Source organism: Benincasa hispida, unplaced genomic scaffold (genome assembly GCF_009727055.1).
Source record: "Benincasa hispida cultivar B227 unplaced genomic scaffold, ASM972705v1 Contig587, whole genome shotgun sequence".
Classification (NCBI taxonomy): domain Eukaryota; kingdom Viridiplantae; phylum Streptophyta; class Magnoliopsida; order Cucurbitales; family Cucurbitaceae; genus Benincasa; species Benincasa hispida.
The window spans coordinates 372,219-444,307 of NW_024064949.1; the positions used below are offsets into that span (position 1 = coordinate 372,219).

Here is a 72,089-nt window from a genome sequence, read left to right on the forward strand (position 1 = left end):
TTCCTCTCCGTTTCCTTCTATCCGAAGTGGTCGATTGTTTATTGAGGTAGATGGTTGGGCGTTTAGACTCGCTGTGAAGAAGAAAATCTTCATTCTATGGTATGGTTTATTTCTTGAAGTCCTTTTTAGCATTTATGAAAGTATGTTTTAAATGTAAATGTGCACTAATTATGTCACAATGAATTGGGAAGATTCCGCTTTCGCATCGTAGGTAACTCTTGAATAAGAGTTCTTTCCAAAATATATCTGTGGTAAAGAAGAGTTCAGCTGTCTATCTTTTAATGGAATGTCTGGCAGTTAACGGATGGTGGATCTTCGTGGCTAAAAGAGTTTAGTAGCTATTCACATACCGTTCGAGAAAAAAAAACTTTCAAGGCCATTAGCGTTCATAAGGTCCCCTTTGGTAGCTTGTGATACAAGTTAAGTAATCAGTTTTTTGGTCAGTTTAAAATATGGTTCAATTTGACCACGTAGGAAATTTTAATATTGGAACTCGTTAATATATTAAATTATGATTGTTGACTTAAATGATATGAGATTTAACATTAATTTGGAGGAAATATTGATAATAAATATATTATACAAAGTAAGAGATGAAAAACAACTATTGGTTGATATTATGATATATCAAAAACTATAGGTTATGAATATAATATGGATTATTATTTATTATTTTGATTAATTGCGAACAGTTGTGGGATAATTGGCCCCTACGTTTTCTCCGTAACTGATGCAGTTAAGTGAGAAGTTCAAAAATTCATTTCTTATTGATATATCGACAGATAAAAAATAAATAATTGTTTTTATTTTTGTCTAAATGTAACACGATAATTTGCTCGCGCAGGAGTTCTTGCATTCAAATCGCTTTAGTGGAAATAATTCAGAGCCAATACGCATCAGTACCATAATTTACTAGACCGATCAGCTTACATACTCGCGTGTGCTTAATTCTAAAACGATTGATGCATCCTTTTCCATAAACAATCGCTTAGAACTTGAGCTTTATTAAACGGTATCGTAGTAGGACAATTCGTCTAAAACTTTTTACCTACATGACTCGTGTACCTTTGCTTTAAACGATCGACCTCATACTTGGACTATATAATAGTCGTTGCCTTCTCCCACTTTGTTGGATCGTTGTATACGATCTGTTTTCCTCCTCCCCTTCTACCAAATCCGAACAAGTCCACCTTCTAAGATTCTCACTTCGAGAATATTAAGGGCTCCAAGTGGTGGTGTCGTCTCCATCTTTCTATTGTTCGTGTGGAGTTGTTCGTGGTAAACGACCGGGGTATTGCTGAACGATTGCCTGACGTTCTAGTGAGAGCACAAGGAGTCCGTTCATGGAGGGAGCGAGATTTGTCCTGAAGAAAGTCTTCAACTGATAAGTCCTCGTTCTTTTTTTAATTTATCTGTAACCATGCTGGTAATGTAGTTGTTTGATGCATATCTGTATGTGTGGAAATTCTGTCACAATGGATTGGAAAGATCCACTCCCGCTTAGAAGTACTCTTGTATAAGCGTTCCTTTAATACAACCACATTTCAAATTCATAACCCTAAATTCAAAATTCATCCAATCAATTACTCGATTCATTATTCCAATTTATGAGCTATTAGAGGGACCTATTGAACCTACAAATCATGAGCTCCAACGATTTGTAATTTATTGGTTAAACTCTTTAAACCAAATTAATTACTTTTCTTTAACCATCAAGATATACCACTAAAGCTCGATAGTTACACTCTCCTCATTGTAGATGTATTTCTGTCCATGTTAATCATAATCAGTAAGTCGATCTTTCACAGGTTGTTCGTATTTACAGCTGGGTCGAAATTATTGTTTTACCCCTGTAAATACATCTTGTTCCTTAAGCTCCCACTGACCCTCTAATGAATTGATTCATAATACCACTTATGAATCATGTCCCTCTCTATCATGAGAAGGTGGGCCCCCGATTGTTCAAGACCTGGAATCGGTACTTAAGAGAACAACCTATCTGCTAATCCTAAAACGGGTAGGAGTGAATTCCATCTATCAAGGCTATGTCCCCAACAATCTATTCGGTCTTATCTCCAAAATGGAAGGCTTATTGAGCAGTATTGTTGGAATATTCTCACCCATGCAGATCAAAGGACAATCCTGAATAAACAGGAGTTCATAGCTAGCTCAGGATTAAGATCGAGTTATCCTAGGTTACTTTAATATGAAATAGTTAGTTTTAACAGTAAATGATCGTTACAAAGAAAAGTGACTATTTCGTGGTCCAGTCTTTATGAAACTCATTGCATAGGATGCCCCCATTCACATGTCTCTACTTGAATGATCTGTGGATCACATCATTTGTTTTACCTATACAAAATGGATCGCATCCAATAGTGTTACCAGGATGAGATACCCAATTTCATCCATATACTTATAGACCATTTAGGCTATATACTATTAACTTGATCCTATTTATGTCACTACATATAGTTAAAGCATTCATACTATAGTCATGGATATATTTATTGGATTTTCATAATAGAATGCAATATCAATAACTATTGAATAAAATACTCAATAATGTTTATTGATAAATATAATGTTTAACACGAATTTTACGAACTGCAAGTTTTAGGACATTTCCAACAACCAACACATAGATTTGTTGGGTTTTATGCCCTAAAACTCATGGTTTGTAACCAATAAACTTATTTTGAAATTTAGTAAAGTTGTTATTGAATATATGAATTGTTTATTTCGTTTTTAGAAATAAATCCAATAAATTAAAAGATCTATAACTATTATATGAGTACTCGAACTTTATGTGGAGACATAAAAGTGGTTCAGGTTCAAGTAAATAGTCAAAACGGCCTATAGTATATGAATACGGTTGGGTGCCTTATTCTGGTAACACTATTGGATATGACCGACTCTGTAGTTGTTACAAGGAATTGTAAAGTGCTATAGACAAAGTGATCCTAATTTGTGCATGTGATGACATGAGGAGGGGACGTCATGTGCAATGAGTTTGCATAAGATCGGATCAAGAAATAAGTCACTATTACTTTATAACATTTTTTACTGTTTAAGGTTGACTATTTCATAGTGATAACCTAGGTAACTTAACTTTAATCATGAGCTAACTATGAACTCCTATTTATTCAGGATTATCCTTAGATTTGCATAGGTGAGGGTTGACTCAACAGTGCTGACTCAATAAGTCTCCCATTTTAGGGGTAAGACCGAGTAAATAGCTGGGGACATAAGGTGTAAGACGAAATTTACTCCTACCCGCTTTTAGGGATAGTAGAGAGGTTGTTCCCTTAAGTGTTGACTCTGGGTCTTGAACAAAGGGCCCTACCCTCTCATTGGTCCGAGAGGGACTTGGTTTGCTGATCGGAACACAAACCAATTATTCATTAGAGGATCAGTGGGACTTAAGGAACAAGAGGTAATCTCGGGGGTAAAATAACCTTTTGACTCAGCCGTTATTACGAACAACTTGTTAAGGGTTAACGAATGGACACAATATATCTATAGTGAGGGGAGTGCAACTATTCGAATTGTTGGAGCCCATGATATGTAGGTCCATTAGGTTCGTCTGCTAGCTCACAAACGAAATTAGCCTTAGAATAGTGCGATAAGTTGATTTAAAACGTTCAAATTTGAATTAAGAGAATTAGTAATTATATGTGATATAACTACACGTTTAATTTTGGAATGAAACATAATTGGAGAATCGATTAATATATAAATATGATTTAAATATTAATATCATGAATAGGGATTCATGGTAATGGATTTGGTGACAAATTAATTTAATATTTGATATTATATTAATATAATTAATTAAATTGTTTAATTCATTATTAATTATTAATTTTATTAGAAAATGATTATTGAATTAATTATTGTAAGATTAATAAAATTTCAATTTTAATTAAAGAATTAAAATTGGAAAAAGTTTTGATTTTGAAAATCAATTTTTAAAATAAAAAAGGGAAATTGAAAATGTTGAATTGTGGAAGAAGCAAAATAGGATGATAAGCATTCTAATTCATTAATTTTGGATAAAAAAACAACATGCTCATAAACTGAAAAGCAGAGTTTCAACACTGACCTTTGAAGTACCTTTGAATCACAAACCCCAGCTGCAATCTCCTTCTCCTTTGGTTTGGTTGTAAACCACCACAAGGTCTTCCTTACTGTTCTCTTGGAGCCTTAGATTGAGTTGTGGGACTCAAGACAAGCTTGAATTAGGAAAAATGGAGGAGAAAGGTTTTCTGGTTTTTCTATGAAGAACAATTTTTTTCAACTTTTAATTTCTCGTAATTCAACAACAATTGCATGCCCATTCCACTAAAAAATTCTAGCTTTATATTGCATGACTTGTACGCAACTAACAGCCTTGCATGAATCACAACTCATGCTTGTGAATTTGAGCTGAAAAGCTTGGTGGTTTAGTGACTAAGGTGCTAGCACCTAAAGTGGGAAAACCCCATTTTTTCCATTTCCAATTTTCTTCTTTTTCTTTTAATTTGAAATTTATTTTCGAATTAAAACTTAATTTCAGATTTTAATTCAACAAACAAAACCGAAATTTTATTAATCTTACAAAAATTAATACAAAATTATTTTTTAAAAAAATTAATTTTTTAAAAAATTAATAACTAATTATTAATTAAACAATTAATTAATTCAATTAACTTAATATCAAATATTAAATTAATTTAACACCAATTCCACCACCATGAATCCTTATTCATGAATTTAATATTTAAATATTAATTGATTCTCCAATTTTGTTTAATTCTCAAATTAAACGTGTAATTATATCACATATACTTACTAATTTCCTTAATTCTAATTTGAACATTTCAAATCAACTTATCATACTACTATAAGGCTAATCCATTTGTGAGCTAGTAGAGGAACCTAGTGGACCTATAGATCATGAGCTCCAACTATTCAAGATTAATTGGCTAAACTCTTTACACCGAATTAACCCCCATTCGTTAACTACTGGGTCACTCCACTAAAGTCCAGAGTTGCACTTCTCTCACTGTAGATATATTATGTCCACTCGATATAATTATGATCAAGTTAACACTTTACAGGTTGTTTGTAATAATGGCTGGGTGAAAAGACTGTTTTACCCCCGAGATTACCTCTTGTTTCTTAAGTCCTACTGATCCTCTAATGAACAGTTGGTTTGTGATCTAATCATCAAAACGAGTCCCTCTCGAGCCAATGAGGGGGGTGGAGCCCCTTGTTCAAGACCCGGAGTCAGCACTTAAGGGAACAATCTTTCTAGTATCCCTAGAAACAGGTAGGAGTGAATTCCTTCTTGCATTCTATGTTCCCAGCTATCTACCTAGTCTTACCCCTGAAATGGGAGGCTTATTATGCTGACATTGTTGAGCCAACCCTCACCTATGCAAATCTAAGGATAATTCCGAATAAACAGGAGTTCATGCTCAGGATTAAGATCAAGTTACCTAGGTCATCCTTTTGAAATAGTTGGTCTTGAACAGTAGACAATGTTATAAAGTAATAGTGACTTATTTCGTGGTCCGATCTTGTGCAAACTCATTGCACAGGACGCCCCCACTCTTTATGTCATCACATGTACGAATTAGGATCACTTCGTTTGTAGCACTTTACAATTCCTTGTAACAACTACAGAGTGAGCCGCATCCGATATTGTTACCAGAATAAGGCACCCAACCTTATTCATATACTATAGATCATTTTGACTATTTACTCGAACCTGATCCACTTTTATGTCTCCACATAAAGTTCAAGTACTCATATAATAGTCATGGATCTTTTAATTTATTGGATTAATTTCTAAAAATGAAATAAATAATTCATATATTCAATAACAACTTTACTGAATTTTAGAATAAGTTTATTGTTTACAAACCACGAGTTTTAGGACATAAAACCCAACAGAAAATTGAAAAAAATCCCAATGTGGGATTTTCCCACTTTCAAGCAAGAAGGTCAGTCACCTTCTTACACATAATTCTACCATCAAATTCAAGGAGTAGCTAAAATCACTTCAAGTGATCAGTTTTCATGAAAGTCATGTAATAAAACCACTCTTGATTGAGTGGAAAAGGACATGCAATTACTGAATTGCTGAGTTTTTGAAGGTTGAAGAAGTTGTTCTTTAACAAGCTGAAAAACCCAGAAAACCTCTCCTCCAATTCCCTAAGTTCATGCTTGTTTTGAGTCACACAACTCAATCTAAGGCTCCTAGAAAATAGTAGGAAAACTCTAATGGTAGTCCAAGGCCTAAATTAAAGAAGATTGTAGCTGTTTTTCGTTGAAGAAGAAGATCTTCAAAGGTATGTAATGAAACCCTCTTGATACTCTATGAACATGTTTAATTTGATGTCGAAATTGAGGAATCAGAATACTTAATGATCATGTTTTCTTTCGCTGTATGTTTCTGTAAACCAACAAGCTTCACTTGGACGCTTACACCACTCGGCCAATGCATGCATCAGCGCCCTTCTTGCGTCAATGCCTAGTCTCAAGATCAGCGCATGACCCTACTTCACGCACATCCTCTCCTGACCCAACACACACTAATGCACGCACAAGCCGCATTGCTTATGGCATCCTTGCCCATGCACGCGCTTCCTTCCCCACCTACCTCAACGCGAGACTTGGCTATCGTATAGCCCATGTTCAACGCATGGCCTTCTCTTCGGCCACACTTAGCCGTGCCTCTCTTTGCCTCCACGGCCAACTTGCACTCAATTAACATCACTGAAGGCACTTGGCTGCTGCACATTCTTGGCAACAACCCTTAACGCATGGCCAACACTTAGCCAAAATTTCCTTATTTAAACCATGCACACTCTCACTTACACCCGAGAGTCCTTGGTATTCAATACTTAAAATATTTTTCTTCTTCCTTCTTAGCATTCTCAAGTATTTTCCCTACAACAGATACTCTCATAAGCATAGTCTTAATTAACATACTCATTAACATACCTAAGTAAGGAAAGTAGGATTCGGGGTTTACACGTTAGCACAGGTAAGAAAACGGAAGAAGCAAGTCATTCATTTTACTAAAAAAGTCAAATCATTCAGAATTTTGTATTACATAAATATATATGTGATAATTTTTCTTTAAGTAAGAGATTGGCCATTGTCCAAAGGCGGCTCATTGAGCCAGTCATCGATTGTAAAGAGCCTTTCCTCACTTTAGAAGAAAATCCACTTGATTTGATTATTAGTAAGGGAACGAATATTTGTTGTATATCTATATTAAACTTTCTGTTGGGAATGTCTTAAAACTCGCCGTTCATTTTTTAAATATATTCTATTTTGCAATAAAAGTATTATTGAGACTTCATTCAATAAAAGTGTTATTGAAATTGCATTCTATTATAAAATCCAATAAACAAACCCACGACTATAGGAATACTTAAACTTTATGTAGAGACATAAAAAAGGATCAAGTTTTAGTATATAGCCAAAAAGATCTATAAGTATATGGATGAGGTTTGAGAGTTCCGAGTTCGTTAGGAGGAATTTGAGGCTAAAATTTTGAGGTAAGTTAGTTAACACATGTGAGGACAAATTCTTAGAAGGAAATCTTGTAAGAATATGCCCAGATTTTGAGTTATTTATGCTGGAAGATAAATTGGGAAACTGATAGGTCGAACAAGCAAGCTGCTGCACCCCAAGCACAAGTAAGCAACTGGCTAGACAGGGCCATGTGGTGACGAGCGCACACATGGACAGGCTATGCGTGCTGTGCGATAGGTGGGGCTTAGGGGCATACAAGTGGACTGTGTGTGTGTGCGCGCTATGCGACACGGTCAGACGTGCGACTGTCTCTTATACACATCTAGATGTGTATAAGAGACAGGGCTATGCGTGCTGTGCGATAGGTGGGGCTTAGGGGCATACAAGTGGACTGTGTGTGTGTGCGCGCTATGCGACACGGTCAGACGTGCGATGGGTGTGTTGGATCGGTAGGCAAGTGAGGTGCCTCTTAAGCACTCTCGGGCGACCGTGTGTGGGCGGCAAGGTGAGATTAGTGAGATAAGGATGGTTTAACTTGGACAAGGCGATGAACTTGTGAAGTTGGATCTGATTTCTTGAATTAGGCTGAAAGGAGGCTGAAAATATTAGCCCAAAGTTTATGTTATTTCCACGAGACAAACACCCATAGGGGAGGCCTACAAACCCTGAGGAATTAGCCCAAAAGATTGTAAGTGACTTGTTTTATTAAATAACTTGCTTTGAATTCATGAATGAAGTTTTACTAGCATTAAAGGATTTCAATGCATATTGAGGATTGATAGCATGATGAGTATTCTGTTACTAAAAGGTTTTATAAAAAATTTATGAATTTATTATGAGTTTCACAACATGTTTCCTTAGCCTTTGAAAACATAATTGATGTCATATGCATTGATTTCTAAGGAAGATTATGAAGATGTTTTAAAAAGCATTCCCTGCCTGAGCGTTTCTTGAATGCCTTTATTACTTACATGTTTTAGTGGAATGCTTCTGATGAGATTTCTGAGTTATGTGAAAAGTTTTATAATGATGATGTTATTAAGGAAACCCGATACTGAAGGACTAGGAGAAGGTATCTGAGTAGCCTTTGGGGCTTAGCCACATGCACGTAGGTATTATCGACGTTGGTTGTGTTGAGATTACTCCACACTAACTAAAGATTTACGACGTTGAGTGGTTTAGAAAAAGGGCTCTCCTCAACTAAGGATTGATGGATGGATGAGGTTTCCTTGAAATGAGAACATAGTTGTTGAGGTACTTATGCATTAAGATGATTTATATATTTTATGATGTAATCATTTCTAAATGCTAAACTTTTAAAGAATTATACATTTATTGATATTTACTGATTAAATTTTAAAAGAAGTCACTCATTGGACGTTTAGCTCATCTTTTTCTCTCCTAGGACACCCTTGAACTAGCTGATCTGACAGTCTGCTACACGAATAGATCAAGTTTTGAGAGTTGAAGAGGAAGTTTAGGTCTTTACTTTAATTTGCTAAGTCTTATCATGTGTATATTAGGGACTAGTGACAAACTTAAGTTAGAGCCCACTACTAAGTAACTTGGAGATAGAGGTGTTTGTAATATGTACATATTTTTTGTGTGTCTGGAGTTTTAAGTATCTCATGTGGTTAATATGAATGTGTAGTTAAAACCACGTCTTATTTTAAAAATAAATACTTATTAGGTATGCCAGACCTAAGTTATAAACTTCTGAGGAGAGCGACGGAGCAATGGATGTCATAAATGGATTGACATCTGCTGTCTTCACTCTTCCTTCTAGGTTAAAAAAGTAATTTAGGAGGGGACGTGACATATTCTATCCACACCAAACCCCTCAATTTACCACTTTAATTTAAAATGAGCTTTGAGGAACTAATCTTCCGTGCTTCCATGTGGTTCGATCCTGGACTTGTCAGTTATACTACTATTTAGTACAAATAGTTAGTTCGATGAGATTATAAATATTATTTAATTTATAGTGTTTTGGAAGCGACGTCAAAAAGGGTTTGCGATCATTTTTACACTCGCAATGGTGAATTTATGAGACCAGCGCAACATCAACTTGTTTCGAGGCAGAAAGAACATGGCACCAGCCTCTGTCCAAAGGGGAACGTACTGTACTTTCTTATTGCAACATATATATATACCTCTAAAGGTTAATTTGTGAGACAGACTGTGTGCATTTTTCTACTTCATTTTATTATTAACAATAAACTGTTTTAATTTTATATTTTAAGAATTATACCAATTTTAATAAAATAAAAATATATATATCTTTTTCGTCCCAAGTTTTGGGTTAAATTTTTAGTTGGTTCAAAAGTTTCAAAATATTACACATTTAGTCATTGAGTTTTGAGTTTGGTTTCAATTTAATCCCTAAGATTCAAAATGTTACCATTACCTTGACATTTGAGTATTGCTTCAATTTGGTCAATTAATTTCAAGATTTATATTTTGACCTCAATATTTTACGAAATAATCATTTTTCTTATTTAGTATTAATGTATGTTAATTAATTTAAAGTAATTAAACAAACTACAATCAATTAAATTTACATTTTTACTTATAGTTATTTTAAATTAATTAGTAGACATTAACCTCAATGATTAAAAGTGGGAATGTAATGACAAACTGAGATTAAAAATATAAAATCTTAAAATTCATGGATCAAATTAAAACAAAACTCAAATTTCAAAGGTAAAATTGGAACATTTTGAAATTTAAAGAGAAAATTGAAATAATAATAAAAAAAAAATTAAGACCTAAATATGTAACATTAGAGAAAAAAACGTATTATTTTTTTAAAAAAAATGGGTGGGCTATTTATCTAATAATATTATTAGTTTTCTTTAAGTTCTTTTTTTTTTAAAAAAAAAGTACAATTAATATCTTTGTATTTATAACAAAACCGAAAATAAGAATATAATATTGGCGAATGGGGATTCATGTAATAGGCATAAAAATTTGAGAATTGGATGGGAACATTGTGGTGTGTTAGGAAAAAGGGAATTAATGGTTTTTAAAGTGGGAAGGCGGTCCGGCCATGGATGTGTTTGTGTTGGTATTTGGATTTGAAAGTTTGTTATTGGGACCGCAGGGGCGTCAACGGCTGAAAACCGAGCCAAAACTTGGGAGCTATTGTTGAGAAAAGAGAGGCAGAAAAAAGAGAGGTTTAGGTCCACGTTATTTGTTGTGGATGCTTAATTTAGGAGAGGGTTGAACGTGTGCCAGTGAATTCCATATTATAAGCCTCAAAATGGTGTCCTCTCTTTTCGGTGTCACTCCCCTCATATCTTCCTTTCCCTTCTCCCCCTCTCTCTGGATTGGTTTCGCATAATTCCATCCCAACCAAAACACTCAAAACAAGAACAATGTCTTATTCCCTCTCTTTTAACGCCCTCCTCCATCTTGTTCTTCATTCCATGGGGTTTTGATCCTAAAACACATATACACATATACACCCATCACATTCTCCCGCCCTCTATTCTTTATGGCTTCTTCGCAGGTCGAAATTTCTTCCTCCTCCTCACCCTTCGGCTGCGTTCTCAGAGACCATAACCGCCGCCGGGAGCCCAATGTCGCCGCCACCCATGTTGCTCGTTTTCGCGACAACCTCAAGACTTTGGTCATGGATCGCCTCAACGATTGCATCACAATTACCCCAAATAAAAATAAAAATAAAAATCAAAATCAAAATCAAAATCCCAACCCCGTCCTTCCTAATTTTCGGGTCTCCAAAACTAATCACAACACCACCACCAATGCCGCTCCCAGGCGCGCCAATGACTCTCAACGACAAACTTCCATCAATGACCCACAAACACAAACACAAACACAAACCACTTCTACTCCTACTCCTGAAACAGGTACGAACAAGAACCAAACCTCGAAGCTTGGAGCATCTTCTCTGGTCCAGATATGGGAGAAGAGGCTAAATGTTTCCTCCTCCAACGTCGGTTTGAATGCGAATGCGAACGCGTCAAACACGGCCGTTTGTTCGGCCAAGCAAGAGACAGAGACGGAGCAGGAGCAGGCATGCTCGGTGGAAGTAGGGGATTTTGAGGACGAGAGGTACGATGCAGGGCCCGGGAGCGAGGACGGGTTTGCAGATTGGCATTCGAGCAGAACAAGTTCCAGTTCTCCGCCGTCTTCCACGCAAAGTCAGAGTTCGGATGCTGGAGAGAGGGAAAGGGTTCGCGTGGTGGATATCATTCGGAGATTGACATTGACGGCTGCTAAGCCTCCGCATTCATCTTGGGTGGAAGATCACAACGACCACCCCAATGAATCCTCTTCCTCCTCGCATCCCACTCTCATTCTGAGAGACCAAGTAGAGCCGGCCAGATGCCTTTCTCATATTTTATGCTCTCCCCGCATCAGGGGACGTCAGGCCTTCGCCGATTTACTCTTGCAAATCGAGCGTGACAGGCAAAGAGAGCTCGACATATTGGTAGAGCGTCGAGCCGTTTCAAAATTCTCCCAACGTGGCCGTATCCAGGTCCACTTTCTCTCACCACTCACTCTTTTTTCTTTTTTTTACAATATCATATTCATCTCTTGTCTTCTCTTGACTTTTATTGGGGCATGCGGGTTGTGAGATGCTGCAGTCCCTACTTCGGCTTAAAATTTTGAAACGTGGAATGGCATTGGAAGATGAGCAGAAACGCCCACAATTTGTTATAACGCCTCGAGAAAATCATAGATCTTCTACTATCATGCATCTCAGGTATGAATAATGAAGCGACACAATTTAAATTGTGATTCAATGCTGGTGTTAGGGATTTTGGCTTCATGTGGCGTGCGTCTTGCAGGGAGAAATTTAGTGGAGTCGGTGAGAATGGTGCCAGAAGCCCTATTGGAGAGATGCTAAACAATAATGATGAAGATAAAAACCAGTCACATACGAATGCTCATACTCCTCCTCATGCCACCAACACTAATGAGAAGGAGAAAGATAACGATAACGAGCAAGTAGTTGGCATACATAGCAACAGCATAAACAATGATCAAATTCTTGAAGGTTTCAAAGAAGAGCAAATTGAAGAACGTGAACGTGAACAAGAACAAGAACAAAAACAAGAAATAGAACAAGAACAAGAACCAAAACAAGAACAAGAACAAGGAGAAGAAGTTGATCCTCCAAGTTCAGAAGGCACTTGGCAAGATAGGCCTAATTTGAATTTGGATTCACAAGACTCAATCAATGGATGGGAAGCGGAAGATCAGAGTGAGGCAGCAGAAGAAAGTTATGGTGCAGACTACGTGGGAACCAGTTACGACTGGTTTTCTGATATTTCTCGGCCTCGAAGTTATTGGGAAGACCGCAGGCAATCTTGGTATCAGCAAATGCTCGACTCTAGCTCTGCCAACGATGAAATACGTCAACTTATTCAAAGGTATATCATTCCTTTCTTTCACTCATTTGAATGATGCTCGATGGTATTGAACTAACTATGGATAATCAATATGCAGGAAAACTGTATCGACTTTTCTATCAAGTGACTTCCGTGAAAGAATGGACAAGTTGATGGTGACTCGATTAGAGCGACAAACACAAGAAGAAGAAGAATATGATGAGGTGAACGAAGAAGATGATGATGATAGAGCGGAAGAACTGTGGTGTTTCTCTGAAGGACGGACTCAATCAAAGAGTAGTGATAACGGAGAAGAAGAAGAAGACGAAAGAAGCTTGATTAGCGCTCAATATCACGAAGCAAGCGATTATTTGGATCAATCTACATCACCATTGCAATTGGCATCCCCGTCAATATTGAGCTCATGGAGCTACCAGCTGGATAACGAGATGGGTGAAGATTCCAACAGAGGCGCATCTACTTCCTCACCCCAACCTTTTCAACCTCAATTTTCCTCCAACAACCAACAAGGCTCTTCCCTCGTCTCAACAACTCATCATCCTTCTATCGTAACAAACCTACCTACTTAGCAATTAATTAATTAATTAATGACCATGGAGTTTGAGATTAATTTATTCATTTCAGGAAATGGAACTGATATACGACTTAAGAGGGCACATGGAGCAACTGTACCAGGAGATGTCGGAACTGAGAAAATCAATAAAATGTTGCATGGACATGCAACTCATGTTGCAGCACTCAATCAAGCGCCATGAAGTTGGAGGGGGGAGGAGATCCAAGAAAGAGAAATCAAGAAAGCCCAAATGTTGTATTTGCTACAACATGGAGATTGACTCACTATTGTATAGGTAATAATTGTATTATGTTTATATAGTGAAAATAGAAGAATAGAAAATATAATTTTTGTTGGGGTGCACTGCAGATGTGGACACATGTGTAGCTGTATGAAATGCGCAAAGGAATTGCAATGGAGAGGGGGAAAGTGTCCAGTTTGCAGAGCTCCAATAGAGGACGTGGTGCAGGCTTCTTTTACTACAACAACACATTCATAGGAAGGAATAATAGCATGGGATATCGATGTACGAGTTCTTGCTTCAGAGGACCGTCTTCTTCATTATAATACTTCCATCTTCCATCTTCCATCTTCCTTCCACCTTCCAACGACCATCCATATCCATATCCATCCATTTTCATTCCTCTCTCCATTTCCTTCTTAACTTACCCTCTCATCATCTCTTTTTTCGGTCTTCTTTTCACCTCTTTTTCTTTTTCATTTTCTTAACCTTACCTGCTTCATCTTTATATCCAAATTGCACATATCTTAATTACGACCTACACATTTCACTGTAAATCATCTTCCACTTCTATGTTTTCTCCTTTTCTACATATATATGCATGCATCTTGTATGTATATGTTTTTTTCTAAGGAGATAAATCTTGTAATACAACTCCATTTCAGTGAATTTCTTTTACTCCCACTCCTCTTATAGGAACAACTTTACTTTTCTGCATTTACGTCTTTAATTTTCTCACTAATTTCTCTACTTTAATTTTGGCCTCATTTATCAAATGTGCTTCGTTACTTTAGTTTATAAACACTACCTTCAATCTTAATTATTTTTTTAAAATTGAGAAAAAAATAAAAAACCAAAAGTTTTCATTAAAAATGAAAGTAAAGAAAGCAAATATAATTTTCAAAATAAGATAGTATTATTATATATAAATATATGAAGCACAATAGATAGTATATTCGAACCATAAGTCTCTTGGCCACTAACATATGTTGTATACTAGTTGTGAACTATACTCATTTTGACGAACAATACATATTGTATGTTGGCTGAACTATGCTCATTAAGGTTCGATTCCTCATCCAATTATATTGTCAAAGGTAATCGATTTAAATATCTATTTTGGTCTTTTACATTATGCATAAACTTATAATGACTAAGTTATCATATTAGTAACCTTTATGATTCGTATTGTAGAAGTGGATGATACTGTATTACTCACAATTGTTAAACGGTAAATAGGTAGATCTTAAAAAAATTATTTTATCTCTTATCAATTGTCATCTTTTCAATTACGTATTTTGTTATCCTTTTCTTCTTGTTTCTTGTTATTTTGTTTGGTAGTTTGTTCTTTTTGGTTTTTGTTTTGATGGCATGTTCCTCTCTTCGTCATCGCAATTTATTTCCTAGATTGTTAGATTCTTTATGTTATTATTCGTTGTTGTTCGATTACACTGAACATTGCTTTTTTTAGTGATTCCTTTAAATTTGGAATTATTATTTGCTAGCTTCTTTTTTAATTAAAGTTTTGATAATAAATTTTTTTATTTGATTTTAATAATATATCAATTATAAAGTATATGGATCAAGAGATGCCAATATAAAATATAGCACACCACTTATAACCAAATATAAATCATATTTCTTGCACAAATAATATACAAAATATTAAGGAGTTGTTTGGGGCGCTGAGATGATATAGGATGTGGGGAGTTATGATGTCTGAAGAGTTTGATATGTTTGTATTTGGGTGTGTATAATTGTTATGTCTGTGTTTGAGTGTGCAGAGTTGTTATGTCAGTGCTGGTTTAGTTTTTGTACTCTATAATATTTTGCCTGTATGAACACTTTTTTCTTTTTCTAATCTTATAATCCAATTATTGTATCCATCCTATTTGGAATAAGACATTGATTGCATTTTTTTAATTCTTTCCAATCTCAAAATATGGTATACAGTTCAATTTTATATTATTCATTCCAATCTTCTCATAAAAGAAAGCCAAATGGTTTTACAAAATAATGTAAATTTAGACCGGATGTGAAATTAATTAAATTCATTCCACTGATAAAATAAAAAAATTAGACCGGATATGAAATTCATTAAATTCATTCCCATCAAAAGATTTTACATAATTTGATGGTCCTATACATGACCATTTTACAATTTGGTTAGAAATATTTTCAATCATATCCAAGGGCCACATACCATGGGTCATTCGTACATGTCACAAAAAATTAACAAACATTAAAAACCTATGGAATAAGAGACTAGGGAAAGTTACAAAAAATAATAACAAACCAACTTGCAAACACCGACAAAAAAATTAGTTAGTCTTGCTCAATAAACGCATGCAATACCTTTTCTTTAATGGTGGTGGAATGGCTAGAAAACCATCTGTTCGCTGAATATCATTCACCAACAGATCTATGAGGGTCAACTGATCGTCCTTCTCTAAAACCTCAACTTGGTAGATTTGTTCAATGACCTTCTAACGCCTCTTCAGCTCCAATTCATATTTCTCTTTCTGCCATTGTACAAGTTTCTCCATTTTACTTTCCTGGATGTCCATTGCTATGCATACAATGTCAAGCATTTCAGATTGGAAGGGAGTCCTCTTGCGTTTCGTTCCTCTCATATCGTTACTTGATCCAGTATACCTACTGATGGGTGTATCTGGGAAAACCTCATTCATCCCATCAACGGTCGTTATGTTCATGTCAGGTATACTTTCTTGTTGCTCATTAACCTGTGATCCCAACCGAATATCCTCCAAATGTTCATCTGTTGCAGATGCTTGATCGTACGGGGTTTCACTGCCTTCACTAGTGGCCCTATCTTTCCCAAATACGATTGAAAGCTCATCATAATAGAGGAATGGTTTGTGTTTCAAACCCTTCGCGTTGGGATGGGACTACAAACAGGAACGTATATTATGTTAGAACATCATATTATACGATGAAAGAGTTCACCATTGTAAGATAATGATACTATAATGTGTTTTTATACCTAAACCCATACATCGAAAACCTCTTTCTCTACTTCCATACATTTGAACTCGTCGTTCCAATCAAATCCACTGCATGCATTACTCAGCATCTTAGTGACTGCACAATATTGTCGCTTTAAAAATCTAACCTTGCACTCCATTGTCAACAGCCCGATAGAAAAACTAGGAATTTTTTCCGTAAGTAGACGTTGTAGCTGTTGTAGATAGCCATGCTTGAATGTTCTATTATCAGTTTGCCAACCTGTTTCTCCCAAGTGCAATAGTGACTCCACTAATCATGCATCTTCTGTTGGGGTTGATGCCCTAAAGTCTTGTGTCCTGTAGTTTGTAAACAGTATATACGAACACCTGTGATTGTTAATATATGATATTTACTTCACATCTTGTTGTTTTGCTCGGTTATTTGTTTTATTTGCTTCACCACAAACCAATAAACATAAAATCTCTGGTTATCTATATGTGACTCAAGCATGTATGTGGTGACATACAAGTGGATCATGTCTGATGATAACCAAAAATGGTCTGTAGTATATGGATATAGGAGGGAAACCTTATCCTTATCCCTGGTAATCTATGGACGTGGTCTGCTTTGTGGAATGGTCACAAGTGTTGTGACTTGCCACAGATGGTCTGATCCTGATCATTCGTGTGGAGACATGCGAGCGGGCATCCTATACAAAGAGTTTGTATAAGACTTGACCATGAAGTGTTAATGTCTCGTTAATAACACCGTTCATGACAGAGACTTCACTTCACTAGGATGATCATAGGTAAACATGAGCTCAATTCTGAGTGAGTTGGAACTTCTGCCATTGAGGCGGTCCTTTGATTTGTAGGGTGTGAGTGGCCAAGTCGCCGATTCAAACCTACCATTTTGGGATTCGTCTAATTTAGGAGCTGGGAACTCAACTACACAAGATGAAATCACTCCTTCCCCGAGGTAGGGGTAAGTAGATAGATGGCTCCCTTAAGGGCTGATTCTGGGCTTGAACCGATGTGGCGCCACACACATTCTCTTGGCCCGAGAGGTGTTCACACATAGTTGGACTATGTTGTATTTATTAAGAGGAATCGGTGGTATTTAAGGAGTAGAATGTAACTTACAGGGACAAAACGGTAAATTGGCCTAGCTGTACTATGAGCATCTGTGAAAGGTCATCGTACTCATGATTGGTTATATCCAATGGACACAGAAATATATCTGTGGTAAGAAGAGTTCAGGTGTTGGTCTTTAGTGGAATCACTGACAATTAACGGATGGTGAATCTCGTGGCTAAATAGTTTAGTCAGCTATTCAAGTATCGTTGGAGCTTCGAGCCACAGATCCATTAGGTCACCTAGGTACCTGGATTAATGTCGAGGACCAGTGGTTTGGGTTAATTTGAAATGTTCAAATTGACAAGGAGGAAGTTCAATTAATATTGGCTAAATGTATGAGATACATTATTTGGAGAAATTAAATATAAATATGATTTATATCAAGTAGAGAAAAATACTATAGTAGATATATGATATCAAACTATAGGATATAAATATAATATGATTATATTATTAATTAAATTAATTGATTAATTATTTAATAATTAACTAATTAATTCACGTATGAACGTGTGAACGTGGGGCCGCAAAGGTTAAGGTAACCGGCAGGTTAAAGATTGAAAATGGTTTTCATTTTGATTAATTAATTCAGCCATGCTTCTGAAATCCTGCGCCCAAAGAATTCGTGAAAGAACGATCGCGACAGCTTATACGATAGAATCTCATTCGTCTAAACGATTGTCTAGTTTCACGCGTTCCCTAAAACGATCGTTATACCAATTTCCTAAATGATCGTCCAGTTTTTCCTAAATGATCGTGTAGTTCTACTATACGATAAGTATCTCCGCTATACGATAACAGGTTTCTTCTCGTGCGTGCTTATCGTCTACACGAAATCTTCTCCTCCGTCCTTTACCAAACTCACCAGAGCCCACTCTTTGGGTTTTTGACGTCGAGGATACTCGGGTTTTCCTTGTGGTGGTGTTGTCCCTGCGACCTTGTTCGTGTACGTTCGGATCGTGCAGAAATAGTCGAGAGACTCGCCGGGTGCTGGTAGATCGGTGGGAGTTTTTCGCTGGTGTGGGTTCACACAAATTAAGACCGTTTTCCTCTGGTATGAACCCCTTTCTCTATGTTTTATCGTATTCTAAGCATGCTGTTGATGAGTATAATATGCATAACTGTTAGTATAGAATGTATATCGTTTATGTTTCGGTCACTGTAAAATCGGAGCGATCTAAGCCCGCTCATGGAAATCTCGGTATGAGATCCTTCATCTTCAACCTTTGTCCAAATGTGTTTTATCATTTTCTCATGTCCTGCCATTTAGCTACATACATACATATAACTTAATAAAAAAAATTGGGCATAGTTAGATAAACAAAGTTTGAGTACGAATAACGTAGAACATGTTTCATCATTCACATGAACTAATTAACACAACATAAATTAAGATAATTCAATACAATAGATTGTTTGAACCAAAAGATAACATGGTCTAAAAGTAGGAGGAAGTTATTCATAGTAAAGTGAATTGAACAAGAAACTTTGTGCTCATGATGCTTGTTCCCATTCATTGAACATTTGCATCACTAACTCATCCTTGAAACTAGTCCATTTTTCGAATGTTTCAATAAATTCTATATTTTCATCAACGAGTTCGTTAGATGTAAAATCTTCATCATCTGTTGTTCCAGACATTGTAGTCTGACACATTTCTCTTGTTATCAGATTGTGCAGCAGTCAACATGCCGTTAGTGTTCTACATTGGATCTTAACTGGATAGTAGGACTTCCTATGTAGGATCGCCCAACGACCTTTGAGTACGCCAAATGCTCTTTCTATGCAGTTTCTAGTGGATGAATGTTTCATGTTGAAAAATTTCCATGGATTAGTCGGTGCGTTTCCAGCACCACGCCATTCTAAAAGATGGTAGCGCTATCCCCTATATGGTGCCAAGAATCCCTCAACATTGGGATATCCAACATCACGTAGGTAATAATAACCTAGGCATGGTATACAGAAAATTAGTTGGCAAACTATTTGGTCTTGAATCCAGACAATGGAATCACAAAAGTCTATACCGTTAGGAACCTTCAACTTGTGTGGTCAAGAAATTGCATCCCTAAGCACTCTAGAATCAGCTGTAGATCCTTCCCACCCTAGCAGCACAAATATAAACTCACCAGTTGGTGAACAGACGACAAGCACATTTGTGGCTATCTCACCTTTCCGGGCACGATAGCGAGGACGATCGGCTTCACTTGCATTGACCTTTATGTATGTGCCATCCAATACACCCAAACAGTTCTTTATAGGATCATACATTGACAAAGGGATAAAAATTTCCTAGTTTCCTAAAAATCTAGGACCTAATATTTAAATGGGAGTGGAATTAAAATTTTTGTAATACCTTAAACCATTTCCACATGCTCTCAGTGCAGTCGCTCATGATAGGCTCCGGTTTTTTCAGCAGTAACTCATGAAGTTGTAGTACTGCGGTCAGAAAGGACCTAAAATGCCTCGAAACAGTTTCACCAGACCGTGCGAACTGTTGTCCAACTACTTAGTTCTTAACATCGTGCGTCAAAATGTGGAGGAAAATTGTCACACTGCGATCAGAACAAACCTAAAATGCCTCGAAACAGTTTCGCCAGACCGTGCGAACTGTTGTCCAACTACTTAGTTCTTAACATCGTGCGTCAAAATGTGGAGGAAAATTGTCACCATCTCTTGAACGTCAACACATTGAGTAGGTGCCAGACGACCGGTCATTCTAATCATGTTACAAAGGATGACAAAAGTCCGTCTATCCATTCGTGTGTTCTCGCGACAGTAGACATCATTCTCATAAATAAGCCGAAAGAATTTTAGCTGTCTAATTGGATGTCTAATGTATGAGGGTTGGTTCTCTATTCTACGATGGTCATTTATTAATAGGGCCAATGTTAGGAATATTTGTCGTTGGGACTTGGTGATGATTGAAAGGATAGTAAATACTTCTTCATTTTCCATATTTTGGGATAGAAACTTAAAACCCAGGATATAAAAATAAAAATAGTTTATCAAGGATTAGGCCTTAATTGAAATACATAACCTATATTAGAATTAATACTTAAGATTATTTTGATTATTATACCTTTATTTAAAAGGTCTTTTAAATAATTCTTTATTATTGTTGTTTAAAAAAAAAAAAACTCAGTTAAAATTTAAGATTAATAGTAAATAGGTCAATGGAATACCAACTTTTTAATACTAAATTGAATAATATGTACCCTCCATCAAGACGCTAGATTACAACATCACCCCAACTTGATATTCCAAGCTTTCAAGGAAAGAACTTCCTCTCAAGGAATGTCCCCCAAGAAATGATCCTCTCTATGGATCAAAGATTTCTCCCCATAAAGGCATGCACCTTGGACAATCCCCAAGGTTCTCCTTTTATAGGCACGAATGAGGTGGTGGTTGGAGAGATTTGTGGGAGGAGTGGGCTAATGGATGTATAACCACCCGTTTTCCTATAATTTAGGAGCCCACTCTCTCCTATATTAGGTAATTGCCCACATCTCGAACAACTACCCACTCACCACTAACTTAGGTAACTACCCACATCTCCGATAATTACCAACTCGTCAACTACATGGATAACTACCCATGATCTTGGATATTTACTCAATATGACTAAACCACTCATTTGTGCATCTTAAATGATTGTTTAGTCCATCAAGCCAATTGGCGCCAAGGACCGCATCTCCCGCGCACACCAAGTGCATGTCGTGCCTTGTCGCCTATCACTTGGTGTGCATCTATTTGATGTTGCGTGCGCCTAACGCCCTTCGCCTTTGAATGTGATGTCGCCTGCCTGGGCTAACGCCCCTGTATGCACATGATGGTTTGTTGTGCGCCCCCCCCATGGGCTCTTGTAGGATCTCACGCTAGTGTTGCATGCGCCTGCCGATGCCGTGTTGCATTGCTCTTTACCTATATATTGCCTGTGCATACGCCTTGGCATTGTTGCTCGTAAGGGTCCATCAACTGTGTCAGTGCTCAAGTGCTAAGGTCCTAATATGGGGCACACATGAATTTAAAGTTAGAAGTTTAGTCCATAAACCTCTAGATTTGTGTTTATATAGTACCTAAACTTTAAAAATGTATAATAGGTTCCTGAATTTTTTATTTTTGTGTTTATTGATTTCTAAAATATCAATTTTGCATCTAATACGTTTCTTACATATTTGAAAATGCTAAAAGATAAATCTTATATTAGACATTAAATTCAATTTCATGCTTAATAGGTACGATCAAACATCTTTTTAAAATTAGTGTATCTATTAACTACAAAAAAATAATTTTAAATTTTTTAATATTTCTAAGATTTATTAGATATAGAATTGAAGTCATTATAGCTTAAAGAAAGAATTGAAGAAATTTATAAAATTAATGAACAATTGGTTTGTGATCCAATCACTAAACCAAATCCATCTCGGACTAATGAGAGGATGAGACCCCTATTGTTCAAGATCTGGATTCAACATTTAAGAGCACAACCTTTCTACTATCCCTAAATGGGTAGGTGTGAATTCCATCTTACACCCTATGTCTCCAGTTATCTACCCGGTCTTACCCCTGAAATGGGAGGTTTATTGAGTCGGCACTATCGAGTCAACCTTCACCTATACAAATCTAAGGATAATCCTGAATAAACAGAAGTTCATAGTTAGCTCAGGATTAAGGTCGAGTTACCTAGGTCATCTATTAGAAATAGTCAGTCTTAAACAGTAAACAAGGTTATAAAGTAAGAGTGACTTATTTCTTGGTTTGATCTTAAGCAAACTCATTGCATAGGACACCCCTACTTCTCATGTCTCCACATGAACAATTCAGGATCACTTCATTTGTATTATCTACAATGCAGGCTGCATCCGACAGTATTACCAGAATAATGTACCTAATTTCATTTGTATACTATAGACCGTTTTGGCTATTTACTCGAACTTGATCTATTTTTATGTCTCCACATAAAGTTCAAATATTCATGTAATAGGCATGGATCTTAGTTTATTGGATTTAGTCTTTACAAGTGCAATTTACATATTCAACAACAACTTTATTGAATAAATATCAATAACATCTTTATTAATAATAGAAAATGTTTAACATTACAAACTCCAAGTTTTAGAACATTCCATCCAACAGGTATTTGGCCCTGGTACCTAAGATATGACGGTCCTAGAATATTACCACGTACATGTAGGTACAGTTTGGCATTGGTTATATCGAGATTACTCCACATCAACAAAGATTTCCATATTGAGTGATTGAGCAAAAGGGACTCTCCTCAACTAAGGTTATGAGATGATGAACTCTATTTAAGATTTTCAGTGTTTTATGCTCTATGACGATTTATATGTTTTATGACATATTTTTTAACAACCTTGGACTTTGGGAGAGTTATATGTTTTCCAAAAGGAAAGATATGCTTTGAGCTATTTGAGTTATTTGAGTCGTTTGAATATGGATTTCGATAGTTGTTTGAAAACCTAAATTTATATGGTAAAAGCATATATTTTTAAAGTATGTCACTCACTGGACTCCTCAGCTCACGTTTTCCTATGTTTTGTTTTTCCCCCCAAGTAGCAGTAGAGTTCTAGGATTCCAAGGTTGCGGGTTGCTTGACAAAGAAGGTTCAGTCTGCCACCGTTGTAAAAGGGTTTGATAGTTAGTTGTGAGTCTGGAAATGGATGATAATTAGTTAGGCTTTACAAAATTAGAGTTAGGGTTTGGTCTGTGATAAGTTATGTTGAGTTTTGTGACAGCTATGATGTTTTACAGGTTCAGTTGGTCGTAGATGTCATAAGAGGGTTGGCATTTGCTATCTTCACATCTCCTCTTTGGTTAAATAAGTAATCTGGGAGGAGGTGTGACAGTTTTAATAAAAATTTGAAGTTAAAAAGGTAAAATTTGAAATCTAGGGACTAAATTGAAACAAAACTCGAACCCAAAAGTAAAATTATAACATTTTGAAATTTAGGGATTAAATTGAAACAAAATTCAAAACACAAAATGTGTAACATTTGAAAACCTAAAGACCAAATAGAAACTATCTCAAAATCTAGGGACGAAAAGGTATTTTCCAAAAAAAAAAAAAAAAACTATGGAATATTAAACAGTCGCCAGACGCCCTCCGGTCAATGATTAAGAATCCTTGTGTGTAAAGTTGAATGAAAGCAACAAAAGTAGATGGATGTGAACCACCCCTTTCTTTAACGCAATTTTCTTAACAAATATATATTCGGAATGTGATTATTCATTAATTCTCACATCAAACACCATCTACCTATCGCATTTTATCATTAGTTATTGACATGTTTTATTTTTATTAAAGCCGAAAATTTACATTTTCTTACCCTCATTTATTGTTTAAAAAATAAAGGAAAACATCATGCACCATTTAATAACATGTTTTATTTTCAGTTTTTGAAAATAAATTTCTCAACACTATTTTTACCAATAGTTTCTTTTATCTACTTTCTAAAAGAATTTTTAAATTTGAAGTTTAAAAATTTACAAAATAGTTTTAATAAACTTATTTTTTTTATTTTGTAATTTAAAGTAAAAATTCAAATGTTACTCTATGAAATGTGAAATTAAATGAAATTAGATGGAGATAAATATAAATTTCAAGAATAAAACTGAAAAATAAAATTGTTATCTCATGACACATAATTGAATATCTGCATAAATTTAAAATCTGGATGATAATTCATGAAGTAAAATGGGAGGGGATGCGGTAGCAATGGGAAACATGTTTGAATATGGTGAAAAACAGAGATTGGGTTGTCTTTACTTTACATTTACTTGCCCTTGCCCACTTTCTAATTAAATTATTGAATACAATATAAAAATAATAGTTTGGAAAGTTGGAAGACTGTCAATGATTAGCCATTCTATGCAATGTATAAGGTCTTATTATTTATTATTATTCGTTTGAAAAAGAATCACATTTCGCTAGGCTGTATTAAGGATATAAAATATATGTGTGTGGCATATTTGAATAATAATTTTGTAAAATATTAGAAGAATATATAGGTCCTTTTTTGGGGAGATGGAGACGAACGTTCATGGATGTTTGAAATGAGGAGGAAAATGGATGGAGGCCTGGTTTAATTAATTAGTAAGATGAAAAATGAACAAAAAAAGGGATTTGATTTGTTGATGTAAAATTGAGAGAGATTTTTACAAGAAAAAGGTAGAAAACGCACCGACGAAGCAAATCAATCCGAGTGCGGCATGTAGTGGGAAAATGAGAGAGGCCACGCGTTAAGTAGAGGTTCCTCTGCCGCTACAGATTCAGATTTACAGCACAGGATTGGCTGTGGGGATGGGCCCGACCCCGAACCGGATGACATTGACACCCCCTTAAACTCACTCCGCCACCGAATCATTCTATTCCCAATTTTGCAATTCACGCCCTCCATCTCTCATCATATTTTCTTTTAGGTCCTCCTCTACTTCTAGCTCTACTTCTACTTTTACCTTTACCCTTTCCTTTACTACTATTATTTATTACTCACATACATGGCGCTTCATTACTGCACTCTGTCTGTAACTCTACTCAAGAAGATGCGACGTGATGATGTTTGGTGGTGTGGGTAAATTTGATTTTAATTTTAATTTTAAAATGAAATGATTGGGTTTAGGGTTTGATTGTTGAGGAAGGAAGAGTAAGGTGAGGGTATGGTTGAGGTGAATGAAACTAGGAAATGACCAAATCTGGGAATGGAAAAGGAATTGGGCGGGATTAAGGCGGAGATTAATGAAGGGTAATTAATTAATAATGACTAAATTCCATTTACAGCCCTTCTCTTGCCCTTTGCCATTATGGCTTTTGCCTTTACCTTTGCCTTTTCCAATAACACAACAATTCCAAGTCCAACTTCCTTTTTTTCTTTCTTTTTTTTTTTTTTTTTAATTTTTAATTTTTACTTTTCAACATTCTCTTTCTTTTCTTTCTACTCTCTAGCGGCGTCAGGAAAGGAGGAGACGGAAGGGTTTGTATTGTCGCCCTCCTCCCTCCAAACCCACAAGACAAAAACAAGACCAACATTTAATTAATATTAATAATAAACCCCAAGCCAACGGCTCAACACAACCTCCGTTTCTCTCTCTAACAGATCACATCATATTCAATAATATCGTATCGCATCGCATCGCATCCAAAGCCTCCCCCAGTCGAGTAGTCTCTCCCCATCCCCTCCTCTCTTTCACTCGAACCCTCAACTGGATTCGCATCCTCTCTCCCCCCCAGCTTCCATCAGATCAGAAATCTGATTGATTCTCTTCACCATGGCCAAAGACCGAGAAAGGAGGATGTATGTGGGAGTCATTTTTAACTATGCTGCAGAGCTCAAGCTCTTCCTTTCTGCTCTCCTCCTCCTCTGTGCTCTCGCTACTCTCCTTCAGTTTCTTCCTTCTCGTTTCACCCTCTCCATCTCCGATCTCCGTTCCTGCTCCGCCACCCAAGATTCCCTCCCGCGTCCTCTCCCGCCAGCCCAGATCCCCATCCCCACCCCCCATCTCACCCGCCTCCCCGCCCCACTCCTTGCTCCCTTTTAATGGCCGTCGCCTCTGCTTCTCTCTCAGCACACTCCATTCTTCCATTCCCCCTCCCACACCCACCCTTTCCCCTCCCCCTCCCCACAGATCACCTTCTTCCAATGGGGTTCTCAGGCGCGCTTTTCACCCTTACGGTGCCGCCGCTTATAACTTCATCACCATGGGTGCTTACAGAGGCGGCCTCCACAACTTTGCCATTGTCGGTTTAGCCTCCAAGCCTCTTCACGTCTTTGGACATCCGACCTACCAATGCCAGTGGATTCCTCGCCTCCACCCCTCCAATCCCATCAACGCTTCCGCCTACAAGATCCTTCCCGATTGGGGCTATGGTCGTGTATACACCGTCGTCGTCGTCAATTGCACTTTCTCTCAACCTGTTAATGCTGACAACCAGGGTGGAAAATTGCTCCTCTATGCCTCTACTTCCGGCGGCGGCGACCGCAACGTCAACCTCACCGACACCATTGAGGTGCTAACAGAAAGTCCCGGAGGAATGAACGCTTCCCTTTTCACATCGAGGCCCAAATACGACTACCTGTACTGTGGGTCGTCCCTGTACGGGAATCTGAGCCCCCAGAGGGTGAGAGAGTGGCTGGCGTACCATATCAGGCTGTTCGGGGTCAGATCCCACTTCGTAATACACGATGCGGGTGGGGTTCACGAGGAGGTGCTCCAAGTTTTGAAGCCATGGATGGAGTTGGGTTATGTAACATTGCAGGACATCAGGGAGGAGGAGAGGTTCGATGGATACTATCACAACCAATTCATGGTGGTGAATGACTGTTTGCATCGCTACAAGTTTATGGCTAAGTGGATGTTCTTCTTCGACATTGACGAGTTCATCTACGTGCCGCCGAAGAGCACCATAAAATCGGTTCTGGATTCGCTTTCAGACTACTCCCAGTTTACAATAGAGCAGATGCCCATGAACAGCAAGACGTGTCTGAGCGAAGATGCGGGGAGAACGTACAGGTACGAATATTATATGAATGATTAATTGGTATTGGAATTGCATTGCATATAGTGAATGGTTTGGGTTTGGGTTGCAGGAAGTGGGGGTTTGAGAAGTTGGTATACAAAGATGTGAAGAGGGGAATAAGGAGGGACCGGAAGTACGCAGTGCAGCCGCGGAGAGTGTATGCGACGGGGGTTCACATGTCGGAGAATGTAGATGGGAAGACCACACACAAGACGGAGGGCATCATCAAATACTTCCACTACCATGGTACCATTGCCCAGCGAAGGGAGCCCTGCCGCACCCTTTCCAATCTAACCCAGTTCACTGTCGACGACACCCCCTTTCTCTTGGACACCACCATGCGCCTCGTCGCTCCTGCCGTCAAGAGGTTCGAGCTCAAAATGATCGGTAACAGGTTACAGTCCACGCGCCAATAATCAACCACAACCGTTCATTTTCATTCTCATTTCTCCTATTCTCCGCTTTCCTTTCTTTCATTATAATTATAAAATACACTACATATATTTTGGGGGCAAGGGCACGCCCAGCACTGGTAGAAGAGGGAGGGATTGGGTTTTTTTTTGTTTTTTTTTAATTTGTTAGCCACTTGTTGTAATTATTTTATTTACTCTCTTTTTTTTTTGTGCTTATATTATTACATTTTTACATCACAAATAAAAACACACAATTTATGACCCTTGCCTGTGTTTTCCATAGTTTGAGGTGGCCGTGTCGGCAAGGAAATTTCCGGAAGGACCGCCATTTCCCTCTGCCATCAAAATGGGTCTTGTAATAGAATTCAATTATTCTTAGTTGTGGTCCACAAAGTTGGGATTGTTTAATCATGGATTTAATTTTGGTTATTTAAAGTGGGCAAAGTTTTGGGTTTCGAATAATTACACCACTAATGGCTTAATAAATAATAATTGAGCTAACAAAGTGAGAGTTTTGTTATGTTATGTCACTATCACAAAACTCAAATATGGGTGTACCTCACTTACACTCACATGTGATCTGGAATACTTTTATTTTTTTATTTATTCAATTCTTTACGAATGTCTTTTCTACTAATTTTGTGATTGGGTGTTCGTTTGGTACGTCCGAATTCAAGGAATCCGAGGTTAAACTTTCTTTAATGGTTTACTATGATAATTTTTTATTTTATTTTAGTTTTTTTTTTTTTACATGTTTGTTACGAGGAGTTCACTTCATATGTTTGGACTTCTCTATATTTGAGTATTTGAAGTGCTTGAGTTTATATCTCAAACATTTGTTTTTATGATGATTATTTTTGTTTGTAAACTTTTTAATTTTATTTTATTGTTTTTAAGTACACATGTATCCCTATCTCGAACATTTGTTTTTATGATGATTATTTTTGTTTGTAAACTTTTTTATTTTATTTTATTGTTTTTAAGTACACATGTATCAAGGGAGTTTTGGGTAATAGGATTTAAGGTTTACTTTTAGGTTATGCATTTCAATTTTTTTTTTTAATTTAAATAATCATTTTATAAATTTATGTAGATGACGTTTCTAATTAAGTCATTTTTATTTTAACACTTTTGATAAAATCTTTTTAAAATAAAAATACTCATGTCTCTGACAATTTTTTCTCAAAAGTGTTTTTACATACAAGTTCGATTTCTTACATGATAGAAGTAATTTTATTAATGTTAAATAACTATAAAGAATGACTATAAAATCGAGAATTCAATGTTTTGATAGAATTACGTATTTTTATATCAACAAATGTGTGTTTATTGACAATTTTGTACGTCAACTTAAATATAAACATTTTATTGACAATTTTATAGTTATTTTTAAGCTTTTAATTAAGGTTTATTGAGGATTTTATGTCACAAGTGTGAACAAAACAAAAAACTCATGTGTCAACAAAACCTAAATTTGTAGTAATCATAATTTAAAATAATGGTCGTAAGAGTTGGTGGAGTGGCCGTCGTCAGAGGTTGTCAGAGTTGATCATCAATAGTGGTGGTTGGATATTACCGGAGTTGGTCGCAGGCGGTGGTTGCTAGAGATGGTCACCAGAGTTGGTCATCAGAGGTGGTTGCTAAAGTTGAGCAACGAGGTATCATGATGATGAGAGTTGAGTGCACTGTTGATGGATATGATATAAAATGTTGTGACATACGAAGTTGGCCTCCCAAACGATGAGTTGAGTTCATATCTCAACTCATCTTATCTCATCTCCTCACCTCAAACACCTCGTTTGTATTTTTCAGGTCAATTCCCACTTCTCTTATATTATATAATACATATTTAAATTTTTTTTCTTACTTGATGACTTTTATACTTGTTACTTTGTTTGTCACACCCCTTCTCAAATTACCCTCTTAATCTACAAAGAGTTGTGGAGACAGTAATTGCCAACCCCTTGTGACAACCACTGTCCAACACACTCCTGGAAACCTATAATTTTAGCATCTGTTAAACCTGATTAGCAGTTTATGATTCTTTAGAACTCAACACATAATTTCAAAATCAATGTTTAACATATAATTTACTGCTAACAAGAAATGTCAACATTAATATATACAACAGATTCAAAAACCAGACTTAAATACAACACAAACTCCACTCTTTCCCCTTCTTTTGACTTGAACATAAACTAATAATTGAACATTATGAGCCACCTAAACTACAAACTTCCTGAAGGACTGAGAAGTGATTGACTGGCATAACTACTAGGCCTCGGGACGTCGACCACTACCTAGGGAGGAAAACATTTATAAAAAGTGAGCTGGAAAGCCCAGTGAGTGACTATCTTAAGTAGAACATACTTTAAATCATAGTTAACATGAATAGGCTTATCAAGAAACATTTATAAATCATAGTCAGGGTTTGTAAAAAGGTGACTGAAATCATGAAAATACATCATGTAAAAACCCTGAAACAATTTAATAGCATCTTTTTGAAACCTCACTACTCCATTGCCTGAACATGTGGGAGAGTTCTTTTGCTCAATCCCTATTAACCTTAGTTGAGAGAGAATCTTTTTGCTCGATCTCATCAACGTTGATAACATAGTCATACATACACATAAAGCTGGATTGAGTCTTGACCACCTTACCATACCTTTGGTGTCAAGGATCCCTAACATCATTGTAATATGGGTACCTTACCATACCTTCGGTACTAACATTGGAGTAGGGTTTGTACAGGCCACAAGCATTTAAACATTTAAGAACATATACAGAATATGCACATTTGAAATAATCATACCTCATGGTTTCATGTCAATGCATAGTGCCTTGTAAAACATGGAATATACTCGATTAATTTCATCATACAATAAAACATGACATAGGTTTACTGGAAAATGCATGCTAAACCCTTAAATAACTTCATCATTTAAAAACATGGATCATACGATCAACATTCATTTAAGGCTTGTGTAGAAAACATTTATTAAAACTTGTCACTCACTATCTTAAGCTACTTATCCAAGGGGTTATACGTCTCTCCTATTTGCGTTTTCCTGAAAAGGAAAGGTCCCTTGGTCAGTATACTTAGCTCCCTTTTGAGCTTAATGCATAGCTTATCTTTATTGCATACTAATAGTCATTGCATCATAACTAAGTTCGATGCATCAAAACCATCCTTAATGCATCGATTATCCTTAGTCATCTTATCTTATAACTTAGTTGATAATTGGGAATCCTTTCTCAAGGTGTTCGGTAAGCACTGAAACACTTCTCAGTCTATGCGACGTACATATATTATGCAATGTACTCAGATTGCCTTCGTTGTGGATTGGTTATGCTGTATGGGTTAATGCATAACATCACGGAGTCAGCTGCTTACTTGTTCTTTGTATGCAGCTACCTGCTTATTCATCCACAACATGATTCCAAATTCAAACTTCTAGATTTCATAACTTTAATTCCAACACTCGTTTAACTAAACTTCTTTTAAAGAAAATGCTCTTAAACATCTTAACTTTTGCTTACCTTAGAATTTGAGTATCATTTCCTCCAGAATCGATCGAAAATCTCTCAAATTCTTTTTTAGTTGGCCGAGAGTTCTTCACCTTTCAAAATCTCCAGATGGCAACAACACTCCCTCATTTAAGTGTTAGAAAAATTTTGGTAAAACAGTCTCCTTTTTAGTTAAGCCTATTTATACTTGGGTTTGTATGAAAAGTTGACTTAATTAGGGAATTTTTATTGGTGAAAAATGTGAAAAAAAATAACATTAATACAACACCAACATTATTTGATTCTAAAGTTAGAAGCTCGAGCTTCGTATCAAGGTCACGGTCGATATCTCGCTATCATCAATATAGCCACTATCATCAATATCGTCATTATCATCAATAAGAAAACCTGTAGACTTGTTATGTTGGATAGAACGTTTCTTATTTTGTGCAGAAGCTATTTATAAATCGTCTGCCAATTTCATTTAAGACGTGAAATTTTAATGCTTTTCATTTTTCTTATCTTCACTTCAATCATGCCATCTGGCAAGCTTATCCCTTATTGACGTCTGCAAGATTGCCACCTGGCTTATTTACTCGTTAATTAAATTGAATTCCTCAGCTTAGGCTTGATCGCATGACCTTGCGACCATCCAAGACTTCTCCCTTCAATGCATGATCGTCTGTCGCATCCTTCATCAACTTAGCTCTCAACAATAGTATACAAAGTTGGTCGCATAAACCCTGCATACCACTTGCTATACTTAGCCATAATGCCTCATTCTTGGGCCTCTGGCCATATCATTCAACCAAGTTGGTCGCATGGCGCCTATCAGTTCCAATGCTTGGAACTCTCACCTCTCTCTAGGTGTTAACTTGTTCCTACTTCACCTGAGAACGCTGCATTCCACACTTAACACATTTTCTTCCTTTTCCGGCTCACCATTGTTATTCTCAACTCTCTATGCGTCGATCAGGTTATAACCTGAATGCATATAACCATAATACTTAAAAAATTTCTTTCTCTTACATTTCAGATAGATCATTCACTATACTTAACTTACTCTTCCAATTGACGTTAATACACATCTTTAACTCGTAATTAAGAGAACTTAAACTTAATTAACTAGTAAAACAAGTTCAGGGGTTTACATTTTTCCAAGGTTGTTTTCAAATATAGAAAAATAAGTAACATATTTATAAATATAGCAAATTATCATTGTTTGTTAATGATAGACACTGATAGACATTTATCAATGTTATACATAGATAGTGACATTTGACTATATTTGAAAATATTTTTAACAATTTTTCCATTTAAAACAATTATTTTTTTAATGACTCTTACAACTTTTATTTTTTTTTCTTTTGCATTATCCAGATGTTTTGTTTAACATCTTAATTTTTTATGAAAAACCTATTTTATGACTTAACATAAAAAAAAAAAAAAGTTACACTAAATAATGCAACTTCAAATAACTTTAATTCAGTTTTTGTTAAATAAATTTTTAAAAATTGATATGATGCATTTTAACGTGACATCAAAACACAATTTAAAGTTTAGCACTTTTTTTTTCCTATGAGAAAATATAAACTTTAGCACTTTTTTTTTTCTTTTTCTTTTTGAGGATATAAACTTGACTACTTAAACAATGGAACTCAAAAATAAATAAATAATAATAAAGTCCTAGTCCAACCATTTTCTTTTCCCTCATCTCCAAGTAACGTTATATAGTCTCATGAGTTCAAATATTCTTTAATACAATCATTCTCCCCCTTTTCTCATCTGTAATATGTTACTTGACTTGTAATCCACAACTTAATTAGTTTAAATACATTTAGGCCACCTTTACATGGGAGAATGAACAATGGTATAATTTAGGTTGATTCCAATTGGAGCATCAATCGAAATGGGTCTCAATTGTAAACCAGTGTGATTGTGGTTGTTGGCGTTTACTCATCTAATTTTTTAAAAGCAATATGATTGTGATTGAGGCTGTTTATTTCAAACCATTAACTCAAATATGGAATGAAAATGACAAAACTACCCTCATCATATCGTTTCTGTTTGAGAACATCGAACACTGTCATTCACCCCCATTTCAAACAATTTGTCAATCGTTTTAACCCATACTTCTTTACTTCCTCACCATTTCGCTTTTGACTTCCATTTTTCGGTGTTCATCGATTATTTGTTCACTCGTCCTCATGTAAGTGTAACATATTATGCCTTTACTTCGGATTTTTACTTTGTTTTAATCAGCAATCATCTTCGATTAATTGTTTATAACACATACAATTAGGGTTTCGAGGAATGTATACATTCCAATATTGTTCAAAATAGGAGCTTGCATGTTTGCAGTCATTACTTTTCAAGTAGTACAAAGTCGCCATTAATCTGGTCACACTAGTTTATTTAGTATTCCATTCGTTCATCGGTACTCATATCGACTCTATTTTACTTCTTATATGTTATGTTTAAACTTATTGACGTAGGAATCAACTTCCTTATTGTCTATCGATATAATTGTGTGTTTCACTTACGGTCATGTCGGTTAGGTCATATAGCAGTAAGTCGGTAGGAAGAAGAATATATCGATAAATCGATATTGGTTAATCGGTAGTGGTAGAATTTTAATATAGTTGGTATCGGTAAATGCAATAAGTTTTTGAAATGTGTTGTTTTCTAACTGAATTTCCATGGAAATCAAAATTTCCAGATAAGCAATGGCACAACCTCATTACAAGATTCCCCAGGAAAAATAATTTCCAGTGCAGTATATGGGTCTGTCCCATATCAAGAATGCAAATGTTGTTAGTAAGTGGAAGTTGACTCATGTGCAACTTGAAGCTTTCAGGAAAACAATATTCAGTCTGTACATTGACTTGTACATCATTTTCAGTAACGGTGGAGTTCATGAGGACTTACTGCAGAAGGTTGTTATTGACCGAGAATACTGCATTGCATTCAACATAAGAGGAACCATTCTGACTTTTGAGAAGATGGAGTTCCTTTTGATGATAAGGTTATAGCCATGTGTATATGTAGTACCCCTCAAAATGCTGCTGGTAGGGATATAGCTATCATTCGGACGACGGTGACAAGTTTGATTATGTCAATGATCTTCCTAGTTCTAACCCACTACTAAGCCCTGTCACACCACCAGCAATGGAGAAGTCGATTGAGAAGGATGACAACTCCTCGAAATGATGGTTCTCGGAGTACCTGTCCGATTAATGGACTTAAAGTTCGAATGAGTCCAGTGCTTACACCCATCTCACCGTGCTGAAACCCGACATTGAAGACAATGAATCGACAGACACAGTAGAAGGAAATGCAAGCACTACAGAAGGACAATCTCTACAAAATCTCACTCCTCTAACAGTGGAAACTGATTCCCTTGGTTCACAACCAAGTGTAAACTAGCCATCCTCTCATGAAACATATTGATATCGATCAACTACCCTGATGTAATGACCCAACTTTCTAGATGGGTATAGAACCGTTACTACATGCATGCAAAAAACTCAAAACAACTTTTGAGCAAAATCTGACTAAAACCAATAAAATTTCATAAAATAAATTTATAATGCAAAAACTCAAAGAATATAATTTCATTATTCGGGGTACCCCTAACTCAAGTTTAAAATAAATTATTTAAACAAATAAATAAACGAATAAGTAAATAAATAACCAAAGAATAATAAATATTTGACCCTAAACTAAAACATGTCAATTTAAGAAAATAAGTGCGGAAGCGATGTCAAGTCCCAAGGCCCGGTGTAAATCCCTAAACCTATTTTATTAGTTAATCATGTTTAAGTCCCCTTAATTATGTGCTTAATTAACCTAGTGTGTGCTTTAATTCTTGTAAGCAAGTAGTTATAACGTTTGTAGTAGTGAAAACAATACATAGGTCATAATGAGTATGCGTGTGAGGTAGAGATGAGGAACAACTTTCTAAGTCTTGAAATGGGGTGCTCACGGGTAGTAAAGAGCAACTAACATGGGGAAGCTAAGACAGGCGAAGGTAGGCTCGACGCCAGGTTAAAAGGGAAGTAGGAATTTGCCTAAGTGCTAGAAGTTGTGCTCTCGGGCAAGATAAGAAAGCTAACATTTAAAAGAGAATAAAAAACGTAGAAGTGAAGCGCATGAGCATCTGTAGGCTTAAGAGCCTAAGGGTGGAAATTGGCTAAGTGTAACAAGAGGTATATGTCAAGGGCCTTTAGAGGTCAGTGAAGGCCTAAGATGGATAGTATGTGGTCAGTTAAGTCTGCTTAGGTGAATACATGGTAGATGCTGAGATGTATTAGAAATTAAGGGAGGCATTTATGAGCAATAGGCTAAGCACGAGTGTCTAAGGGTAAAGCTAGTGTATGCGTTGGCCGAGAAGAAAGACAAGATGGGACGCATACCTGGCATTGATGAAGGACTTAAGCATTCAGCTTAATCGCCCTATTAGTGGGCTAAGAGGCGTGTTTAGAAACCATGATAATGAGTTAGTATGTCAGCTACCACCTTAAGAAAGCTTAATGAGCATGCAACCTGAGTATATAAGAAAGTTTGAAGTGTAGAGCTCAGTTTCAGCATTTATCGTGCTAAGGAAGAAGAGTTGCTACCAATTTGAAGCTTGGGCTGTGAAGAAGCTAATTTAAGGCTGTTGGAAGAATATTTTCCATGGAATTGAGCTGAAGGTTAAGGAAATTCTTCAAGTGTTCAAGAATCTTAGGTTATGCAAACGAGTGGAAAGGAATTGGTAATTCCAAACTCGTGGAGAAGATCAAAGGCTGAGATTTTATGCTATGCTAGTTAAGACATTTAGAAATGATTTCTTAGAAGAAAATTTCATGAGATTGCGTATGGAATTTAAGTTATTCAAGCTGAAAGTGAAATTTGGAATTTTGGTTGGATGAACAAGCAGGCAGCTACAACCCACACATAAGCAAGTAGCTGACTAGTAGAGGCTAAGTGTGAACAAGCGACTGTCGCATAGGTGAAGCCAGCACGTTCTGACGCCTAGGAGTATCTTGTATGAGCTACCACACACTAGTTAGACGCAAGGTAAAAAATTAGTTATGTGTGACAATGCATTAAGTACCAATATACTGAAGATGTGTCGAGTAGAAAAGGAATGAGATGATGCATCAAACTAGGTTTGAGGCTTAGCATACGTTAACTTGATAGTAAGTTAAGCTCAAAAGGGGGTTAAAGGCATTAACCAAGGGCTTTTATTATTCTTATAGGGCACATGTGTATAGGAGAGGCCTACAACCCTTTGAGGGAGTAACTCAAGACAGTGAGTGACTAGTTTTCAAAATATTTGCTAAGTGTTTTCCTTATGAATTTACAACACATAGTTACATTTATCTTGATGTTCCAACGGATGTTTTAAGTAACAGGAGTCAAATATGAACACATGTTAATGATTTAAAGACAATTTTTACTTGTAACTTCCATGTGTTCTAATTAAGTTTTATGCCATATTTAACATTAGAATGAGCTATTCACTAATTCCCTTAAGCATGATAAGTATTTTGTTTTATGATGTTAACACGTATGTTTGATAGATAAAAGCTACTCCTGAGGATTGGTACAAAGGTATGGTAAGGAACCCAGCTATAAGATGATCCTTGCTACCGAAGGTATGGTAAGGTAAGCAGGATCCTACTCAGTTCTACGTGCACATAAGAGCTATGTTATTGACGTTGATGAGATCGAATAAAAGGGCTCTCTCTCAACTAAGATTATTAGGGATTAAGCAAAAGGGCTCTCCCACATGTCCAGGGAGCAGAGGAATTTTACACGAAATATTGATGAGCGTAAATCCAGGGTTTTACATGCTATGATTTTTTTCTTTTTCTAATTTTCATTTCTGAACCCTGGTATATAAATGCAAATATTTAGTTATAAACATGTCTATACCATGAGTTTATGAAAGTATGATTCTTTTAAAGAAGTCACTCACTGGGCATTTTCAACTCACCATTTTTAATGTTTTCCTCCCCATGTAGCGGTCAACATCCCGAGGCTTAGCAATTCTACCGGTCAGTCACTTCTCAAGAACCTAAGAGGATTTGAAGCTTAGATGGCTCATCATGTCTTGTTAAACTTGAATCTTATGTTCATGTTGTGGGAGTCAATATAGAATTTTGAGTGGTTGTTGTAAATAAAGTATCCTACTATATGAAAATTTGTATGTTAAGTTGTATAAACCTTTTTATAATAATCCGTTGTGAATTATAAAACTACTTATCAGGCATTAGGAGTATAGGTTCATGGAAGTATGTTGGCAGTAGTTTTCATAAGAGGATTGACAATTACTGTCTTTACATTTCTTCTTGGATTATGAGGGTAATTCGGGAAGGGGTGTGGCACCCGATCTCGGATTCCACTTGTCATTCATTGTTTTGTCCTTTCCTTTACCTAAAAAAATATATAGATAAAAGAGTGAGTATAAAAATACCTAGTAAGTGACTAACTACTGGGCCCACTAGGTATACAGGTTAGTATCCCTATCACGACAAAGGTGTGTATCCCGACATAGACATAGGCATAGGCATAAGGGTTGAACCCGAGAGCACGCTTTCGTAGGAAGTGATTCGAAGAGACACAATAACATAATCGTAGGTGGCAATCCCATAAGGACGCTGAATATACTCAGGAGATGAACCCAGTCTGATAGGAGTGCTAACCGCCACCATCAGTCCACATGCAACATACATCATCCAAGTTCATATCAAGCCCCAACATAACATAATAATCATAATAACATATCCCAACTGTTCGTTCATCAACCAAACAAAACCCTCTCATAATATCATATTTTCCATAACATAAAGATAAGTTTTTAGAACACCCTTAACAGTATAACCATAGCAAGTTATAGCAATTCAACCCATCAAAACAGAATGATGCTTTCAGTGCAATCACAATCCTAATACCAACTTGGGTTTGAACGGGAACCGGTATTAAATCACTCACCTTGAGTTTTAGACACAAGGTGGTAATCCAAGCAGCTGAACCTTCCTCTTAGTTTAGCAAAATCATGAATCAAAGTCCCTAATGAAGGAAATCTAACTCGAGATTTCCACGAGCAGTGGAATGTAGATCATTCAAAATTACAATCATGAATGAACATTACAATTACAGTCGTACACAAAACATATAGTTATGCAATTGTTACAGAAATTACAGCATGATAACTACAAATGAACAAGGCGAAAGCTATAAACATTTGTAGACTCGTCTCCATGCTCCTTGCTCACGAACGCTCGAACAATAGGACTGCAACACTACACGAACACTTTACGCTCGTCCTTAATGATTGCCTTGGTCATGAACACTCTAGTAGGAACACAAACGGCCTCTAGAGAACCTCGACGATTTCGAGTTGAGTATGACACCACCAAGAAGGTTACCTATGTATTCTCGGTGTGAGAATCCAGAGGGTGGGCTTTGTTCGGACTGGATTGAGGCAGACAAAGGAGGAATGAATAATCGACACGAATGGGCAAGTGGGAGAAGAATGTCAATTGTCAACATGCATCGCATGCACCCTAGAGATAGGTTATGATATTATGTGGTCGCCTTGTATGTGTGAATGTCAATTGTCATCGCATAAACAAGAATAGAGGCTTATGTGTAGGTCCTATAGACTCATCATATATATTGCATGCGTTCTGGTACTAGAAGCCATAGCATTTGCGTAGAGAGATGATTTGCTATTGTATGTGTGTTGCATGATCACATAACATAAACACATCCTAGGAAGTGTTAGCTGAACCCCTTCTTAACCCGTTCCCCGCATATTCATCGCATCTTCCGTATTTTCAACTCTTTTCATAACTCCGCCGCATACATTTATTTTATACCGCAAACAACAACCCAAAACAATTATTTGATTTATTGGTTACCGCAAAGTCTTCTTGAAAATTATCACCGCATACTGTTTTCCTTAGTCCCTTAGTTCGACCCTGGACTTATCAAGAAACTCAGTGGAATTTATACTTGGATTCTGCTAAGAAAACTTGTTGCTCAACGTATTCCCATCACCGCATTTCATTCCATTATTTCATCACATAAAACAACGCATCAATTTTTGGCACCGTTGTCGGGGACTTCGACAATTCAGTGTGCTAACGGTAATTTTTCTGATTTCTTTGTAGTTCTCAATCTCTGGCGAATTACGACCTGAAGATTGAGAGGACGTTCCGACGAAGATTGAGTGACAGCTGCCAACAATAACAACCAGATAAAGATGTTATGGCAGAGCAGCCTGGAAACAGAGCACCAAACAAAAAAATGTCATGGCGAATCCAATCCTACTGGAAAACGATCGTAATAGGCCCATTCGAGACTATGCATCGCCAAACCTCTACGTTTTCTCTCCAAGAATCATGAAGCCTGCCCTTGATGGATCTCGATTCAAAATAAAATCGGTGATGCTGCAGATGATCCAGACTGCTAGACAGTTCGGAGGAAGGCATGGTGAGGACCCGCACACCTACCTCCGGAGCTTCATAGAAATTTGCAACACTTTTGTGTTCCCGAATATCTCCACCGAGGAAGTTCGACTCACTTTGTTCCCATTTTCCTTATACGATCAAGCAAGAAAATGGGCGTATTCTCTTGAACCGGAGGAGATAACTTCGTGGGAACAAGTGGTAGAGAAGTTTATGAAGAAATATTTCCCACCAACCGAGAATTCTAGGAGAAGGAAACTAATAACTAATTTTGAACAAGAAACTGACAAATCGCTTAATGGTGCTTGGGCGAGGTTTAAGAGGCTGGTAAGAGACTATCCACATAACGACTTACCAGACTGCTTGTAGATGGAGATTTTTTTACCAAGGACTGAACCCTACTTCATAGACCGCTGCCAATGCGGCAGCAGTTGGTGGTCTGCTTGAAAAAACATATGAGGAGGCAAAAAATATACTTGATCGTATTTCTAAAAATCACGAGGTTTGGCGAGAAAGCAATCAAAGATTAAGAATTAAAGACAGTGACATAAACAACGGGGCCATCGCATCCCTTAAGAACCAAATGACTGCGATGATGAGTTTGATTCAAGGCATCGCAATTAATAGTACGAGAGCAAAAAGGGGCAGGTCAACGCAATTGCTCAAACGACCGCAAGTTGTGTCATCTGTGGAGACGCCCATCTGATGGAGGAATGCCCAAAAAATCTGCAGTCAGTATGCTTCATAAAGAATAATCCCTATTCCGATACATACAACCCCAGATGGAGAAACCATCCAAATTTCGAAAATCAACAACAAAACTTTCAACCAGTGGCGCAAGAAGAAGGGCCACCCGAATTTTTCCCACAACCCAACGGTCCAATGCATAACCAAGCTAGTAGTTCGCAGACACTGCAATCTTCGTCCTTAGAGAGCTAGCTGAAGCAATACATTGAGAAGAACGAATCAGTGCTTCAGAATCAAGCAACGTCCATCCGAAATCTCGAAATTCAGCTAGGAAAAATTGCGGGCGAGCTCAAAAATAGACTGCAGGGAGCTTTGTCGAGCTCAATGGAGCTCTCTTGCAATGCTGGAGGTACAGGGAAGGAACAATGCTTAGTAGTCTCCTTGCCAAGTGACAAAATGACTGCAGAAGTAGGGGAGGAACCCATCATGACCAACTTGAATACGGTGACAACCAAGGACCTGTTGACTTATAATTTGGAAAAGCCCGAGAAGATGATCCCTGAAGTTGCGTCCACCCTTGAGCCTCTAGAACATGAGACAGAAGAAGCCCAACCACCACCATGCCTGCAAAGATTGAAAAAGAAATAGAATGATGAAGAAAAGATCGCGACAGTGGCAACAATGCAAAATGTCATGATCCCACAAGAAATGTGCGACCCAGGAATCTTCATGATACCATGTTCAATTGGAGAGGTCTACAGTGGCCAAGCATTATGTGATCTTGGAGCAAGTATAAATGTAATGCTGCTATCAATCTTCAAACGATTGAATATGGGCACACTCACACCCATGACAAAGACTCTTCTACTGGCGGATAGATCCCGAATACATCCCAAGGGAGAGTTGAAAGACGTTGCAATCTCAATTGATAAATTCATTCTGCCGGTAGACTTCATCATTTTGGATTATAAAGCGGACGAAGATGTACCCATCATATTGAGACGACCATTCCTCTCGACCGGTCGCGCTTAAATTGATGTGCACAAGGGGGAAATCATAATGAACATCAATAGGGAAAAGCTCCGGATTAAGGCAGTCAAGATTCCAGAAGATCAAGAAAAGAAGAAAAAGCCACCGTGGACGTAAAAAGCCCTACTTGAAATAAGTAGTCCCTGAGTTACTATTTGACTCAACTTCATCTGGGACGCAAGTTTTGTGAAGTATCCGTTGAAATTCTGAAATCCTAAACTTATCTCTACTCCTTAGTATTTTCATTTCACTATCCTTTTGCTTAAAAAAAAATGCGATCGTGCTGAATGATTGCGGGGAAAGATTTTGTTAACTCTGTTTTTTTTTTAATATTATTTGACCCTCTCAATGTTTTTCTTGCAACGATCGAGCTAAACGATTGCAGAGGCGCAACAACTTTATTCCGTCACTGCAATCTAAAGACATTAGATCGCCGCAAAGTAGGATACATCAACAAACAATGCGGGCGACAACGCAGATTTGGGGGTTGTATTTTTCCTTCACTTTATTCCAAATTCTGCACTATCACATCGCATTTTAATTTTGAAATTTTATCATCGCATCCTCTTTGATTACCGTAATCATTAAACATTGATAAATTTAGTAAGTTCTTTTTACCAATTATGATTTCAATAATGAAACACATGCTTCTATTTTTTTGTATACACTAGAGTTAACTTAATCTTAGAAAAGTCACCTCATGAAATATTTCTAAAAGTTAGTGGTCTGCTAGCTTTCTTTCAAACTGACCCTTTACCAAACTTCCTAAGAACATCGCATGACTTCTTTCAATCTTTTGGCAATGAGGACATTGCCACATTTTAAATTTGGGGGTGAGGTATTTATTTTCGACCTTGCTATTTTTAGCTCTATAAATAAAAATCATAATGTTGCAATCAGATTCTACTCGTAGTTGGATGTCCGCATGACACCCGTGGGGCAAGCCAAAATGAAGGTAGGAATCGTGATCAACGCATAAATAAATGACCGCAACTCCACTACCGAGTAGGTATGAGTTTAGTCTGAGAAAGAACGCTTGGCTCATAGTTGGATGTCTGCATGACACACGTGGGGGCAAGCCAAAATGAAGGCGAAGCACTTGGATCAGCGCAAGGTCAGAGAAGAATAATAATGTAAAAAATATGCAAGGATACAAATCATTTAACACCCCAGTGAAAAAGTTTTTTTGAAAAAAATCATGCGATGTCATGGAATCTAGTAAAGTCTTTTTGAATGATAAACTTACGGTCCCTAGGTCTTAGAAATATTTTAAGAAGAAACTTTAATAAGAATTAAGGAAATTTTGGTATATAGGATTTGAATGAAGTATCCTTGAGAAATCTAGGAAAAGAGATTGTGGTCGACTTTCTAAAGGAAATCTTTAGCTTATGCTTAAGAACAAGCATTGTTTAAATTTGGAGGTGTGATAACGGGTAGAATGCACGTTATTACAGTGCTAAGTTATTAAACAATGTAGGTTTGAGTTGATAAAATTTATAAGTTTGCGTCCAAAAAGCATTAAGTATGTAATATTGCGGTCGCATGCGTCCATCGCATGAAAACAGTTAACTTGTGTATTTTTGTGCAGAATATGCGTTGACGCAATGTGTAAAATGCGATCACAAGAAAGCAACGGTCGAGTGCAGTGTTACAGTAAGGCTTTGCGGTGATTTGTGCTCGCAAATATCTACTCAAGAAGGATTGCCGCATAGAGCCATCGCAACTTGGTGGGTGCATCTGGGTGAAAAGCATAATTAATCACGATGGGATAGAAAGCTGATAACGGTCGAGTCCGAATTAAGTTGACAAGCTGTTAACGATCTACTGTAGCAAGTACACTCAGCTTTTTGGTGACAAATATTTGGCGCATCAGACAGAGAATTAAAGCCATCCTGAAGCTCTATAAATACCGAAGGCAACCTTCAGTAAAGGAGTACGAATAGTTAGAGAATTTTTCCCTTAGATAGAATAGCCTTGTTCATAGTTTTCCTTTTTACTTAGAAGATGGAGCGAAAGAAGGGAAGAGACGCCGAAAGATCGCTCTAGTGAACTCGAGAGAGAACCCAGAAGGCGTGGCCCTCGAGAGCGAGACTATCTTTTGAACAGAGTAGAAAAGACAGTGTAAAAGCCTTGGGAAGCAAGAGATTTCCATCAGGCTGTTTATTCTCAGCTTGCATTGTTATTTTGTATTTCAACTCTATATCTATAAAATGGAACTTACTTATCTACATCTGGTCACTCTCTTAAAAGCACACATGAGTAGCTAATTTTATTGAATGGGTTGAGAAGAACTAAGCTAACATGACCTAGGATCTTCATTGCATGCGATTATCTTGTTTTATGTTGTGCCTAACATCCCTTTAGAGCTACTTGAGAGAGAGTCTAAAGAAAGAACCTAAGACTTGATAGAGCTAGGTTAGAATCTAGACTCGAGAGAGCGAGATTAGATCTGCATAAGCGAGAGATAGGGACTTAGAGATAAGCTCTGTTTGCCAACATGCATCGCATGCACCCTAGAGATAGGTTATGATATTATGTGGCCGCCTTGTATGTGTGAATGTTAATTGTCATCGAATAAACAAGAATAGAAGCTTATGTGTAGGTCCTATAGACTCATCGCATATATCGCATGCGTTATAGTACAAAAAGCCGTAGCATTTTTGTTGAGAGATGATTTACTATTATAAGTGTGTTGCATGATCGCATAACATGAACGCATCCTAGGAAGTGTTAGCTGAACCCCTTCTCAACCCGTTCCCCGCATATTATCGCATCTTCCGTATTTTCAACTCTTTTCATAACTCCGCCGCATACATTTATTTTATACCGCAAACAACAACCCAAAACTATTTGATTTATTGGTTACCGCAAAGTATTCTTGAAAATTATTGCCGCATACCGTGTTCCTTAGTCCCTGAGTTCGACCCTGGACTTACTAGGAAACTCAATGGAATTTATACTTGGATTCTGCTAAGAAAACTTGTTGCTTAATGCATTTCCATCACCGCATTTCATTCCATTATTTCATCACATAAAACAAAGCATCACTCATCATTTAGCTCAATTTTTGTCACCTACAAAACACTACAAGATTGTTTACTAAAACACGCCGTCGCTTAGTAAAGCGGTATTTACTTGACAAGCGCCGTGAGTTTCCTTTTGTGAGAGAAATCTCAAAAAATAATTTTTTACCTTTTGTAAAAACTTTTGTAAAACTTACTAAAATTAGGAAAATAATTTTTCTTTTATCTCACGGTTACCATAAATCACCAATAACCACCCACTCAATTGGTTATTAGAGAAAAAGAATTAATTATCCAATAATTAATATTATTATAAATATAAATGATAATCAACTTATCATACTATATTTATAACCTATAGTTTTAATATTTCATCTCATGAAACATGTAAACCATAGTTCTTTTTCAATTCCATGATACTTAATNCAATCCTCTACTAGATGTATCTTATACATCAAACCGATTATATCATATATAATCAAAATACCTTTTGTCAATTTGAACATTTCAAATCAACATCAAGAGCTGATCCTCAATTGAATCCATTGAGCTACCAAGGGGACCTTGTGAACCTGTAGCTCGAAGCTCCAACAGCATGTGAATAACTGACTAAACTCTTTAGTCACGAGATCCACCATCCGTTAACTGTCAAGCACTCCACTAAAGACCGATAGCTGAACTCTCCTTACCACAGATATATTATGTGTCCATCTTAATTAATCAGCAGTGCAACAACCGTTCACAAATCGCTCGTAAGTACAGTTGGGCCAATAACCGTTGCCCCTGTAGTTACATTTGACTCCTTAAATACCACTGATCCCTCTAATGAACATAAGTCATAGTCCTACTATGACTGAGTCTTCTCTTCCAAAGAGAAGCTGTGGTCATTATGTTCAAGCCCCGGAATCAGCCCTTAAGGGAACAATCTCTCTACTTATCCCTACTTCGAAAAAGAAGTGAATTCCATCTTATGGATTGAGTTCCCAGCTCTCAGATCAGACATGTCCCCAAAAAGGTAGGCATGTTGAGTCGACAATCTGACCACTCTCACCCATACTATCAAAAGACCGCCCTTAAAGGCAAGAGTTCCCAAAACACTTAGGATTGAGGTCGTGTCACCTATGGTCGTTTAGGTGAGATGCAAGTCTCCAGTATCAACGGCGTTATATACAGAGTTTAGTCATCTCGTGGTCCAGGTCTTATACAAACTCTTTATATAGGACACCCCCGCTCGCACATCTCCACATGAATAGTTAGGATTACCATCTGTAGTAGTTTACAATACTTAAAAACCTCTACAAAACGGGCTGTATCCATAGTGTCACCAGGATCAGGTATCCCACCTTAATCCTTATACTACAGACCTATTTAGGTAATCACTTAAGGCATGATCCACTTGTACATCACATATACATGCTTAAGTTCACATAAGATAACCAAGGAGCTTTGTTTATTGGATATGAGTAAATGCCAGAATTAAATAACACTTATTTTATTCATCAAACAACGTGTATCTTTACAAAACAATGCGACTCCGAGAGAATTAGGACACCAATCCCAACAGCTAACACCAACCACAAACACATAATTCAACCTCTGGGGCCAATCCCAAAACATACATAATTTATTCCAACATCCCTACATAACTTACCCAAAACTTGTCGAAATCACCCTTAGAAGTGCTTGACAGCCTGCTAAAATGCCTCAAAACCTCAACTTCAATCTCCTAAATTTAAAATTGAACCTATCATTAGACCAAAATTACAATAGATAACTAAAATCTTCAAGAAAACCCATGAAACTCACCCAAAACAACCAAATCCTTATCCAAACAAACGCACGTACAGAGGGTCGCTCGGGCAAATCCGGGACTGTCTAAACAAGATCTGTCATAGATGTCGACGATAGGGATGCACAGATCAGTGGCGAGGGAGAGAAGAGCGGCGACAGTGGCACTGTGTCACGGTGGACGGTTGGTTGGGTACTGAAAAGCGACGACATTCGGTGGCTTCACGAATAGGCGTGACGGCGGGTAGTGGCTCGAGTGGACGCATGCAACGACGGCGGCACGCTTCGTGGTGGATGGTTGGCGACGTTCCTGGGTTGCATGGTCAGAGGTGTGCGTCGAGGGGGGCTGAAGGCTACGTTTCACGAGAAAGAAGGAAAAAGGAATTTGTTTTTCTTTTTTTACTGCACATTGCACGAGGTAATAACAACCCTTATTTAAATATTTATAACGATTCTCTCCAATTAAAACCTAAAACCCAATATAAATATACCACTTTCCCTTTTATTAATTTCCAAAACCCAAATGTAAATAAAATGAAATTTCTTTTCTTCTTCTTAATATCTGAATCTTCTTTGGATTCAAATTTCAAACATATATTCTTATATAGATTTCATAACTCTTTCTAAACCCAACTTAAAATTTGAAGGAACTTGTGTGAGGAGAACCTTAAGCGGAAGTGGATCGTCCAAATTTAATTAATTATCGAATATAAAGTTTACAGTAAGCATACAACAGATTTACATTTAAAGTTAAATTACAACATGTTTTTATAAGAAAAGGGTTCAAGATACATTACCTTTGAAGAACCTTCCTTCACGAAACTCCCTCGAACAGAAACAACAACTTCTTGAAGACTTTCTTCAAGATTTTTTAGAACTAAAAATCGAACATAACCACAAAAGAGTCCTTGGTATTCTCGGGGTGAGAACCCAGGAGTGGTGGGCTCTGACTATTTTGGTTTTAGGGAAAGGTTTGATGGAGGAAGAGGATCGAGAATTCTCTCAAAAGCACAAGAACACAGAACACTTATGTATCGTTGAATCTATAATAGCAAATCATAGAGAAGAATAAGAAAAACTGTTTTTCTTCTAGTTTTCTTTTTGCCATAAAAACCATAACCACCCACTAAAGTGGTTGGAGAGAAAAGATGGGGAATATTATTCAATTAATAATAATAAAATAATATATATAGATTTGATAACTAACTTATCATATTATATTTATATTCAATTATATATTATATCAAATATAACATATAACCTAAGTTTTAATATTGTATCACATACAATATAAACTATAGTTTCTTTTCTCTTTTAAATATCATTTAATATAAATCATATTTATATTAAATTTAACAATTATGAATCACGTTCATAGAAAAAATATTTGAATCTCATTTAAATATTTATTTCCTCCCATTAAGCTATAATGTATCAAATACATTACGACAATTATATCATATATAATTGAATCCCTTTATTAATTTGAACAATTCAAATTAATCCAAAAAATGATCATCAACTAAATTCTTTTGAGCTACCAAGGGGACCTCATGGACCTATAGCTTGAAGCTCCAACGATATGTGAATAATTAATTAAACTCTTTAGTTACATTATTCACCATCCGTTAATTGTCGGACACTTCACTAAAGACCGATAGCTACACTCTTCGCACTACAGATATATTTCTATATCCATTGCATATAACCAATCAAGAGTACGATGACCCTTCACAAATTGCTCATAAGTACAGTTAGGCCAAATTGCTGTTTTCCCCATGCAGTTACATCTAACTTCTTAAGTACCATTGATCCCTCTAATGAACAATAGATCATAGCCCTACTATGATTAAACCTCTCTTGGGTCAGGAAAGGGTGTGGTGCCACATTGTTCAAGACTTGGAATCAGCCCTTAAGAGAGCAATTTATCTACTTACCTTTGCCTCGGGGAAGGAGTGAATTCCATCTTGTGTAGCTGTGTTCCCAGCTCCCCAATCAGACGAATCCCTAAAATGGTAGGCTTGTTGAGTCGGCGATCTGACCATTCTCACTCATACAAATCAAAGGACCGTCCTCGTAGGCAGGAATTCATAACTCACACAGGATTCAAGTCCTGTTACCTATGGTCATCCTGGTGAAATGTAAGTCTCTATTATGAATGGTGTTATATAATGAGACTAAATATTTTGTGGTCCGGTCTTATACAAACTCCTTTGTATAAAGCCTGTCTCTTATACACATCTAGATGTGTATAAGAGACAGAGTAGGAGGTGTCGACCTTAGAAAGATCTTGGACGCCTATAAATAGGGCCATGGACTTCAGATCATAACTCAAATTCTCCTCAAAGGAAATTCAGAAGAGTGTATGAAGGCTGATTTGGAGGAGACTACGCGTTGATGAAGAATGTATGCATTGGTAGCAAGACCATGAGTCAGTTATGAAGTTTCAAGAGAAGACGGTAATTGAGACAAAAAGGAATTTTGATTGATTTACACCCATTCCCCCATGTAAATATGGCCTTAGATTCATCGAGTGCATTTTTTCATTATGAATAATCTAACAACAATGTAGAAGCAAGTAAATAATAGGGTTGACAAGAAAAACAGCAAATTTTAAAGTTTCATTTGAAAAAATGGCAAAAAAGTTTCAAAATTATAAAAATAGAAAAACGAATTTATATAATAAAAAATACTGATTAGTAAATGACAAAACTACCCTAAAACAACAAAATTAAGTACAAAGAAAAATGCAAAGATACAATGCTTCAAAAACAACACGAATACTATAAATACACTCTACCTAGACATTCTAGAACCACAAATACACAGTATCTAAACATTGTAGAAGCAAAATTAAAAATCACCCAATATGGTTCTTAATGCTTTCAGCTACTTATATAACGCGTGTATGCGAGGGAAGATGACGAGTAGTCAATGAGGGTCATTAGAAACTTATGGATGTATACAACAATGGACTTTCTCTAAGGTGAGAAAGAGCAAAGTTGATTTTACCAGTAAAGTTGTTGTTGGTAAGTGAACATGTGAAATAATTGCAACTTCATGACGATGTGACTGTTGGAAGTATGATTGCGTTTGACACCAAACCAGTTGTAGGGAGTCTCATCATATTTCCTTCCATGTGACCATTTTGCTCATTAGATCTTGAAAGCCAATTTTAAACACTATTAATCCCAGAACGTCATTGTTAAAAATGATGTTCAAAGTAGAAACAAAAGTAGAAAATATGTGTGCAAGCGAAAAACGGTCGGCAACCTGGTGAGGGTGGCTGTTAAAAGCTAGTCAAGATGATGGAATTCAAGAAAGAGTTGCTAAACCAATGATGGAAGACATGGGATTGCAAAGGAGAAAATGAAATTTTGGAGGCGGCTAAGTGAAGAAGAAGAAGAAGAAGATTATTATTATTAATATTAATAATAAACTAAAGTATATATATATATATATATATATAATATATAAGTAACCCACATGTGTTCAAATATTTTAAAATTTAATTTTCATTTATATGTTTCTTTTTAGGTTCAACAAACCATTTTTACATGTTTTGTATATGAAATAATGAAAATATCGAAATATAAAAAAAAAAATTAAATTAATTTGATAACAAATATGTATAAAATAAAAAAAAAATTTGGATACAATTGAATTTGTAACAAACATATAACGAAATCAAAAGTTAGTTGGATAAAATCAATTGATAATAAAAAATAATTCAAATTATAAAGTGGAGAGAAAAAAAACAATAAGTTTTTGTTTATTCAATAAAAAATTTGATAGGTAGTTAGATAAAATCTAATTTGATAATAAAATATAAATTTAATATTAATTCGGGAGAGAAAAATGAGGATAGGAGTTCGTTTATTTACAATTATACTGTATTCATAATTCCATTTTCATAAGCTTCAACAATGATATAATAATATGATAAGATGATAGTGAATAAAAGGTAGTTTATAAAAAATGATCAAATTTAAATGAAAATATACAGTTTATCAGATTGACAAATTTATAAAATATTTTCATAAATCTAATTAAAATAAAAGAAATTTAATCCGAATTTAGAATAATAAAAATGAATAAAATAATATAAAATCTAAATATATATTATAAATTAAAATCAAATGGTGATAAACAAATTAAATATTGATTAATTGAATATTTTTGTAAAGTGGTTAAATCAAATCGAAACAAATAGAATTTGAATCAATTAGAGGAGAAAAATGAAGAAGAGATTGGTTTATTTTAAATCAATTCGTGAAGTAGTTATCAAAATCTAATTTAATATTAAAAATAAATTTCAATTCCAAAATAGGGCAAAATTTACGGAATGACTCTTTTTCAGTTTGAAATTGAAAGATTATTATATGATTAATTTGATCATTAACCAAGCTTTCCATTTTATTGTATTTATATACCGGTTATTAATCAAGCTTTCCACTTACATTGTATTTATATCTTGATTATTAATAAAGCTCTAATGTTCGCCGAGATTTCAAGAGAAATTTATTCCGTGGAACTTGAACTTTGTATTTGTATTAATTTTGTGGAAAATGAATACAATGTCTAATGCATAATATGCTTTCAAAAATAAAACTACAGTCTTTAAGTTGTTGATCTTCTTGAACGATTGACCTTTTGCCTTGTTGATCTTCTTGGATGATCGGCCTTTGGGCTTGATGACTTTCTTTGGATGATCGGCCTTTGGGCTTGATGATCTTCTGGACGATCGGCCTTTGGGCTTGGTTGATCTTCTTGAATGATCACCTTTGAGCTGATGACTTGATGATTTCTTGGACGATCGGTCTTTGGGCTTGTTGATCTTCTTGGACGATCAGTATTTGGGCTTGTTGATCTTCTTGGATGATTGGCCTTTGGGCTTGATGATCTTCTTGGATGATCGGCCTTTGGGCTTGGTTGATCTTCTTGAATGATCGCCCTTTGAGCTTGATGACTTGATGATCTTCTTGGACGATCGGCCTTTGGGCTTGTTGATCTTCTTGGACGATCAGTATTTGGGCTTGTTGATCTTCTTGGATGATTGGCCTTTGGACTTGATGATCTTCTTGGATAATTGACTTTTGGGCTTGTTGATCTTCTTGGATGATTAGTGCTCGCACGAGACTTCCAAGGAAACTTGTTTCGTGGAGTTAAACTTGAGTTGGTGTTGATGTTGATGTTGATGTTGATTTGATGCGATGTGGTTCGATCTCTAATACTTATCCTCTGATTCTTTCTCAGTCGAATGCATACGCTTGATTTGAGGAAGTGAATCGCGTGATGATCTTGGAGTTGAAGTCTTGGATGAATGTCTGTATCTCCAAAGGACTTTAGTCTTCAAGTGTGGTTAGAATGATTGTATCTTCAAAGAACTTCAGTCTTCATAATGCTTGTATCTTCAAAGGACTTTAGTCTTTAAGCGTGGTTAGATTCAAGAGTCTATGAGTCTTCTGATCGTAGAGAATTCCTTCTAAGCTCTCTGGAGTGTAGACTTGCTGACCTATGAAATGAGAAGAATACCTATATAGGGTTCTCTGATGGGCTTCATGGGCTTGGCCTTAGGGCCTAATTAATTGGATTTGGGTCTGATTTGACATTCAGGTCAAATTCAACCTAGTTTTGGATATAGTTGAATTTTAACTCAAATAATAATATCAAATTAGGGCAAATTAATCTTATTTTATTCAACGGTCATAATGAAACCACGTGACGTCATTGAACTTTGTCTTCAACTTCAATTCGAGACACATGTTCACTCCTAATTGGTCCCAAAATTGATGATTTGGATTTGGTTATTAATTTAGTAAATGACATGGCAATTTGTGATTGGTCCAAAATTTCTCTTTCAACAAATGCCCATTTTCAAGATTTATGCACATATATGCGTGGATGAATCTAAAAAAAATATAAAGTTGGAATCAAAATCCAAATATATCTGTTTTTGAATTTGACCTTAATTGATGTGTCAGTCAAAATATGAATTTAGTACATAAGTTTAACTCGAATATGGGATAAAATTTGAAATATGACCAAATTTTAATTTGACATTTTACTCCAATTTGATTTGGATTTGAGATAAAATTTAGAATATGCCCAAATTTTAATAAAAGATCAATTGAGATTTCTTTTCCTATCCACAATTTATTTAGATTGAAAATAAAAACAAGTTTGGACCACTTGAATTTGGAATATGGCCAAATTTTAATTTGTGATGAATTTTAGATCTTTCCTACAATTTGATTCGAAAATGGGGATAAGAACCTAAATTTGGATGAGTTTGATATAAAATTTGGAAGATGCTCAAATTTGAATTTTACGTTAATTTGAGATTTTATCCATAATTTAATTTGACTTAAGGATAAAAACCTATGAATTTGGATGATTTAGATTTGGGACAAAATTTTGAATATGTCCAAATTTTAATTTGAGATTTTATATATAGTTTAATCTTAAATTGAAGAATTTAATTTTGAATAAAATTTGGAATATTGCCAAATTTTTATTTAAGAAAAAAACTCAAATTTTATCCCCAATTTAATTTGATTTGAATAAAATTTAAAATATGTCCAAATCTCTTGAAGATAAATTTGAGGACAAAATCTAATAAAATTAAATTAAATAGGAAATTTGTTTAATTTACTTTTTAAAAATTTATTTTGAGATTAGGATAGAATCAAATTAGGAAATCTAATAAAAATTAATATTTTAAATTGAATCTTTATTTGATTTGGATTTCCTAATTTCTTATCGAACCTGGGAACCTCTATAAATAGCACCTTAAACCCCTTCATTATCCCCATCCCTTCCTTGTCTTCTACACTTTCCTTTCTCTCATTTTTCTCTTCTTCTTCTAACATTTTTTTTTTTTAATCTTTTCTTTCTTTCTTTCTTTCTTTCTTTCTTTCAATTTTCCGTCCTTTTTTTCTTTCTTTCGTTTGTCTTTCTTTCTTTCTTTCTTTTCTTTTCTTCTTTATTTTCTTCTTTATTTTCTTTCTTTTGATCTTTTTTGTTTCGTTTATTTAACTTTTTTTTTTCTCTTCCAAGAGAAGATGCACTTGAATTTTGGAGATGAAGCGAAGCCGCACTTGACTTGTTGAGATGAAGTGAAGCTACACTTGACTTGTTGAGATGAAGCGAAACCGCACTTGACTTGTGGAGATGATGCGAAGCCACACTTGACTTTTGGAGATGAAGCGAAGCCGCACTAGACTTTTGGAGATGAAACAAAGCCACAATTGACTTTTGGAGATGAAGCGAAGCTGCAGTTGACTTGTGGAAATGAAGCGAAGCCACGTCATACTTGTGGAGATGAAGCGAAGTTTCACACCCTCTCCCAGATTACCCTCTCAACCTGGAAGAAAATGTGATGGTAGAAGTTACTAGCCTTATCGCCAGCACTTACTCCCTTTACTTAATTACTTAACTCCTTTAGTGCCAACCTGATAAACATTATTAACTTATACAATTAGCCGACATCAGGAAGGCTCAACATTAACTTCCATTAATCACATGCTTAACAAACCATAACACAGTATCTATAGATAAAATATTTACAGTTGGGCCCAAAACGATATTACAAGTCCCTGACATTCCTCAATAACACGTCCCTAACACTTCTTACAATAAGTGTACATATATACAATAGTTAACCTAGTTTCTCTTTAACTAGCTGGGTCTTGTGTGGCAAGCAGTAGCAGGATCAATCTCGAGGAATCTGATCGCTACCTGGGGAAAGAAAAAAAAACATTTGAAAAACGTGAGTTATTTGCCCAGTGAGTGACTACTAGAAATCAGGACATACCATGCTTTTCATTAATATAAAACATGTAAACATACTGGAAAATATTTCAAGCAACTTCCTTTAAAACATAAACATAGTCATAACATCAAGCTTTTGAGAAGAAAACTCATCAAACATTAATAAACATCATTAAACCTTAGTTGAGAACGAGCATACATCGCTCTAGCTCTCAATGTCTATATCCGGCCAAGAGACCCATACTTTGGCCTTAGGTTGTTGGTATATGGCCTAGGAGACCCATACTTTGGCCTCTCATTTAGAACTACCTACATACACATGGAGTTTCTAAATACCATCAACACCTTAAGTACTTTTTGGATACCTTCTATACCTTCAGTATCCAGCTTGCTAAACATATCATGCTTAAGAAAAAACATATACATTAAGAATCATTCAATCATAGCCCTTAGCATAGCATTTGTAGAAACATAGCTTTTATCTTAAAAACGCATGCTTCAGGGACTTGTATAGAGCTTCGTGGCGGGGATCTGGCAGAATAGCACTGAGACTCACCTCTCGGCCTTGTCTCTTCTCTTCTCGAATTTCTTTCGATCAGCACTCAGCTCAGCCTCTCTCTCAATAACCTAATATCAATTTGCCCCATATCAAGTATCCTCCTCTTTCTCTGAATTCTATGGGAGTATTTATAGGTGAAAAGCTTTGACTCTTGGCTCGTGGTCCCCACTTCTTGTTATGGAAATTCTGAAGATGGTGGGATAATTATTCCTTCTGTTATGCAATCAGACCATCAAATCTACACAACCATTAGTTGTACACGTGTCACAATCCTCCACATTTGCGCTGCTCAGCTTCATCTTTCGATCGTGTGTCCGCATGCAGTGTTGTTTTTATTACCACATGCGGTTGAAGTTCAGCTCTGGATCGACTGTCGCATTGTGTCGTCATTGCGTTAATCGTCTCTTCATTGTTGATTGATGGGTGCAATGTGACAGAGATGCGTTAGTCAGTTTGTCTTGAGCCTTAATCGCAAGCGGTGACTTGGTTTCCTGGAAAATAGAGTAAAAATCTCTTTTTCTTCCATCTTCATGATGTTAGTGGGTGTAATTGCGATAATTCCTAATTATTGTATTTCTAAGCTAATTGTCATACAATTGGCGCATATTTATTCTCTTTTGGCCGCAATATCTAGATAAGGCAGTATAAATAACTTGTATTTCTACAAGTTATTACACCCCCAAATTTAGATATATGCTTGTCCTCAAGCATATCTTCTACTAAGGCAATAATGCTCAATTCCTATACTATATTTCTGTGTCAATTGGTTGCTCCGAATGTTACACTTAGGCACATTTCTTGACAACATAATTTCTTCCTATCCTTGTTAATTCTTAATAAGCCCTACTTTATTCTTCTATATAACAAAATTCTGCTCAAAGATGCTTTTCTAGTTTTCAAAATAGAATTTTTATCTCTTCTTTGTCAAAACAACTTGATGCGTCTCTTATGCAGTGGTCAAAACTTTTGCGTCATTTACTAGAGATTGTTGATCATGGTTACACTATTCATTTTGGTTTGTTCCCACGGGTGTCCTGCAAACATCCAACTACGGTTGTGTGCCAATCTCAACTTTAACTCGTGATATTCAGAGGAGTTGTCTCTGGCATTTATTCATTCACACACACACACACACACACACACACACACACACACACACATATATATATATATATCATACTACGTTGTACTTGGAAACCCGCCTTCGTTTTGGCTTGCTCTTATGGGTGTCATACGAATATCCAACTACGAGCAGGCTCCTTTCACAACTAAACTCTTATCAGGTTGGGAACATTTTTAAAGTTTTCCCTTGCGCTGACATTTGAGTTTTGCATATTTTTTTTTTAAACAGAAAATGAACGCATTTTCTTAAATACTACATATTCTTGATCTTATCTGCTGAGACCTTCCCCACCCCCAAATGTAAAGATAAGCAATGTCCTCATTGTGTTGTTTGGATAGACTAGACAAACACTTAGAAGAAAAATTTTAAAAAGAAGGTTTGAGCAGAACTTTGAGAGATAAAAGGTATAGTACTGCTAAACTAAGAATTAACTAAGTGTTAGTCATAATTTACAAAGTATGGGAAATATTTCTAAGTATAAACATATAATACATCATAGCAACGCAATGAAGAATGCAAAAGTAAAAGATTAAGAACATTGCAAGTATTGACAAAGGATGATAAAGAGAAAGGCACAGGCAAAAAAAAAAAAAAAAATAGAGTGAATATGTACTCATTGTATTTAATATTAACAAAGTATAAACGATAACAAATTAACGAATACAAAATTTTGTTGCCTGTACAAGAATCAAAGAATTTGATTAACTTGGAAAAATAAATGAATTGAATATTTCTTTCAAATTTGATTCAGAAGGGTGCACGATTTAAAAATTCACACCATGCTTCCCTGTCTCTTATACACATCTAGATGTGTATAAGAGACAGTGCAAATACATTTTTGCTGGGGACGGGTCAACACACATGTACTCCCGCAACACGCCCCTTAACTGAACACATTTCTGGAGGATACCTCAACATAGTGCATTTAGCTAAGGATGGGTAAAGAGCACACACGCGCGTAACACACCCCTTAACGCAATGCATTTGGGTGTAATGGACGTAAGGTGTCTCTTGCTAACACACAATGCACCCATCATCGTGTTTCATACCAATATTTATTTTTCTTCCTGATTCATCAGAATCGCAAATCAAAGATGACTTTGTGGTGTGTAATGATTCATCCAATCATTCACAAGAATTTATGAACGTCGCTACTAAATTAAAGAAATGGAAATACATATGATACTAAATTGAAAAAGAACGCAGAAATCATTAACGGCTACTTCTAATAAGTAGTAAATAACGGAATTTAGAAAGCTCTAAAGAAAGCAAATAAACATAGATAGGGATGCTGATTGATAGAAGTTCTTAGAATTACCGCAATCGCTTCCCCCCCCCTCCGCAAGCGGTTTAATCCTGCTTGTTCAAGTCAATGGTGTCCATGCATCGCTCGAAGTCGCCTCCATAGTAAGGCTTAATCCTTTGACCATTGACTTTAAACGCGCTATTACCGTCTAAAGTTGTTAGTTCCACTGCGCCGTGGGGAAAGATTGTCTTGATTCGGAATGGCCCAGACCAGCGAGACTTCAACTTTCCTAGGAACAATCGCAAACGTGCTTTAAATAATAATACCTGTTGACCTTTGGCGAATGTCCGGTCATTTATGCGGTTGTCATGCCACTTCTTGGTTTTCTCCTTATAGATCTTGGCATTTTCATAAGCGTCTCTTCGCCATTCGACCAATTGGTTCAGTTGCAGCTTCAGGACTTTCCCTACACTGGCTAAATCAAACTTCAGCTTCTTGCATGCCCACATCGCCTTATGTTCCAACTCGAGCTGCAGATGACAAACTTTTCCAAAGACCAAGGCATACGAGGACATGCCAATTGGTATTTTATAGGCAGTCCTATATGCCCACAGTGCTTCATCAAGCTTGGGTGACCAATCCTTCCTGGAAGTATTGACTACCTTTTCTAAGATAGTTTTGATCTCTCGATTAGAAATCTCTGCTTGCCCATTAGTCTATGGGTGATAAGCAGTTGAACTCGATGACTGACGTTAAATTTAGTCAACAGGTTGGTAATTATGCGGTTGATAAAGTAAGAGCCTTCATCGCTGATTAAGGCCTGTGGCGTCCCATATCGAGCAAAAATGTTCTTCTTCAGAAACTTCGCCACTGTGGCAGCATCATTCTTGGCACATGCGATGGCCTCAACCCATTTTGATACGTAATCAACCGTGACCAGAATATAGTGATGACCTTTTGATGGTGGAAACAGGCCCATGAAGTCAATTCCCTAAACATCAAATAATTCCACTTCTAAGATTGACGTCAGTGGCATTTCATTCCTTTTCGACATATTCCCCGTTCTTTGACATCTGTCACATTGCACAACGTGGGCATGGGCATCTTTAAACAATGTTGGTCAGAAATAGCCACACTGTAGGACCTTTGCTGCGGTCCGCTGCCCCCCAAAATGTCCTCCATATGGAGACTCATGACAAAGCTCTAGAATGTGTTTGACTTCCTGCTCAGGAATGCATCGACGTAATATGTGATCAGGTCCAAGTTGATCTAGGAATGGGTCGTACCAGAAATAAAATTTGGTATCATGTCTTAGCTTTTTCTCTTGCTGGTAAGTGTAGTCATCTGGTATTTGATCGCAAACGATGAAGTTCACTATGTCCGCATACCAGGGAACATGAACATCTACTGCCATCAGCAGCTCATCAGCGAATCTTTCCTCAATATCTTTTTCTTTCCCTTGAACCTCGCAATTCTCCAATCTAGACAAATGATCAGCGACTTGGTTCTCAGTGCCCTTTCGATCTTTGATCTTTAGGTCAAATTCTTGCAGTAGCAATACCCACCGTATAAACCTTGGTTTTGCATCCTTCTTTGTCATCAAATACGTGATCGCAGAGTGATCTGTATACACCACAACGTTTGTTCCAATTAAGTATTGTCGGAGTTTCTCCAATGCAAATACCACTGCAAGCATTTCCTTCTCTGTGGTTGTGTAGTTTTCTTGCACATCATTGAATGTTTTGCTTGCATAATAAATAGGATGCAATACCCTGTCCTTGCGCTGACTCAAAACTGTGCCCACAGCATATCCGCTAGCATCACACATCAACGAAAATGGTTGCATCTAATCTGGCGCAATCAAAATAGGTACGGTGATGAGTGCATCTTTCAATGTGTTGAATGCTTTGGTGCACGCATCATCAAAATTATATTCTCGATCAGCTTCGAGGAGTGCACTTAGGGGCCTTGCGATCTGGGAGAAGTTGCGAATAAATATTCCATAAAACCCAGCGTGTCCCAGAAAGCTCCTAAGTGTTCTTACGTTCATTGGTAGGGGTAACTTGAAAATTGCGTCGATCTTTGCCTGATCAACTTCTAATCCTGCTTTAGAGATTTTGTGACCCAGAAATATTCCTTCTTCCACCATAAAGTGGCATTTTTCCCAGTTCAAAACAAGATTTGTTGCCACGTATCTCTTTAAGACCTTTTTAAGGTTAGATAGACAGGAGTCATAATTATTGCCCAAAACTGAAAAATCATCCATGAATACCTCGACTGACTCCTCCAAGTAATCTTAGAATATTGCCATCATGCATTGTTGGAAAGTGCTTGGCGCATTACAGAGTCCAAAAGGTATGCGTCAAAATGCGAACGTACCAAATGGGCACGTGAAGATTGTCTTATCTTGGTCCTCCGGCGCGATTACTATTTGGTTGTACCCTGAATAGTCATCAAGAAAACAGAAGAATTCATTCCTCGCACGTCTGTCTAACATCTGATCAATGAATGGGAGTGGGAAATGGTCCTTTTTAGTGACCAGATTTAACTTGCGATAATCCATAAAAATTCTCCACCCTGTAGTTGTTCTTGTGGGAATTAGTTCATTCTTGTCATTGGTGACGACAGTCATCCCTCCTTTCTTTGGGACACACTGCACTAGGATTACCCAGCTTCTATCAGATACTGGGTAGATGACTCATGCATCCAGCCACTTTACTATTTCCTTCTTCACAACCTTCTTCATGGCAGGGTTCAAGCATCGTTGCCTTTCTACTGATCCAGTCTTTCCTTCTTCCAGAAGAATCTTGTGCATACAATACGAGGGACTGATTCCTCGAATGTCTGCCAAGGTCCATCCTAAGGCCTTTACGTTTTTCATAGGATTTGTATGAGTGCATCTTCTTTCTCTTTACTCAGCGATGCAGAAATGATAACCGGTAATGTGTTATTACTTCCTAAGCACGCATACTTAAGGTGCACGGGCAACGACTTTAACTCTAGCATAAGTGGTTCTTAAAGGATGGCTTAATGCGTTGTGATGTTTGTTTAAATAACTTGAGTGGTTCCAAGTTTGATTCAACATGAATTGCGGCACAGTCCTTCTTTAACATTGCGTCGATTTCAACATCTTCTTCTTCCAGCTCCTTCAGGGGTTCGTGCCAAGGTTCTTCTCACAATTCCTAATATATTTGCAATTTTCCATATCACCTGGATACTTCAACGTATTGAATACATTGAATTTCACTTCCTGATCGTTGACCCTGATGGTCAATTCTCCTTTTTGCACATCGATCAGCGCTCGCCCTGTTGCGAGGAATGGGCGACCCAAGATGATAGGGGCCTTTCTATCAGCTTCGTAATCCAATATGACAAAGTCTGCCGGGAAAATAAACTTGTCTACTTGCACGAGTACATCCTCTATCTTGCCCTTAGGATGCTTTATCGATCTATCGGCCAACTATAATGTGATAGTGGTTAGTCTCGTGTTGCTGATATCCAGCTTCTTAAAAATTGACAGAGGCATTAGATTTATGCATGCCCCTAAAGCGCACAGTGCGTTCCCGACCGTCTTTCTTCCTATTGTGTAGGGCAATGTAAAACTCCCAAGGTTCTTCATTTTGGTGGGGATATTGTTTTGAAACAGCGTGCTACATTCATATGTTAACGCAATGGTTTCATTTTCCCCAATCTTTCTTTTATTGGCAAGAATATCCTTGAGAAATTTTACATAACTCGGCATCTGTTCTAGTGATTCTATTAAGGGAATGTTAATGTGCAACTATCGGAGAACATCAAGAAACCTCTGAAATTTCTTGCTATCATTTTTTTTCTTCAGCCTGGGCGAGAAAGGTGGAGGATCCCACCAGAATTCCTTTTCACTTGGCTGTTTGTTAATGTCCTGTGCTTGCTATGCTTTATTAGCTGGAGGTTGCGTTGTTCTAGAATTCATGTCTTGAGGAGCTTCATCTTTTGTAGGTGGACTTACTTCTGAACTGGGACTTTTTCCACTATTAGTTGATTGGTCATCTTTAATAGTCAAATCTACTGGTGTTGTTGTCGCATCTGGTACTGATGGCATAGGGGCTGTTGTTTTGCCACTTCTCAATGTCACTGCATGACATTGTTCTTTTCCTCGCGGCCCCGATGCCCTTGAACTGCTATACCGTGTACCAGGTGCTTTCTTCTTCAATTCCCTCGTAAGCTAATCTATCTGCTCTTCTAATTCTTTAAGAGAGTCAGCTTACGATTGTCTCATTGCTCGCTCTTTTCAATATAATGTTTTAACGATGTCTCCAGACACAAGATACTGAGGTTGAGGCTAACTGTGATGTGTTGGCAAGTCTTAGGTGTGAAGCCGAAAAAGAAAAGATAACTAATATAAAAAATGCAAGTTCCTTAATTGCATTAATGATATAAGTACGGTTCCGCATTTCCCTTGGCGTACACCTCTCGGTGATCGGCCGCGTTCCCACATGTCTGTGGTGAAATAGGGACGAGCATAATGAACACAAGGTTGCTTCCATCTCTGGAAGTACTACTCGCTCTAGTTAATGCATTCTTCTGACCTTCTCTCGATAGATCAGAATGACATCTTCACTTCTGCTCTTACAGGTAAAGATGCCATCTAGCATGTCTTAGTTAAATGCATTTGTCTCTTTAACACAGATAAAGTCACTCGTTTGATCCATATTAATTACCAAGGGATTAAGAAGACTTCATGAAGAAAACAATAAATGGAGGAACGGAAATAGATAGAGAAGAGGATATGAAAACGATCGAGACATTCAATAAATCTATTTAACATCTGATACATGGTTTGTGAATGAAGAGATAAAGAAGATGAAATACAATGATGAATAGAGATAGAAAAAAGTACAAACAAACTTCAACGTCTTGACGCCGATCTGGATGGAGATTTGCTTGCCGATGTGGATGGATTGTGCGGAAGGATAAGCTTCCCTCTCAGGATTGCTCAACCGGCAGCAGGGATCTGAGTATAGAGCTTTGCGGCGGGAATCTGGCAGAATAACACTCAGACTCACCTCTTGGCCTTATCTCTTCTCTTCCCGGATTTCTTCCGATCAGCACTCAGCTCAGCCTCTCTTTCAATAGCCTAATATCAATTTTCCCCGTATCAAGTATCCTTCTCTTTCACTGAATTCTATAGGGGTATTTATAGGTGAAAAGTTTTGTCTCTTGGTTGGTGGTCCCCACTTTTTGTTATGGAAATTCCGAAGATGGTGGGATAATTATTCCTTCTATTATGCAATAAGACCGTCAAATCTGTACAACCGTTAGTTATACATGTGTCATAATCCTCCGCATTTGCTCTGTTTAACTGCATCTTTTGATCATGTGTCCCCATGTGGTGTTGTTTTTATTAACACATGCGGTTGAAGTTCAGCTCTGGATCGACTGTTACATTACATCGTCATTGCGTTAATCGTCTCTTCATTGTTGATTGGCGAGCACAATGTGACAGAGATGCGTTAGTCAGTTCGTCTTAAGCCTTAATCGCAAGCGGTAACTTGGTTTCCTGCAAAACAGAGTAAAAATCTACTTTTCTTCCATCTTTATGATGTTAGTGGGTGTAATTGTGATAATTCCTAATTATTGTATTTCTAAGCTAATTTTCATACAATTAGCGCATTTTTTTTTCTTTTGGCCGCAATATCTAGATAAGGCAGTATAAATAACTTCCATTTCTACAAGTTATCAACATTCTAACAGACAGTTATGCAATGTACACTAATTAACGGCATGCTTTGATAAATAAAATATAAGGATTGAGTTCACATACCAGTTGAAGACTCTCTTCAATTCGAACTCAACGCAGCGAAAGAACCTCTACGTTAGCAAAACAGTAGACTATGGCAGCATGATCTCTACACGAACGACAGCAACACGAACAAGCAGGAGAGGGTACGACACCACCACTTAGAGCCCTTGGTATTCTCAGAATGCGAATCCAAAGCGTGGTCTTTGTTGAATTTGGTAAAGGTTGGAGGAATGGGCTGATCATGTAGACGATAAGCAAGTGGGAGAGAAGGCTATTGTATAGCAGGGATGCTTATCGTTTAGATAAAGCTACACGATCGTGTAGGTTTTACTAAGTGCTCGTCTAGTAATAGGTAAACTATCGTTTAGAAAACACGGTACACTACGCGATCATTTAGAAAAGCTAAGCAATCGTTTAGAGAAAAGTGTGCGATCATTTAGACGTGGGTGTGTGATCGTTTAAGCGATGAAGCTCTATCGTATAGGCTCTCAGCTAAGCGATCAAGACGTTTTTAACACCGATTGCAATTTTTTCGAACTTCTTGCAAAATGAAACAAAATTTCATTTTATTCTTCGGTTACATTAACCGAATACTAAATTTCCCACTAACGCACCATCGAGGAGAAGATTTCGGCCAATTATCACATAATTAACCAATTTAATTAACAAATGAATATAATCATATTATATTCTTACTCTATAGTTTGATATCATATATCTACTATAGTAATTTCTCCTCCACTTGATATAAATCATATTCATATCTAATTTCCTCCAAAATAATGTATCTCATACATTTAATAAATTATATAATATATAATTAACCAGTTCAATTATATCATATATAATCGAACTCTCTCTTGTCAATTTGAACATTTCAAACTGACCCAAAAACTGATTCTCGACTTTATCCAAACTACCTAGGGGACCTTATGGACCTATGGCTCGAAGCTCTAATGGTCCATGAATAGCTGACTAAACTCTTTAGCAACGAGATCCACCATCCGTTAACTGCCAGACATTCCACTAAAGACCAACAACTAAACTCTTCGTACCATAGATATATTTTTGTGTCCATCAGATATAACCAATCATGAGTAAGATGACCCTTCACAGATGCTCGTAAGTACAGTTGGGCCAAGTTACCATTTTACCCCTGTAGTTACATCTCACTCCTTAAGTACCATTGATTCCTCTAATGAACAATACAACATAGTCCAACTATATGTGAACACCTTTTGGGCTAAGAGAAGGTGTATGGTGCCACATCGTTCAAACCTTGAAATCAACCCTTAAGGGAGCTATCTATCTACTTGCCCCTGCCTCGGGGAAGGAGGATTCCATCTTGTGTAGCTGAGTTCCCAGCTCCCAAATCAGACGAATCCCCAAAATAGTAGGTTTTAGTTGATGACCTGGCCACTCGGACTCATACAAATAAAAGGACCGCCCTCAAGGGAAGGAGTTCCCAACTCACTCAGGGTTAAGGTCATGTTACCTATGGTCATCCTAGTGAAGTGAAGTCTCAGTCATGAACGGTGTTAAATAACAAAACGTTAACACTTTGTGGTCAGGTCTTATAAAAACTCTTTGAATAGGACGCCCTCGTTCGCATGTCCCCTACACGAATGATCAGGATCATACCATCTGTGACAAGTCACAACACCTGTGACAATTCCACCAAGTGGGCCGCATCCATAACATTACTAGGATAAGGTTCCCCTTCTATATCCATATACTACAGACCATTTTGGTTATCACTCAAGATATGATCCACTTATATGTCACCACATACATGCTTAAGTTACATACTAATAACCAGGGATTTTATGTTTATTGGTTTGTGGTAAAGCAAATAAAACAAACAACTGAGCAAAAACAAGATGTGAATTAAACATCATATATTATACAACACAAGCGTTCGTACAAATTGTTTACAAACTATAGAACACGAGACTTTAGGACATCAACCCCAATAGCGAGATCTTCACCAACGAGATCATCACTAGCGAGAACATCTTATGAGCGACACTTAGCATAAAGATCAGCAAGACTAGGCACAAAACTAGTGACATTTTTCATTCTTAGCGAGACTTGCCATTATTTGCAAGACTTAGAATAAATTTTAGCAAGACTAGGCAGAAAATCAACAAGATTTGAGTGACCAGCGAGATTTACACAATCCTTATCTCGCTCTCATTCCCTTAGGTGAGCTACTTGCCTGATCTTCCCAACCGTCTGCCTGCTTACGCAACAAATTCCTATTTCAATTTCAAAAATTTATAACTCGAAATCCAGAACTCATTTCAAGAAACTTCCTTCTACAAACATGTTTATAATTGAATTAGCTATCTAATCTTAAAATTTTAGCACTAAACTCGATCTCTACGACCTATTATACTTTGAACATAATATCCTGTCCAGATTACTCGAATTCTAGACCAACTTCAATTCTTCTTCGAATTTCCCCAAGTTTTTCTTCAAATTCTACCCCACTCAACCCTGAAACTTCTTCTTCTTCTCCAATTCGATGCCTAGCTGAAGTACCCTCACTTGTGTCGATTTGGAGGAGGAGGTATGTCGACAGTAAAAATGGGGAAAGAGTGATCCCTCATCCCACTTAAACCTCCCCACCGACTTGCACCTTTTTCTCTTTTCCATTTTTTTTCCAAATTATCACAAAACTATTTAATTTCATACTTCCATTCATCATTTAGTAATATAATAATAATAATAATAATACTAATGATAATAATAATCATCATATTATGCTTAACAGTATTCTTCCACCCTTGTTCAACATAAATCCCAAACTCAATATATCTCATAAAGATTTAGAACTTAGCTTACCAAAAGCACTCTCGGCTAAATTCACAGGCCTACCCGAGATGTTTCAACACAACACTTAGAGTTTTCCCTTCTTCTTTTCCTTCATTCTTCAACTTTTCCCTACAATGTAACATTCCTCATAAGTAAACCTACTTAACATTGTAATCACATAGTTAACATACCTGAAATATCATTTGAAGTTGAGGATATCTCCTTCTCATTTGCACTTCGAGTTCCGAGGTTGCTTTCTCAATTCTATGATTACGCCATAATATCTTTACCAAAGGTATCATCTTGTTCCTAAGTACTTGGTCTTTCCCGTCTAAACTCTCGATAGGCTCTTCCTTGTATGATAAATCTTCCTTGAGCTGTAATGGTTGTGCTGCTAATATGTGCGTAGGATCAAGCACATACTTCCTCAACATTGACACATGGAATACGTCATGAATACGAGTTAGCTTCGAAGGTAACTGCAATCTATAAGCTGTTGGGCCACCTTGTTCCACAATCTCATATGGTCGAAACCGGAGAATTCCTTTCCATGGGGACAATCGAAGAAATACCTAATCTCCGACTTCAAATTCTAGTTCTCTTCTTCACTTATCCGCATAACTCTTGTGTCTATCGCGAGCCGCCTTAAGGTTATCTCTGATAAGCTTCACATTCTCAGTTGTCTTTTGAACTAATTCTGGACCCAATAATTTCCGTTCTTCAACTTTATTCCAACATACCGGGGTCCTGCAAGGTCAGCCGTATAATGCTTCATAGGGAGCCATTCCGATACTTGAATGATAACTGTTGTTGTACGCAAATTCGACCAATAGTAATTGCATATCCCAACTTCCTTTGAACTATAACATGCACGCTCTTAACATATCTTCTAATGTCTGTATAGTTCTTTCCGACTGTCCATCCATTTGTGGATGAAAAGTCATACTGAAATTCAATTTAGTGCTCATAGCCTTTCTCAGGCTAGGCCAGAATTTCGAAGTAAACCTCGAGTCTCGATCCGACACTATCGACACTGGGGCTTCATACTGACTGATTATCCTGTCTACATAAATCTTAGCTAGATGGTCCAGCGTAAAGGTAACTTTTACTGGGATAAATTTGGCCGTCTTGGTCCGTCAGGTAACTTTTACTAGTATAAACTTGGCCGTCTTGGTCAATCTATCGACTATCACCAAATGCCATCATATCCTGAAGGCCTCCTAGGCAATCCAAAAAGAAAGTCCATTGTCACATGCTTCCACTTCCACTCAGGCACTGGGAGTGGGTTTAGTAATCCTGCTGGCCTCTACTTCTCAGGTTTCACCTGTTGACAAACTAAACATCGATCTACATATTCACTACATCTCTCTTCATCCCAGGGCACAAGTATGATCTCTTCAAGATTCTATACATCTTGGTGCTTCCTGGATGCATAACGTAAGCAGAACTGTGCGCCTCTTTCAGAATAGCTTGCTTAAGCTGTAACTTATTAGGCACACACATTCTTCCTTCCTTTACTAGCACACCATCTGTTCTCAACTAGAAATCAGTTCTGATTCCCTTACTTACATCATCTACAATCTTCTGAAGATCAGGATCTTTCAACTGATCCTACTTAAGGTCTTCCATTAAAGTAGGTCTTACGTGAAATGTAGCTATCAATCCTTCTAACTGTCCTAATGATAGGGCAGTTCTAGAACTCTTAAACTCCTGGAGTAACATTCCTGATATCGATCCAAGGACTACTTTGGATCCCGAAGATTTTCTGCTCAATGCATCAGCTATAGCATTTGCCTTACCGGGGTGGTACTCAATTGAGCAGTCATAGTTTTTGATCAATTCTATCCATCTTCTGTGCCTCAAGTTTAATTCTTTTTTATCAAAAATATACTTCAAGCTCTTATGATATGTGAATGTTCTGCAATGCTCTCCAAATAAATAATGTCTCCACAGCTTTAAAGCTAATGTAACTACCACCAGCTCCAGATCATGCGTAGGATAATTGCTTTCGTGCTTGTTAAGCTGATGAGACGTATATGCAATCACTTCTCATCCTACATCACATACATCCTAGTCCTTGTCGAGATGCATCACAATAAATCTCAAATTCTTTACTTGGGATTGGTAAAGAAAGTATAGGAGCTGATACTAGTCTCCATTTTAACTCTTGAAAACTCTGCTCATATTCTGAAGTCCACACAAAATTCACATCCTTCCTCGTCAAATTCGTCAGTGGAAGGGTATCTTCGAGAAACCCTCTACAAATCATCGGTAGTAGCCTGCTAAACCCAAGAAACTACGTACTTCAAAGGCATTTGTGGGTCTCTCCCAATTTACTATAGCTTCAATCTTCTAAGGATCCATACTTACTCCTACTGTTAAAACCACATGATCAAGAAATACAACCCAATCTAACCAGAAATCACATTTTCTAAACTTGGCATACGACTGTTTTTCTCATAACGTTTGCAATACTATCTTCAGGTGGGTCATATGATCCTCCCTACTACCAGAATATACTAATATATCATCAATAAATACTATCACAAATTGATCCAAATAGGGATGGAATATCTTGTTCATCAAGTTCATGAATACTGAAGGGGCATTCGTCAGTCCGAATGGCATTACTAGGAATTCATAATGTCCATATCTCGTTCTGAATGTGGTTTTAGGAATGTCAGCCTCCTTCACCTTCAACTGATGATAACCCGATCTCAGGTCTATCTTTGAGAACATTGTGGCTTCTCTTAGCTGGTCGAATAAATAATCAATACGTGGTAGCAAAAATTTATTCTAGATCATTACCTTATTCAGCTGCCTATAATCGATACACAATCTAAGTGTACTGTCTTCCTTCTTTACGAAAAACACCGAAGCTCCCCAAGGCGATACATTAGGTCGAATGTATCCCTTGTCAATTAATTCCTGCAATTGCACTTTCAACTTCTTTAACTCAGCTGGTGCCATTCTATACGGTGCCTGCGACATGGGAGCAGTTCCTGGAATTAGGTCAATAGTGAACTTCACTTCTCTATTGAGTGGCAATCCTGAGCGACCACAACATGAGCCAAATAGGCCCTACATCTCTTGCTTAGCAGCTTCCTTGCTTTCACTGCTAATATCAGACTTCCTGCAGTTAATCTCTTGCTTCCCACCAGGATTATGTCCTGACTAATTGATTTTCTGAACCCTACTTCTTTCTTATAGCAGTCCACTGAGGAATGATATTTACTTAGGAAATCCATTCCTAAGATGGCATCAAACTCTAACGAATCTAAGGGAAACAAATCAGCCTAAAAATCCTGATCATTTATCAGCACATCACAATGTTTATAACATTCCCCTACTATTATCACATCTCCCATAGGGGTAGAGATATATAACTCTTCAGACATAGCCTCAGACAACCTATCTATACTAGATGCAAACATGCTAGATATAAATGAATGTGTAGCACCAGGGTCAAATAAAACATAAGCAGATTGTCTACATAACATCACATTACCGGTCGCAACATCTGGAGACTTTACTACCTCCTAGTGTGTCACGGCATACAATCGTCTCTGCTGTTAGGGTCAACCTACGACACCCTTTTGCTTGGCACCACTTGATCCTTCACCTTGATTTCCAGTGCCCCTTGTCTGATTAACTGTCTGAGAAGTGATCTGTTGTGCTGTTGGGGCTTTCCTGTTCACTTGGGGACAAACTCTCTTGAAATGCCCTGCTTGACCGCATTGGAAACATACCCCTCTTCCACTATAGCACACTCCAAGATGCCTCTTGCCAAAACTAGGGCACATCGGTTTCCTGTTCGTACTGGCTACAAACTCACCAGCTCGTGGCATCTCCGGTCAGCAGACTGCACTAGCCGTGGGTCTTGATTTCCTCTTTCTGGACCCCTGCCAACTCATACCCCTGAATCGACTTCCACTAGACTGACCTGCAACTGGGGGTCTGTTAGAGTAAGATAACATGCAGCAGAATTATCGAGGATCCATAAGCATTTAATTTCGATAATTTTGGCAGAAACTAGAGCATGCTCATTTAAATAAGAGAGTTTTTTTATCATACCTTTGTAGAACTCTCCAAGATCTTGATCAAATAGCAACAGTCTTCACCAAAGATCACCGTGAACGACCTCAAGATCTTCTCCACTATCCTTTTGGAGCTTTAGACCGAGTTGTGGGACTCAAGAATAGCTTGAAGTAATGTAAAATTGAGAAAAGCTTACAGCAGCACACTTCCGAAGAACCCTTTCTTCCAGTTGAAATTTTCTCTCAAAATTTCTGTGTAATGCATGTCCTCAAATCACTCCATTCTTCTTTATTTATTGTAGATGAACATGCAAAGAAGAGATGTGCATGTCTTGCAGCTCATGTTTGGAGTTAAAAGAAGAAAAGGAAGTGGGCTTTGTGTGAGCATGAAGAAAATGATAATGGAAAATCTCACATTTCCCTTTTGTGCATGTAATCTAATTTTCCAATTTTTCTTTAAAACCAAAATTTGATTTCAAAATCCATTTTGATTTTTAAAACTGAAAACTAATTTTCGAAAATTAATTTCATAAATTAATTTAATATCAAATATTAAATTAATTTTTGCACAATAATCACTTTCATATATTTAAATAATATTTAAATATATATTCTCCTAATCCTTTTTATTTGAACGTTTCAAATTATTTCTCAAGTTACTCTAAAGCTTAACCATTTAGGAGTTAGTAGGGGGACCTCGCGGACCTACAGAACATGAGCTCTAACGATTCGAGATTAATCGGCTAAACTCATTAGTACGATCTAACCCCCATTCGTTAACTAATGGGACACTCAACTATAGCCCATAGTTGAACTCCCCTCACTATAGCTATATTATGTCTACTTTATAACCATAATCAGTAAGTCGATCTTTCACAGGTTGTTCATAATCACAGCTAGGTGAAAATTATCGTTTTACCCCTGTGAATACATCTTGTTCCTTAAGTTCTTACCGACTCTCTAGTGAACAATTTTGATTCATAATCTCTATGAATCAAATCCTTTCTCTATGATGAGAAGGTGGGGCCCCGATTGTTCAAGACCTAGAAGCAGTACTTAAGAGAACAACCTACTACTAACCTTAAATCGGGTAGGAGTGAATTCCATCTTGCAAGGCTATGTCCCCAACTATTCATCCGGTCTTATCCCAAAAATGGGAAGCTTATTGAGTAGTGTTATTGGACTACTCTCACCGTTTGCAGATCAAAAGATAATCCCAAACAAACAGGAGTTCATAGCCAGCTCAGGATTAAGATCGAGTTAACCTAGGTTATTTAATAATGAAATTTTCAGTTTTACCAATAAACGGTCGTTATAAAGAAAAGTGACTATTTTCGTGGTCCAATCTATATGCAAACTCATTGCATAGGATGCCCCCACTCACATGTCTCAACATGAACAATTTGTGGATCACATCGTTTATAGCACTTTACAACTTCTTGTAACAACTACAGAGTGGACTGCATCCAATAGTGTGATAAGGATGAGATGCCCAATTTCATCCATATACTTATTAGACCACTTAGGCTATATACTGTCAACTTGATCTTGTTTATGTCACTACATAAAGTTACAGTATTCAAACTATAGCTATGGATATGTTTATTGGATTTTCATAATAAGATGCAAAATCAACAAGTCATTATTATTGATAAATAGAATGTTTAATACGAACTATAAGTTCTAGGACATTCGCAACAGGGTCGGGATCCTCTATCTCTCGACCTACTACAGCCTCACCACCTATTTACAACTGCTCATCATCTACTAGACTCCGCTTCACCCATATCGTCATTTCTACTAACTGGTTAAAGTATAACCAATTAGCCGTAGATGTCACCGGAGTTCTAATCTCTTTTCTCAGTCCTTGCTCAAACATCTTACATCTATCTCTTTCCTCAGCAATAATCAACAGAGCATACTGTGATAATTCTGTAAATTTCTGCTCGTACTCTACCATTAACATTGTTCCTCATGTCAGTCTAAGGAACTCATCCCTTTTCGCGTCTCGAAAGGAGTTGGGGTAATACTTGTCTTCAAAGGCCTTTCTAAACTCATGCCATAACAACACATCTGTACTGACTCGTCTAACGGATACTACCTTCCACCATATCTCTGTTTCTTTCTGTAGTATGAATTTGGCTAATCCTATCTTTCTATCCTCTGGGCAGCCCATAACATTAAAACATTTTTCAATTACATCCAGCCATACCTCTGCTTCAGCTGGTTCTGTTGTACCCTCGAATGTCATAGCCCTTAGAGCTTTAAGCCTCTCGATGCTATACTTCTTCTCTGGTCGGCCTGTACTGAGGCTACACTGGCTGCCAACGACTACGCTATTCTGTCAAAAACTATATCTTCTAGTTGAGGATCTGCCCTCGCCTGGGGAGTACCATACTCTCCCTCAGACGTCATTTCCTGATTCACTGGATCTCTTACCTTCCTCTTTCTTCCCGGTGGGTTCTTCCTAACCTTAGGGCCTCTAGTGGTAGGGTCA

At 37.0% G+C, this 72,089-nt stretch overlaps 3 protein-coding genes across 3 annotated transcripts; 2 read left to right on the plus strand and 1 right to left on the minus strand.

The window, feature by feature from the left end:
* The first annotated feature begins 10,595 nt into the window (after nucleotides 1–10,595).
* LOC120069765 (putative uncharacterized protein DDB_G0271606) lies at nucleotides 10,596–14,383 on the plus strand. The gene is made up of 6 exons (XM_039021562.1): nucleotides 10,596–12,037; nucleotides 12,147–12,265; nucleotides 12,351–12,935; nucleotides 13,012–13,462; nucleotides 13,539–13,762; nucleotides 13,837–14,383. The coding sequence occupies exons 1-6, from the start codon at nucleotides 11,030–11,032 to the stop codon at nucleotides 13,964–13,966; spliced, it is 2,517 nt and encodes an 838-aa protein (XP_038877490.1). The 5' UTR covers nucleotides 10,596–11,029; the 3' UTR covers nucleotides 13,967–14,383.
* Nucleotides 14,384–16,194: 1,811 nt separating this feature from the next.
* LOC120069782 lies at nucleotides 16,195–16,853 on the minus strand. Its single transcript, XM_039021596.1, has 2 exons — nucleotides 16,725–16,853; nucleotides 16,195–16,617 (listed from the first exon to the last, which is right to left on the minus strand). Exons 1-2 carry the CDS (start codon nucleotides 16,851–16,853, stop codon nucleotides 16,195–16,197), a joined length of 552 nt encoding a protein of 183 aa, XP_038877524.1.
* Nucleotides 16,854–25,873: 9,020 nt separating this feature from the next.
* On the plus strand, nucleotides 25,874–28,024 carry LOC120069775 (galactan beta-1,4-galactosyltransferase GALS3). The gene is made up of 3 exons (XM_039021590.1): nucleotides 25,874–26,297; nucleotides 26,395–27,339; nucleotides 27,417–28,024. The coding sequence occupies exons 1-3, from the start codon at nucleotides 26,098–26,100 to the stop codon at nucleotides 27,760–27,762; spliced, it is 1,491 nt and encodes a 496-aa protein (XP_038877518.1). The 5' UTR covers nucleotides 25,874–26,097; the 3' UTR covers nucleotides 27,763–28,024.
* Nucleotides 28,025–72,089: the final 44,065 nt, after the last annotated feature.

Excerpts from the sequence above, each read along its gene's own strand:
- LOC120069765 (XM_039021562.1), top strand. The coding sequence starts at position 11,030 with ATGGCTTCTTCGCAGGTCGAAATTTCTTCCTCCTCCTCACCCTTCGGC. Across the intron at positions 12,936-13,011 it reads ATACGTCAACTTATTCAAAG|GAAAACTGTATCGACTTTTC; the intron begins GTATATCATTCC and ends ATCAATATGCAG. Across the intron at positions 13,763-13,836 it reads ATTGACTCACTATTGTATAG|ATGTGGACACATGTGTAGCT; the intron begins GTAATAATTGTA and ends GGTGCACTGCAG.
- LOC120069782 (XM_039021596.1), bottom strand. The coding sequence starts at position 16,853 with ATGGAGTGCAAGGTTAGATTTTTAAAGCGACAATATTGTGCAGTCACT. Across the intron at positions 16,618-16,724 it reads TAGAGAAAGAGGTTTTCGAT|TCCCATCCCAACGCGAAGGG; the intron begins GTATGGGTTTAG and ends TCCTGTTTGTAG.
- LOC120069775 (XM_039021590.1), top strand. The coding sequence starts at position 26,098 with ATGGCCAAAGACCGAGAAAGGAGGATGTATGTGGGAGTCATTTTTAAC. Across the intron at positions 26,298-26,394 it reads TCCCTCCCGCGTCCTCTCCC|CACACTCCATTCTTCCATTC; the intron begins GCCAGCCCAGAT and ends CTTCTCTCTCAG. Across the intron at positions 27,340-27,416 it reads GATGCGGGGAGAACGTACAG|GAAGTGGGGGTTTGAGAAGT; the intron begins GTACGAATATTA and ends TTTGGGTTGCAG.